Raw genomic sequence first — 72,089 nt, forward strand, 5'->3', positions numbered from 1 at the left:
TGATGCTTCCCTTATCTGGGCTTGTTCTCGGACTTCGAGGAGTAGCTCGAGTTCTTCTTTATACGCCTGAAGGTTGCCAACCTCGTTGTAGAGTCTCACCCTTGGACTTTGCTCATTGATTTCAACTGGTATCATGGCTTCTATGCCATAAGTAAGTCGGAAGGGTGTTTCTCCTGTAGCAAACTGAGGCGTAGTCCGATAGGCCTACAGTACTTGAGGGAGTTCTTCAGCTCATGCTCCCTTTGCGTCTTGCAGCCTTTTCTTTAACCCAGCCAGTATAACCTTGTTGGCTATCTCAGCTTGCCCATTTGCTTGTGGGTGTTCTACCGAAGTGAACTGATGCTTGATCTTCATGCTGGCTACTAGATTTTTGAAGGTAGAGTCGGTGAACTGAGTTCCATTATCAGTGGTGATGGAGTGGGGGGACTCCATACCTTGTAATGATATTTTTGTAGAGGAACTTCCGACTTCTCTGGGTTGTAATGGTGGCTAATGGTTCTGCTTCGATCCACTTCGTGAAGTAGTCCACTCCCACTATTAGATATTTTACTTGTCCAATCCCCGTTTTGCGAAAGGCCATGGAGAAGTTATACTAATGAGCTCCTCGGGGGGAGCGACGTGAAAGTTTGTATGCATTTGCCATGGCTGACACTTCTTTACGAATTCGGTGGCATCTTTTTGCAAGGTCGGCTAGTAGAACCCGGCTAGTATGACTTTTCTAGCTAAAGACCTTGCTCCGAGATGGTTTCTGCAGATACCATTATGGACCTCTTCTAAGACTTCTACCGTCCTTGAGGTCGGGACACACTTCAACAATGGTATGGATATTCCTCTTTTGTAGAGGATATTTTTCACCAAGGTGTAGTTTTGTGCTTCCCTCCGAATTTTCTTGGCCTCTTTTTTCTCTTTAGGTAGGATGTCGAATTTCATGTATTCGATCAGTGGATTCATCCATCCGAGGTCCAGCCTGGATACTTCAAGGACGTCTTGCCTAGCCCCTGTTTTTGTGACAGAGGGTTCTTGGAGAGTTTCTTGAATCAGACTTCTGTTATTTCCTCCTGGTTTGGTACTTGCCAACTTGGAAAGGGCGTCTGCTCTGCTGTTGAGATCCCGAGTTATGTGTTTGACCTCGGTTTCTGAGAATTGCCTAAGGTATTCCAAAGTTTTATCCAAGTACCGTTTCATGTTGGGATCTTTAGCCTGGTACTCTCTATTGATCTGGGAGGTCACCACCTGGGAGTCGCTGAACACGATTACTTTGGTCGCGCCGACTTCCTCTACTAGCTTTAATCCAGCGATCAAGGCTTCATACTCTGCCTGACTATTGGAAGCTGGAAATTCAAATTTGAGGAAAACTTCTATTTCGGTTCCCTCTTGGTTGACCAGTATTATGCCTGTAAGGCTTCCGACCTTGTTAGAGGATCCATCCACGTATATTTCCCATGCTGTGGCGGCTTCCTCTTGATCTCCTGCATATTCTGCTACAAAGTCGGTGAGGCATTGGGCTTTAATTGCAGTCCGAGTTTCGTAGTTAAGGTCGAACTCGGATAGCTCTATAGACCATTGAACCATCCTATTCGCAATGTCTATTTTTTGAAGAATTTGCTTCATGGGCTGGTTCGTTCAAACTCTTATTGTGTGAGCTTGAAAATAAGGTCGTAGCCTACTATTAAGGTGTATGAAAACTTCTTGAGTTTTTGGTACCTTAACTTGGGGCCTTGTAGAACCTTGCTGGTGAAGTACACAGGATGCTGCCCGACCTCATCTTCTTGTATTAGAGCTTATGCTACAGCTTTATCGGCTACCGACAAGTACAGGACGAATTCCTCCCCAACTTGAGGTCGGGTAAGGATCGGAGGTTGGCTTAGAAATCTTTTGAACTCCTGGAATGCTTCTTTGCATTCAGGAGTCCATTCGAACTGGCATCCTTTTCTAAGTTGGGAGAAAAGTGGTAGGGATCTTAATGCTGATCCTGCCAAGAACCTGGAGAGGGCTGCAAGTCGACCATTTAGTTGATGGACTTCCCTTAAGCAATTCGGGCTTTTCATTTCTAGGATTGACCTACACTTGTCGGGGTTGGCTTCAATCCCCTTTTGTGTTAGCATGAATCCCAAAAATTTTTAATCCTCCATCGCGAAGGTGCACTTTGCGGGATTCAACCTCATCCCATGCATCCTAATGGTGTTGAAGACTTGCGAGAGGTCAGTCAGGAGGTCGGCCTCATTCTTGGTTTTTACTAACATATCGTCTACGTATACTTCCATTATATTCCCAAGGTGAGGTGCAAACACCTTATTCATCAACCGTTAATATGTGGCTCCTACGTTTTTTAACCCAAAAGGCATGACCACATAGCAATAGTTTGCTCTTGACATGATGAAAGATGTTTTTTCTTGATCCGGCTTGTACATCGGAATTTGATTATATCCCGAGTTGGCATCCATGAACGACAAGTACTGATATCCCGAGCTGGAATCTACTAAGGTATTGTTCATACTCTGGGTCGAGCTATGCGACTCGGGCTGATTGAAGACAAAAACGACCGACCTCTTATAAAGGTTGGTCGACACCGACCTCTTTCAAAAGAGCTTGGCCAAATTGACATAGAGGCCCAAATAAAGGACACAACCCAAATCTAAAGGTGGCAAAGTCTAGAAAGATAAGGCGACTCCCCTAAAGAAAGATAAGATAAGATAACTAAACTTATCTTAAAGGTCACTCTACACTACTATAAATACACTAGAGTACCCAGGTATAACTCATACTTTGATTCTATAAAAAGTACCTGCCTAAAGCCCATGCTAACTTAAGCATCGGAGTCTCTTGCAGGTACCACCACCCTCCGGTGATCAAGGATTAGCAGCTCCACCAAGTCAAACAAGTTGGACACGACAGCTCCGGCCACCATAGCAGATCTCATCCAAGATCGACCTTCAGTTTCAAGTAACACTCGAAACATTGGCGCCGTTTCTGGGGACCCTGGAAGTCATCCCATCATCATGACGGACACCCTTGACAACGATCACAACTCCGGATTGGAAGAAAAAACCCCGCTTAAAAATACGGATGCCACATCAAAGGATGTGCCTCAAACCAAGGGGGACAAGCAATCTCCAAACACCGAAATCTTAGAGGCCCTCCGTGAACAACAGAATCGCCTTAAATAGCTCGAACAGGAGGCCGAACATCAGCGAGAGGCCGAGAGAGACCTCCAAAGAGAAACGAGACGCCGCCAAGAGCTAGAGGACAAACTTACAAAGCTCAAGGCCGATCTCAAAACCAAAACTACTCATTCCAGTCATGAAGATAACTCCACAAAGATCAAGATCCATTCACTAAAGAGATCATGAAAGCTAAAGTCCCAAAGGACTTCAAAGCTCCTGACATGACCCCATATGATGGTACCTCTGATCCAAGCCATCATCTCAACAATTTCAGAAGCAGGATGTACGTCACAGACACCTCAGATGCAATTCGATGCAAAGCTTTCCCGACTACCCTAAAAAAACAGCAATAAAGTGGTTCGACAGTTTGCCTCCAAGATCAATCACAAGTTTTGACGACCTAGCCAAAAAGTTCCTCGCCAAATTCTCCATCCAAATGGACAAGACCAGACACGCTCCAAGCTTATTGGGAGTTAAACAAGGAGATCGAGAAAGCCTCCGCAACTACATGGAAAGATTCAACAAGGCATGTCTAGACATACAAAGTCTGCCAACAGAAGCAGCCATCATGGGGCTCATCAATGGCCTGAGAGAGGGACCTTTTAGCCACTCAATATCCAAAAAACATCCAACATCCCTGAACGAGATACAAGAACGGGCAGAAAAGTATATCAATATGGAGGAAAATTCTCGGTTAGGAGAAACTTCAAAATTCGGATTCTCCTACACACCTCAAGGTAAGGATAAAGAGTCCAAGAAAAAGGAGGATCAGCCTACTGAGAAAGCTCGGAAGTACCACAACTACACTCCACTCAGAGTGTCCCTTGTGGATGTATACAGAGAGATATGCAACACTGAAAAGATCCCGCCCCCTCGTACGATTAAAAATAAAAGGGGAGGAGGAAATCAAACAGAGTATTGTGAATACCATCGAATCTATGGACATTCCACCAATGACTGCTTTGATCTGAAGAACGTCATTGAAAAACTGGCATGAGAAGGGCGACTAGATCGATTCCTAGCCAATAAAGCAGAGGATCCAAGAAAAAAAAAGAAGGGATGATGAACCCAGACGAGCTGAACGTTCCAATCACACTCCGGAAAGGCATGTCCATATGATCAATGGGGGATTCGCAGGAGGAGGGATCTCTAAGTCATCACACAAAAGACACCTTAAGGAGGTATATCACATTCAAAAAGAAGACAAGTTGGTCGACCTCCCCAATATCACCTTCACTCAAGAAGACGCTGCGGGCATCATCCCAGGACATGATGGTCATTACCATAATTCTTGCAAATGCCAATCTCCACCGAACGTTAATTGACCAAGGAAGCTCTGCAGACTTCTTGTTCAAATCCGCCTTTGACAAGCTCGACCTACAAGAAAAAGAGCTCAGAGCGTATCCGGATAGCTTGTTCGGACTGGGAGACACCCCGATTCAACTACTAGGATACATCTCCCTGCATACAACCTTTGGAAAAGGAACTCGGTCTAGGACTTTGAGTATAGACTATATTGTAGTCGACGTGAGCTCGGCCTACAACGCATTAATAGGTCGGACAACGTTAAACCAGCTCGCCGCAGTGGTCTCCACTCTGCACTTATGCATGAAGTTCCCCACTCAAGAAGGGATCACTACCATAAAAGAAGACCAGAAACATGCGCGACGCTGTTACAACGAAAGTCTGAACCTTAAAGGAGACCCCAGAGGGAAAGAAACTAACACTATAGAACTCGGGAGAATCCGAGCTCGCGAAGAACTCCGCCCCCAGCCAGAGGGTGAGACTCAAGAAGTTCAAATTGGAGACGATCCAAGCAAAACAACAAATATAGGAGCAAATCTGAGAGAAGACTTAAAGGATTCGCTAATAAAGCTCCTACGAGATAATTCCGACCTCTTTGCATGGAAGGCCGCTGACATACCAGGAATTGATCCCGGACTAATGTATCACAAGTTAGCCGTATACCCAGGGTCTCGGCCAGTATAGCTGGTGCACAAATTGTGAATCACACTTTTCACAACTCGTACTACTAACCAGCAAGTGCACTGGGTCGTCCAAGTAATACCTTACGTGAGTAAGGGTCGAATCCCACGGAGATTGTTGGTTTGAAGCAATCTATGGTTATCTTGCAATTCTTAGTCAGGAAGTCAATTATATTTATCAGTTGAATTGCGAACAAACAAGAGAGCATGGGTTAAAGGTTACTTGTTATGCAGTAATGGAGAATATGTTGGAGTTTTGGAGATGCTTTGTCTTCTGAATCTCTGCTTTCCTTCGTCCTCTGATTCACGCACGCACGTCCTTCTATGGCAAGCTGTGTGTTGGGGCATCACCGTTGTCAATGGTTACATCCCCTCCTCCTGTGAAAATGATCCAAATGCTCTGTCACAGCACGGCTAATCATCTGAGGTTCCCGATCGTGCTGGAATAGGGTTCACCCTCCTTTTGCGTCTGTCACTACGCCCAGCACTCGCGAGTTTGAAGCTCGTCACAGTCATTCAATCCCTGAATCCTACTCGGAATACCACAGACAAGGTTTAGACTTTCCGGATTCTCATGAATGCCGCCATCAATCTAGCTTATACCACGGAGATTCTGATTAAGGAATCTAAGAGATATTCATTCAATCTGATGTAGAACGGAGGTGATTGTCAGACACACATTCATGGATTGAGGAAGGTGATGAGTGTCACTGATCATCACCTTCTCCATAGTTAGGCGCGAATGGATATCTTAGATAGGAACACGCATGTTTGAATGGAAAACAGAAATACTTGCATTAATTCATCGAGACACAGCAGAGCTCCTCACCCCCAAATATGGAGTTTAGAGACTCATGCCGTCGAAGAGTACAAAGTTTAGATCTAAAATATCATGAGATACAAAATAAGTCTCTAAAAGTTGTTTAAATACTAAACTAGTAGCCTAGGTTTACAGAAAAAATGAGTAAACTATAGCAGATGGTATAGAGATCCACTTCTGGGGCCCACTTAGTGTGTGCTGGGGCTGAGACTTAAGCAATTCACGTGCATAAGGCCATTTTGGACGTTCAACGCCAGGTTTGGATCCTTTTCTGGCGTTGAACTCCAACTTTTAATCCTTTTCTGGTGCTGGACGCCAGAATTGGGCAGAGAACTGGCGTTTAACACCAGTTTACGTCGTCTATCCTTGAGCAAAGTATGGACTATTATATATTGCTGGAAAGCTCTGGATGTCTACTTTCCAACGCAATTAGAAGCATGCCATTTCGAGTTCTGTAGCTCTAGAAAATTCACTTTGAGTGCAGGGAGGTCAGAATCCAACAGCATCAGCAGTCCTTTTTCAGCCTGAATCAGATTTTTGCTCAGCTCCCTCAATTTCAGCCAGAAAAATACCTGAAATTACAGAAAAAACACACAACTCATAGTAACATCCAGAAATATGAATTTTTCCTAAAAACTAATGAAAATAAACTAAAAACTAACTAAAACATACTAAAAACTATATGAAATTAACCCCAAAAAGCGTATAAAATATCCGCTCATCACAACACCAAACTTAAACTGTTGCTTGTCCTCAAGTGACTAGACAAATAAAATAGAAGACTAATAGGTTGAGAAGCAATAATATCTCAGAGTTTTTGAGTGAAGCTCAGATTCTAATTAGATGAGCGGGACTAGTAGCTTTTTGCTTCCGAACAGTTTTGGCATCTCACTTTATCCATTGAAGCTCAGAGTGATTGGCATCTATAAGAACTTAGAATTCAGATAGTGTTATTGATTCTCCTATTTCAGTATGATGATTCTTGAACACATCTATTTCATGAGTCTTGGCCGTGGCCCTAAGCACTTTGTTTTCCAGTATTACCACCGGATACATAAATGCCACAGACACATAATTGGGTGAACCTTTTAGATTGTGACTCAGCTTTGCTAAAGTCCCCAATTAGAGGTGTCCAGAGTTCTTAAGCACACTCTTCTTTCTGCTTTGGACTTTGACTTTAACCGCTCAGTCTCAAGTTTTCACTTGACACCTTCATGCCACAAGCACATGGTTAGGGACAGCTTGATTTAGCCGCTTAGGCCAGGATTTTATTCCCTTAGGCCCTCCTATCCACTGATGCTCAAAGCCTTGGGATCCTTTTTATTACCCTTGCCTTTTGATTTTAAGGGCTATTGGCTTTTTCTGCTTTTCTTTCCCTTCTCTCTTTTTTTTTTGCTGCTTTTTCTTGCTTCAAGAATCATTTTTTTATGATTTTTCAGATTATCAATAACATGTCTCATGTTCACCATTCTTTCAAGAACCAACATATTTAACAGTCTTAAACAACAAATTCAAAAGACATATGCACTGTTCAAGTATTCATTCAGAAGACAGAAAGTATTGCCACCACATGTAACTAATTAGAATTTCTCTTATTAAAACTCGAAATTTTATTGCCTCTTATTCAAAAGATCTACTATTTTATTCTTGTTTGCTGATGATGAGAAAAATAAACTATGGCTTAATTGGAGATAAAATTAAAATAGATACTAATTACTACTATATGACTCCTAAGGTGAACTTCTATAACGACACTATCACAGAGTTAAAGCAGAAATTGGAATTTAACAACCTTAGTTATGGGAAACGGGTGTTCCTTGGATCTTTGGGGTGTTTGGTCCTTCAAGAGATAACTTCTGGCGCTTCAAGTCCCTCAAGTCACGCCCTTGCTCCTCTTGTTCTTTAAACATATAGATGAGAATTTGACTGTGCTCCTTCTGTTCTTTTATTATTTGTTCCATAGCGTCCCGTATCTTGGTAACAGACGTCTCAAGATACTCCCAGTATTCAGATTGAGGGATTTCTGGGAGAGATTCCTGTGTTTTCTTCTTAGTGGGATCATCCTATGCTTGTTGTTTTTCCATTGATGCTTTGGTGATTGGTTTCTTAACTGAGATATACTCAGTTATTCCCATCCTTACCCCAGCATCCTTGCAGAGCAGAGAAATCACGTTTGGATAAGCCAACCTGGCTTCTTTAGAATTTTTGTTAGCAATTTTGTAGAGTTCAGTTGAGATCAGCTGATGAACTTCCACTTCTTTTCCCATCATGATGCAATGGATCATCACTGCTCTTTTAACTGTGACTTCAGAACGGTTGCTAGTAGGCAACAGAGAATGCCCAATGAAGTCCAGCCATCCTCTGGCGACTGGTTTGAGATCTTCTCTCTTGAGTTGATTTGGGACACCCTTTGTGTTGGTGGTCCACCTGGCTCCAGGGATACATATGTCCTCTAGAATCTTATCCAGGCCCTTGTCTGTTCTCATCATTCTCCTGTTGAAGGAGTCTGGATCATCTTTCAGCTGAGGTAGTTTTAAGATCTCTCTGATCTTGTCAGGGGTGGTATGAACAATCTTTCCTCTGACCATGGTCCGATATTCATAGAAAGCAGCTCCAGATAGTTTTTGCTTGTCAGTCTGCCACATATTAGCATAGAACTCCTGGATCATATTCCTTCCCACCTTCGTTTCAGGATTAGCTAGGACTTCCCAGTTCCTGATTCGAATTTGCTCCTGGATCTCCGGATATTCATCTTCTTTCAGATCGAATCTAACTTCCAGGATCACTGATCTCAGACCCATTATTTTGTTATAATGGTCTGAATGTTCTTTAGATAAGAACTTCCCTTGATTCCAAAGTGGTTTTGGAACGCTCTCTTTCTTGCCTCTTGGAGTGGGTTGTTTTCCTTTAGGAGCCATGATCTTAGTGATCGCGGATAAACACACCAAACTTAGAGGGTTGCTTGTCCTCAAGCAAAAGAAAAGAAAAGAGAGGGAAAGAAGGAGAGCTAGGTGCAATTGTTGATGGAAGGGGAGGGGGGCCGAACCCAAATTTAAAGGGAGGGAGGGTGGGTTTTCGAGAAAAAAGAGATAAAGATATGATAAAAAAGATTGATTTGGAAAAGATAAGATAGAAGATATGATAAGAGAAGATTTTTGAAAAAAAGATAGATCTAGATTTTGAAAAAGATAATGTGGAGATTTGAAAAAGATATTAGTTGGAAAAAAATTAGATTTGTTTTGAAAATAGGATTTGAAAAGAGTTGGATTGAATTTGCAAAGAGGCTTGGTGCTTATGGATTAAGATACATTTGATATTTTTAAAGTAGGATTTTTAGAAATTAGGGATTTTAGAAATCAGGGTTCTTAACATGTTTATGCAAGAAATCATGAATTGAAGTATGAAAATCAAGATTAGAATGAAAAAATATGAAGAAAAATGAGTTTGCCTCCTCCCTGCCATCCTGGCGTTTGAACGCCCAAACACTGCCTGTTTTGGGCGTTCAACGCCCAAATGCTGTTCTCCTGGGCGTTCAACGCCCAATTGTTGCCCTTTTCTGGTGTTGAACGCCAGATTGCTATCCTTACTGGCGTTCAGCGCCCACTGGCTGCCCCTTTTGGGCGCTGAACGCCCAAAATGGGCTCTTACTGGCGTTTTCTTGCCAGTGAGCTCTTTTTCTCTGTTTTGTGTGCAGATTCCTTCTGTAACCCTGTGAACTTATGCAATTGATTCTTTACCTTGTTATCAATGAACTCTATATAAACAAATAAAAATAAAAATAGAAATGGGGCAAAATGCTTGGAGGATTGATGCCCTATGGCTAGGTTGCCTCCCAGCAAGCGCTTCTTTATTGTCTTTAGCTGGACCTTGCTGAGCTTTTAGTCTATTTTCAGCCTTGAGCACTCTTGCTCAACGTTGCCTTCAAGATAATGCTTAATTCTCTGTCCATTGACAATGAACCTCTTATCAGAATCAATATCTTGAAGCTCCACATAACCATATGGTGATACACTTGTAATCACGTATGGTCCCCTCCACCAGGATTTCAATTTCCCGGGGAATAGCCTGAGTCTAGAGTTGAACAGCAGAACCTTCTGTCCTGGCTCAAAGATTCTAGATGACAGCTTTCTGTCATGCCACTTTTTTTATTTCTCTTTATAAAGCTTGGCATTTTCGAAAGTTGTGAATCTGAATTCCTCTAGCTCATTTAGTTGGAGCAATCTTTTTTCTCCTGCTAATTTGGCATCAAAGTTTAGGAATCTGGTTGCCCAGTAGGCTTTATGTTCCAGTTCCACGGGCAGGTGACATGCCTTACCATACACAAGTTCGTATGGAGAGGTCCCTATAGGGGTCTTGAATGCTGTTCTGTAAGCCCACAGAGCATCATCCAAGCTCCGTGCCCAATCCTTTCTACGGGTACTTACTGTCCGTTCTAGGATTCTCTTTAATTCTCTGTTAGAGACTTCAGCTTGCCCATTAGTTTGTGGATGATATGGAGTAGCCACCTTATGGCGAATTCCATACCGAACCATGGCAGAGTAAAGTTGTTTATTGCAGAAGTGAGTGCCCCCATCACTGATTAGTACTCTAGGGACACCAAACCTGCTAAAGATATGTTTCTGGAGGAACTTCAGCACTGTTTTAGTATCATTGGTGGGTGTGGCAATGGCCTCAACCCAATTTGATACATAGTCAACTGCCACCAGAATATAAGTGTTTGAGTATGATGGTGGGAAAGGTCCCATGAAGTCAATTCCCCATACGTCAAACAACTCAATTTCCAAGATTTCTTGTTGAGGCATGGCGTAACCATGAGGCAGATTACCAGCTCTTTGGCAACTGTCACAGTTACGTACAAACTCTCGGGAATCTTTATAGAGTGTGGGCCAATAGAAGCCACATTGAAGGACCTTGGTGGCTGTTCGCTCACCTCCGAAATGGCCTCCATATTGAGATCCATGGCAATGCCACAGGATCCTCTGTGCTTCTTCTCTAGGCACACACCTACGGATTATTCCGTCTGCACATCTCTTAAAGAGATAAGGTTCATCCCACAAGTAGTACTTTCCATCAGTAATTAACTTCTTCTTTTGTATCCTGTTGTACTCCTTGGGTATGAACCTTGCAGCTTTATAGTTTGCAATATCGGCAAACCATGGTGTTTCCTGAATGGCAAATAAATGCTCATTCGGAAAAGTCTCAGAGATCTTAAGAGAGGGGAGGGGCGTCCCTTCTACTGGCTCTATCCAGGACAGATGATCAGCCACTTGGTTCTCTGTCCCTTTTCTGTCTCTTATTTCTATATCAAACTCTTGCAGAAGCAACACCCATCTGATGAGCCTGGGTTTTGAATCCTGCTTTGTGAGTAGATATTTAAGAGCAGCATGATCAGTATCCACAATCACTTTTGATCCTACTAAGTATGATCTGAATTTGTCAATGGCGTAAACCACTGCAAGTAATTCTTTTTCTGTGGTTGTGTAATTTTTCTGGGCATCATTTAGAACGCGACTAGCATAATAACTGACGTGCAGAAGCTTGTCATGCCTCTATCCCAACACTGCACCAATGGCGTGATCACTGGCATCACACATTAGCTCAAAGGGTAATGTCCAGTCTGGTGCAGAAATAACTGGTGCTGTGACCAGCTTAGCTTTCAGCGTTTCAAACGCTTGCAGGCACTCTGTGTCAAACACAAATGGCGTGTCAGCAGCTAGCAGATTGCTTAGAGGTTTTGCGATTTTTGAAAAATCCTTTATAAACCTCCTATAGAATCCTGCGTGCCCCAGAAAGCTTCTGATTGCCTTAACATTGGCAGGTGGTGATAATTTTTCAATTACCTCTATTTTTGCTTGATCTACCTCTATTCCCTTGTTTGAGATTTTATGCCCAAGAACAATCCCTTCAATCACCATGAAGTGACATTTTTCCCAGTTTAAAACTAGGTTGGTCTCTTGGCATCTTTTCAGAACAAGTTTCAGGTGATCAAGACAGAAGCTGAATGAGTCTCCATATACTGAGAAGTCATCCATGAAGACTTCCAGAAATTTTTTCACCATATCAGAGAAAATAGAGAGCATGCATCTCTGGAAGGTTGCAGGCGCATTACACAGCCCAAATAGTATCCTTCTATAAGCATACACTCCAGATGGACATGTGAATGTTGTTTTCTCTTGATCCTGAGGATCTACTGCAATCTGGTTATAGCCTGAGTAGCCGTCCAAAAAGCAATAATAATCATGACCTACTAGTCTTTCTAGCATCTGGTCTATGAATGGTAAAGGAAAATGATCCATTCTGGTGGCTGTATTGAGCCTTCTATAGTCAATACACATGCGCCACCCTGTAACTGTTCTTGTAGGAACCAGTTCATTTTTTTCATTATGAATCACTGTCATGCCTCCCTTTTTTGGGACGATTTGGACAGGGCTCACCCAGGGGCTATCAGAAATAGGATAAATAATCCCAGCCTCTAGTAGTTTGGTGACCTCTTTCTGCACTACCTCTTTCATGGCTGGATTTAGCCGCCTCTGTGGTTGAACCACTGGTTTAGCGTTATCCTCCAATAAGATTTTGTGCATGCATCTCGCTGGGCTTATGCCCTTAAGGTCACCTATGGACCACCCAAGAGCTGTCTTGTGTGTCCTTAGCACTTGAATAAGTGCTTCCTCTTCCTGTGAATTTAAGGCGGAGCTTATGATCACTGGAAAAGTGTCACCTTCTCCCAGAAATGCATATTTCAAGGATGGTGGTTGTGGCTTGAGCTCGGGTTTAGGAGGTTTTTCTTCTTCCAGAAGAATTTTCAGAGGCTCTTTCATGTCCTCTGAATCCTCTAAATCAGGCTGAACATCTTTAAAGATGTTTTCCAACTCTGATTCGAGACTCTCAGCCATGTTGATCTCTTCTACCAAAGAGTCAATAAGATCAACTTTCATGCAGTCTTTTGATGTGTCAGGATGCTGCATGGCTTTGACAGCGTTCAACTTAAACTCATCATCATTGACTCTCAGGGTTATTTTCCCCTGTTGGACGTCAATGAGGGACCGTCCAGTTGCTAGGAAGGGTCTTCCTAGAATGAGAGTAGCACTCTTGTGCTCCTCCATTTCCAGCACAACAAAGTCAGTGGGGAAGGCGAATGGCCCAACTCTGACAATCATGTCTTCAATCACGCCTGATGGGTATTTAGTGGAGCCATCAGCAAGTTGGAGACATATCCGGGTTGGTTTAACTTCTTCAGTTAAGCCAAGCTTTCTGATAGTGGATGCAGGTATTAGGTTGATGCTTGCCCCAAGATCGCATAAAGCTGTCTTGGTGCATTGACCTTCTAATATGCATGGTATCAGAAAACTCCCAGGGTCTTTGAGCTTCTCAGGAAAGCTTTTCAGAATAACTGCACTGCATTCTTCAGTGAGGAGAACTCTTTCTGTTTCTCTCCAATCCTTTTTATGACTCAAGATCTCTTTCATGAACTTGGCATAAGAAGGTATTTGCTCAAGTGCTTCTGCAAATGGAATCTTTATTTCAAGAGTCCTGAGATAATCTGCAAAGCGAGCAAATTGCTTATCCTGCTCCTCTTTCCGGAGTTTTTGAGGATAAGGTATCTTAGCTTTATATTCTTCAACCTTAGTTGCTGCAGGTTTATTGCCTACAGAAGTGGTTGAAGAAGCCTTTTTAGAGGGGTTGCTTTCAGCATTTGTGTGTGTCTGATCCCTCACTGGCAATTGAGTGCCAGAGTTAGAGACTGGAGTGACGTTAGATGCCAACTCCTTGTCTGTTCCTGGCGTCTAAGCGCTAGGACTATGCCCATTTTGGGCGTTCAGCGCCAGATCTTGCCCATTTTGGGCGTTCAACGCCAGATCCTTGTCTATTTCTGGCATTGAACGCCAGTCCTGCCTTGTTTCTGGCGTTGAACGCCAGTCCTGAGCATGGTCTGGGCGTTCAGCGCCAGCCTTCCACCAAATTTCTGGCGTTTTAGTTCCAGAATTACTTTTCCCTGGGCTCTTACTGTCCCCAGGTGAATTTTGGGTGGTTTGCTCATTTCTTAGCTTTTTGCTGCCTTGAGGTGGGGTATTTAATGTTTTCCCACTTCTCAGTTGAACTGCTTGGCATTCTTCTGTTATTTGCCTTGATAGCTGCTGCTTTGTTTGCTTAAACTGTTCGTCCATATGTATATTAGCCATCCTTGTCTCTTGTAGTCTATCTTTGAATTCGGCTAACTGCTTTGTTAGAAAGTCCAATTGCTGATTGAATTCTGCAGCTTGTTTTACAGGACTGAGTTCAGCAGTTGCTGTTTTAACCTCTTCTTTCATGGAAGGGTCACTGCTTAGGTACAGATGCTGATTCCTGGCAACTGTATCAATGAGCTCTTGAGCCTCTTCAATTGTCTTTCTCATGTGGATAGATCCACCAGCTGAGTAATCTAGAGACATCTGAGCTCCTTCAGCAAGCCCATAATAGAAGATGTCTAACTGAACCCACTCTGAAAACATTTCAGAAGAGCATTTTCGTAGCATCTCTCTGTATCACTCCCAGACATCATAAAGAGATTCACTATCTTCTTGTTTAAAGCCTTGGATGTCCAGCCTTAGCTGTGTCATCCGTTTTGGGGGAAAGTATTGATTCAGGAATTTTTCTGTCAGCTGTTTCCATGTCCTTATGCTGGCCTTAGGTTGGTTATTCAACCACCTCTTAGCTTGATCTTTTACAGCAAATGGAAACAGTAATAGTCTGTAGACATCCTGATCTATTTCTTTATCATGTACTGTGTCAGCAATCTGTAGAAACTATGCCAGAAACTCTGTAGGTTCTTCCTGTGGAAGACCGGAATACTGGCAACTTTGCTGCACCATGATAATGAGTTGAGGATTCAACTCAAAGCTACTGACTCCAATGGAGGGTATGCAGATGCTACTCCCATATGAAGCAGTAGAGGGGTTAGAATATGACCCCAGAGTCCTCCTGGACTGTTCATTTCCGCTTAGGTCCATGATGGAGAAAGGGAGATGATTGATGAGCGGATAATTTATACGCTTTTTGACATTGTTTTTAGTATGTTTTTAGTAGGATCTAGTTACTTTTAGGGATGTTTTCATTGGTTTTTATGTTAAATTCACATTTCTGGACTTTACTATGAGTTTGTGTGTTTTTCTGTGATTTCAGGTATTTTCTGGCTGAAATTGAGGGACTTGAGCAAAAATCTGATTCAGAGGTTGAAGAAGGACTGCTGATGCTGTTGGATTCTAACCTCCCTGCACTCAAAGTGGATTTTCTGGAGCTACAGAACTCGAAATGGCACGCTTCCAATTGCGTTGAAAAGTAGACATCTAGGGCTTTCCAGCAATATATAATAGTCCATACTTTGGCCAAGAATATACGACGTAAACTGGCGTTCAACGCCAGCTCTCTGCCCAAATCTGGCGTCCAGCGCCAGAAAAGGATCCAAAACCAGAGTTGAACGCCAGAAATGGATCAAAACCTGGCGTTCAACTCCACAAATGGCCTCTGCACGTGGAAAGTTAAGGCTCGGCCCAAGCACACACCAAGTGGGCCCCAGAAGTGGATTTATGCATCAATTACTTACTCATGTAAACCCTAGTAGCTAGTTTATTATAAATAGGACCTCTTACTATTGTATTTGTCATCTTTGGGATTACCTTATGATCCTTTGATCACGTTTTAAGGGGCTGGCCATCTCGGCCATGCCTGGACCTTCACTTATGTATTTTCATACGGTAGAGTTTCTACACTCCATAGATTAAGGTGTGGAGCTCTGCTGTTCCTCAAAGATTAATGCAAAGTACTACTGTTTTCTATTCAATTCTTCTTATTTCGCTTCTAAGATATCCATTCGCACCCAAGAACGTGATGAAGGTGATGATTATGTGTGACGCTCATCATCCTTCTCCCCTATGAACGCGTGCCTGACAAACACTTCTGTTCTACATGAATTAAGCTAGAATGAGTATCTCTTAGATCTCCTAAACAGAATCTTCGTGGCGTAAGCTAGAATGATGGCGGCATTCAAGAGAATCCGGAAGGTCTAAACCTTGTCTGTGGTATTCCGAGTAGGATTCAATGATTGGATGACTGTGACGAGCTCCTAACTCGCGATTGCAGGGCGTTAGTGACAGACGCAAAAGGATAGTAAATCCTATTCCAGCATGATCGAGAACCGACAGATGAATAGCCGTGCCGTGACAGGGTGCGTGAGCATATTATTCACTGAGAGGATAAGATGAAGCCATTGACAAGGGTGATGCCTCCAGACGATTAGCCGTGCCGTGACAGGGCATTGGATCATTTTCCCGTGAGATGACCGAAAGTAGCCATTGACAGTGGTGATGTATCACATAAAGCTAGCCATGGAAAGGAGTAAGACTGATTGGATGAAGATAGCAGGAAAGCAGAGGTTCAGAGGAACGAAAAGCATCTCCATTCGCTTATCTGAAATTCCTACCAATGATTTACATAAGTACCTCTATCCCTATTCTTTTATTTATTATTCGAAAACTCCATAATTATTTTATATCCGCCTGACTGAGATTTACAAGGTGACCATAGCTTGCTTCATACCAACAATCTCCGTGGGATTCGACCCTTACTCACGTAAGGTATTACTTGGACGACCCAGTGCACTTGCTGGTTAGTTGAACGGAGTTGTGTCCACACATAGAGCCACAATGAGGATTCAATACAATTATATATTGTTAATCTCACACAAGTACAAAGAACATGGAACACAATTTCGTCCACCAAGTTTTTGGCGCCGTTGCCGGGGATTGTTTGAGTTTTCGGCAAGCTTTTGGTCCGGTAACATCAGTGCCAGATTCCCTTTTGATCCGGCAACAGCACCAAGTTTTTGGCGCCGTTGCCAGGGATTGTTTGAGTTTGGACAACTGACGGTTCATCTTGTTGCTCAGATTAGGTAATTTTCTTTTTATTTTATTTTCAAAAATTTTTCAAAAATATTTCTAAAATTTTCTCATCTGTTTTCGAAAAAAATAAAAATGTTTTCAAAAATAAATTATTCTATGGCTTCAAAATTTTTAAGAATGAATTCTAGTGTTTCATGAAATATGTTGAATCATATCTGGCTGTAAAGCCATACCCAAACTACTTTGGGATTGGAATTCAACTAATCACCCCAGCCCATGTAATTATATGTTGCAGCCTGGCTGGCTGTAAATCCATGTCTAAATTCATTTGGACTGAGGCAGCAATTTGTTATCAAGAGCAAGCTAGTTGGAGTTAATCCACCTGCTACTGTTTCTGATCACCTGCTGAAGCTTGGCTGGCCATTGGCCATGTCTAGTGTTTTGGACTGGAGCTTTCTTTGAAAGCTTGGCTGGCTAGTGAGCCATGTCTAATTCCTGGACTGAAGCTTTAGACTAACATGGCAAGATTCCTGGAATTCATATTAAAAATTTTGGAATCCTTAATTTTCTTTTTCATATAATTTTCAAAAAATATAAAATAAAAATCCAAAAAAATTAGAAAATCATAAAAATCAAAAATATTTTCTGTTTCTTGTTTGAGTCTTGAGTCACATTATAAGTTTGGTGTCAATTGCATATGCATCTTGCATTTTTTTCGAAAATTTCATGCATTCATGGTGTTCTTCATGATCTTCAAGTTGTTCTTGGTAAGTCTTCTTGTTTGATCTTGATGATTTTTTGTTTTGTGTCTTTTCATGTTTATCATATGCATTCTTGAATTCTTAGTGTCTAAGCATTAAAGAATTCTAAGTTTGGTGTCTTGCATGTTTTCTTTGCATTAAAAATTTTTCAAAAATATGTTCTTGATGTTCATCATGTTCTTCATAGTGTTCTTGGTGTTCATCTTGACATTCATAGCATTCTTGCATGCATCACATGTTTTGATCTAAAAATTTCATGCATTGCATATTTTTCATGTTTTTCATAAAAATTTCAAAAATCAAAAAAGTATCTTTCCCTTTTTCTCTCATCAAATTCGAAAATTGAGTTGACTTTTTTTAAAAATTTTTAAAATCAAATTGTTTCTCATGAGTCAAATCAAATTTTCAATTTGAAAATCTTATCTTTTTCAAAATCTTTTTCAAAAATCAAATCTTTTTCAAATTTCTTAGTTATTTTCGAAAATTCCAAAAATATTTTTCAAAAATCTTTTTCTTATTTTTAAATCAAATTTTCGAAAATAACATAATCAATTAATGTTTTGATTCAAAAATTTGAAGTTTGTTACTTACTTGTTAAGAAAGATTCAAACTTTAAGTTCTAGAATCATATCTTGGGATTTCTTATGAATCTAGTCATTAATTGTGATTTTAAAAATCAAATCTTTTTCAAAAATAATTCTATCATATCTTTTCAAAAATATCTTCTTATCTTATCTTTTTCAAAAATATCTTTTCAAAATATCTTTCCTAACTTCCTAACTTCCTATCTTTTCAAAATTTGTTTCAACTAACTAACTAACTTTTTTGTTTGTTTCTTAACTTTTTCAAAACTACCTAACTAACTCTCTCTCTCTCTAATTTTCGAAAATATCTCCCCCTTTTTCAAAAATTTCTTTTTAATTAACTAATTATTTTTATTTTTATTTTTATTTCAAAAAAATTTTCGAAAAACACTAACAAATTTTCAAAAACCAATTTTCAAAAATCACTAACTCCTTTTCAAAATAATTTTCGAAAATTATACCTCCCCCATCCTATTCTATTTATTCATTCATATCCTAACATCTCATCTCACATCTCTTCCATTCTCACAGTTGTGTTTCTTCCTTTATATTACATTCTTTATCTCCCCCTCTTTTCTTCCACTCACAAAGGGATCCCTATACTGTGGTATAAAGGATCTCTATTATTATTATTACTATTTTTTCTGTGCCCTCTTCTTTGTCATATGAGCAGGAGCAAGGACAAGAACATTCTTGTTAAAGCAGATCCAGAACCTGAAAGGACTCTGAAAGAAAAAATTAAGAGAAGCTAAAATACAACAATCCAGAGATAACCTTTCAGAAATTTTCGAACAGGAAGAGGAGATGGCAGCCGAAAATAATAATAATGTAAGGAAGATGCTTGGTGACTTTACTGCACCTAATTCCAATTTACATGGAAGAAGCATCTCCATTCCTGCCATTGGAGCAAACAACTTTGAGCTGAAACCTCAGTTAGTTTCTCTGATACAGCAGAACTGCAAGTTTCATGGACTTCCATCTGAAGATCCTTTTCAGTTTTTAACTGAATTCTTGCAGATATGTGATACTGTTAAGACGAATGGAATAGATCCTGAAGTCTACAGGCTCATGCTTTTCCCTTTTGCTGTAAGAGACAGAGCTAGATTATGGTTGGATTCTCAACCCAAAGACAGCCTGAACTCTTGGGATAAGCTGGTCACGGCTTTCTTAGCCAAGTACTTTCCTCCTCAAAAGCTGAGCAAGCTTAGAGCTGATGTTTAAACCTTCAGACAAAAAGAAGGTGAATCTCTCTATGAAGCTTGGGAAAGATACAAACAGTTGACCAAAAAGTGTCCTTCTGACATGCTTTCAGAATGGACCATCCTGGATATATTCTATGATGGTTTATCTGAGCTATCAAAGATGTCACTGGACACTTCTGCAGGTGGATCCATTCACCTAAAGAAAATGCCTGCAGAAGCTCAAGAACTCATTGACATGGTTGCTAATAACCAGTTCATGTACACTTCTGAAAGGAATCCTGTGAATAATGGGACGCCTATGAAGAAGGGAGTTCTTGAAGTTGATACTCTGAATGCCATATTGGCTCAGAACAAAATATTGACTCAGCAAGTCAATATGATTTCTCAGAGTCTGAATGGAATGCAAGCTGCATCCAACAGTACTCAAGAGGCTTCTCCTGAAGAAGAAGCTTATGATCCTGAGAACCCTGCAATAGCAGAGGTAAATTACTTAGGTGAACCTTATGGAAACACCTATAACTCAACATGGAGAAATCATCCAAATTTCTCATGGAAGGATCAGAAGCCTCAACAAGGCTTTAATAATGGTGGAAGAAACAGGTTTAGCAATAGCAAGCCTTTTCCATCATCAACTCAGCAACAGACAGAGAACTCTGAACAAAATGCTTCTAATTTAGCAAATCTAGTCTCTGATCTATCTAAGGCCACTGTAAGTTTCATGAATGAAACAAGGTCTTCCATTAGAAATCTGGAAGCACAAGTGGGCCAGCTGAGTAAAAGGATCACTGAAATCCCTCCTAGTACTCTCCCAAGCAATACAGAAGAGAATCCAAAAGGAGAGTGCAAGGCCATTGACATAAGCGCCATGGCCGAACCTGTGAGGAGAGGAGAGGACGTGAATCCCAAGGAGGAAGACCTCCTGGGACGTCCAGTGATCAATAAGGAGCTTCCCTCTGGGGAACCAAAGGACTCTGAGGCTCATCTAGAGACCATAGAGCTTCCATTGAACCTCCTTATGCCCTTCATGAGCTCTGATGAATATTCCTCTTCTGAAGAGAACGAGGATGTTACTGAAGAGCAAACTGCCAAGTTTCTTGGTGCAATCATGAAGCTGAATGCCAAATTATTTGGCATTGATACTTGGGAAGTTGAACCTCCCCTGTTTATCAATGAACTAAGTGATTTGGATCAACTGACATTGCCTCAGAAGAGACAGGATCCTGGAAAGTTCATAATCCCTTGTACCATAGGCACCATGCTCTTTAAGGCTCTGTGTGACCTTGGTTCAGGAATAAACCTCATGCCCCTCTCTGTAATAGAGAAACTGGGAATCTATGGGGTGCAAGCTGCTAAAATCTCACTAGAGATGGCAGACAGCTCAAGAAGACAGGCTTATGGACAAGTAGAAGATGTATTAGTAAAGGTTGAAGGCCTTTACATACCTACTGATTTCATAGTCCTGGATACTGGAAAGGAAGAGGATGAATCCATCATCCTAGGAAGACCTTTCCTGGCCACAGCAAGAGCTGTGATTGATGTGGACAGAGGTGAAATAGTCCTTCAATGGAATGAGAACTCCCTTGTATTCAAAACTCAAGGATCTCCCTCTGCAACCATGGAGAGGAAGCTTGAAAAGCTTCTCTCAAAGCAGAGTCAACCAGAGCCCCCACAGTCAAACTCTAAGTTTGGTGTTGGGAGGCCACAACCAAACTCTAAGTTTGGTGTTGAACTCCCATATCCAAACTCTAAGTTTGGTGTTGGAGAGTTTCAACAAAGCTCTGCACATCTGTGAGGCTCCATGAGAGCCCACTGTCAAGCTATTGACATTAAAGAAGCGCTTGTTGGGAGGCAACCCAATGTTTATCTAATTCTTATTTTTATTGTTTTTCATGTTTTCTTAGGTTCATGATCATGTGGAGTCACAAAATAAATATAAAAATTGAAAACGGAATCAAAAACAGCAGAAGAAAAATCACACCCTGGAGGAGCATCTGTCTGGCGTTCAAACGCCAGAACAGAGCATAGTCCTGGCGCTGAACGCCCAGAATGGGAGCATCCTGGCGCTGAACGCCCAGAACAAGCATGGTTCTGGCGTTCAACGCCAGAAATGGAAGCAAATGGGCGTTGAACGCCCAAAATGGGCACCAACCTGGCGCTGAACGCCCAGAGTTGTGTGCAAGGGCATTTTACATGCCTAAATTGGTGCAGGGATGTAAATGCCTTGACACCTCAGGATCTGTGGACCCCACAGGATCCCCACCTACCTCATCATCTCTCTTTCCATTCATGATCATCCCTTCTGTTATCCATTTACCACTCACATCCATACACCCACTACCTTCAAAATTCAACATCTCTCCCCCACCCAATCCCACCCATATGGCCGAATACACACTCCCATCCATCTCCTCCATATCTTCTTCATTCTTTCTTCTTTTGCTCGAGGGCGAGCAACATTCTAAGTTTGGTGTGGTAAAAGCATAGCTTTTATGTTTTTTTTTCATAACCATTGATGGCACCTAAGGCCAGAGAGGCCTCTAGAAAGAGGAAAGGGAAGACAAAAGCTTCCATCAAGGGTCTATAGCTCAGTGGTAGAACATTTGACTGCAAATCAAGAGATCCCTGAGATACCTCAGGGGATACATTTTCTTCCACACAATTATTGGAAGCAACTAAGGGTGGAACATCAAGAGCACTCCATCATCCTTCATGAAATCAAAGAAGATCTAAAAGCAATGAAGGAGGAGCAGCAAAGACAAGGAAGAGACATAGAAGAGCTCAAGGACATCACTAAGGTGGACTCATTCCTTGTTCTTACTTTCTCTGTTTTTCATTTTCTATGTTATGTGCCTATCTATGTTTGTGTCTTCATTACATGATCATTAGTAGTAGTAATTATGTCTTAAAGTTATAAATGTCCTATGAATCCATCACCTCTCTTAAATAAAAACTGTTTTAAATCAAAAGAACAAGAAGTACATGAGTTTCGAATTTATCCTTGAACTTAGTTCAATTATATTGATGTGGTGACAATGCTTCTTGTTTTCTGAATGAATGCTTGAACAGTGCATATGTCTTTTGAAGTTGTTGTTTAAGAATGTTAAATATGTTGGCTCTTGAAAGAATGATGACTAGGAGACATGTTATTTGATAATCTGAAAAATCATAAAAAAATGATTCTTGAAGCAAGAAAAAGCAGCAAAGAACAAAGCTTGCAGAAAAAAAAAAAAAAAACATAGGCGAAAAAAAAATAGAAAGAAAAAAAAAAGCAAGCAGAAAAAGCCAATAACCCTTAAAACCAAAAGGCAAGGGCAAATAAAAAGGATCCCAAGGCTTTGAGCATCAGTGGATAGGAGGGCCTAAAGGAATAAAATCCTGGTCTAAGCGGCTAACCCAAGCTGTCCCTAACCATGTGCTTGTGGCGTGTAGGTGTCAAGTGAAAACTTGAGACTGAGCGGTTAAAGTCAAGGTCCAAAGCAAAAGAAGAGTGTGCTTAAGAACCCTGGACACCTCCAATTGGGGACTTTAGCAAAGCTGAGTCACAATCTGAAAAGGTTCACCCAATTGTGTGTCTGTGGCATTTATGTATCCGGTGGTAATACTGGAAAACAAAGTGCTTAGGGCCACGGCCAAGATTCATAAAGAAGCTGCGTTCAAGAATCATCATACTGAACTAGGAGAGTCAATAACACTATTCGAAATCTGAAGTTCCTATAGATGCCAATCATTATAAACTTCAATGGATAAAGTGAGATGCCAAAACTATTCAAGAGGCAAAAAGCTATAAGTCCCGCTCATATGATTGAAGCTCTGTTTCACTGATAGTTTGGAATTTATAGTATATTCTCTTCTTTTTATCCTATTTGATTTTTAGTTGCTTGGGGACAAGCAACAATTTAAGTTTGGTGTTGTGATGAGCGGATAATTTATACGCTTTTTGACATTGTTTTTAGTATGTTTTTAGTAGGATCTAGTTACTTTTAGGGATGTTTTCATTGGTTTTTATGTTAAATTCACATTTCTGGACTTTACTATGAGTTTGTGTGTTTTTCTGTGATTTCAGGTATTTTCTGGCTGAAATTGAGGGACTTGAGCAAAAATCTGATTCAGAGGTTGAAGAAGGACTGCTGATGCTGTTGGATTCTAACCTCCCTGCACTCAAAGTGGATTTTCTGGAGCTACAGAACTCGAAATGGCACGCTTCCAATTGCGTTGAAAAGTAGACATCTAGGGCTTTCCAGCAATATATAATAGTCCATACTTTGGCCAAGAATATACGACGTAAACTGGCGTTCAACGCCAGCTCTCTGCCCAAATCTGGCGTCCAGCGCCAGAAAAGGATCCAAAACCAGAGTTGAACGCCAGAAATGGATCAAAACCTGGCGTTCAACTCCACAAATGGCCTCTGCACGTGGAAAGTTAAGGCTCGGCCCAAGCACACACCAAGTGGGCCCCAGAAGTGGATTTATGCATCAATTACTTACTCATGTAAACCCTAGTAGCTAGTTTATTATAAATAGGACCTCTTACTATTGTATTTGTCATCTTTGGGATTACCTTATGATCCTTTGATCACGTTTTAAGGGGCTGGCCATCTCGGCCATGCCTGGACCTTCACTTATGTATTTTCATACGGTAGAGTTTCTACACTCCATAGATTAAGGTGTGGAGCTCTGCTGTTCCTCAAAGATTAATGCAAAGTACTACTGTTTTCTATTCAATTCTTCTTATTTCGCTTCTAAGATATCCATTCGCACCCAAGAACGTGATGAAGGTGATGATTATGTGTGACGCTCATCATCCTTCTCCCCTATGAACGCGTGCCTGACAAACACTTCTGTTCTACATGAATTAAGCTAGAATGAGTATCTCTTAGATCTCCTAAACAGAATCTTCGTGGCGTAAGCTAGAATGATGGCGGCATTCAAGAGAATCCGGAAGGTCTAAACCTTGTCTGTGGTATTCCGAGTAGGATTCAATGATTGGATGACTGTGACGAGCTCCTAACTCGCGATTGCAGGGCGTTAGTGACAGACGCAAAAGGATAGTAAATCCTATTCCAGCATGATCGAGAACCGACAGATGAATAGCCGTGCCGTGACAGGGTGCGTGAGCATATTATTCACTGAGAGGATAAGATGAAGCCATTGACAAGGGTGATGCCTCCAGACGATTAGCCGTGCCGTGACAGGGCATTGGATCATTTTCCCGTGAGATGACCGAAAGTAGCCATTGACAGTGGTGATGTATCACATAAAGCTAGCCATGGAAAGGAGTAAGACTGATTGGATGAAGATAGCAGGAAAGCAGAGGTTCAGAGGAACGAAAAGCATCTCCATTCGCTTATCTGAAATTCCTACCAATGATTTACATAAGTACCTCTATCCCTATTCTTTTATTTATTATTCGAAAACTCCATAATTATTTTATATCCGCCTGACTGAGATTTACAAGGTGACCATAGCTTGCTTCATACCAACAATCTCCGTGGGATTCGACCCTTACTCACGTAAGGTATTACTTGGACGACCCAGTGCACTTGCTGGTTAGTTGAACGGAGTTGTGTCCACACATAGAGCCACAATGAGGATTCAATACAATTATATATTGTTAATCTCACACAAGTACAAAGAACATGGAACACATTTTCGTCCACCAATGATGTAAAATAGAGAAAATATTTTTATTTATTTATTTTTTTTTGAAAATAAGATAAAGATAAATAAAGATGGTGAAGATTTTCGAAAAATTGAGGAGAGAGGAAGTGGTTAGGAAATATTATTTTGAAAAAGATATGATTTGGAAAAGATTTTAAATTTAAAAAAAATCTGAATTTTAGAAATAAATTTCGAAAATTTGTTTTAGAAATAGAGAGAAAAGATATTTTTGAATTTAGTGAGGAAAGAGAAAAATTTAGATCTAATGCTCCTAGTTTTCGAAAATTTTGGAGGGAAAACACCAAGGAACACCAAACTTAAAAATTTTAAGATCAAGACACAAGGAAAACTCAAGAACACTTTGAAGACTCACAAGAACACAAGAACATGAAGGAAGAACACCAAACTTAAAATTTTTAGAAAACCAAACTAAAATTTTCGAAAAACACAGAAAAATCAACAAGAAAACACCAAACTTAAAGTTTGGCACAGGATTTAATAGAAAAATTATTTTTGAAAAAGATTTTAAAAAAGAAAATAAGGATTCTAAAATTTTAACACGACAATAATAAGAGACTCTAAACTAAAAAGGAAAATTTTTCCTAATCTAAGCAACAAAATAAACCGTTAGTTGTCCAAACACGAACAATACCCGGCAACGGCGCCAAAAACTTGGTGCACAAATTGTGAATCACACTTTTCACAACTCGTACTACTAACCAGCAAGTGCACTGGGTCGTCCAAGTAATACCTTACGTGAGTAAGGGTCGAATCCCACGGAGATTGTTGGTTTGAAGCAATCTATGGTTATCTTGCAATTCTTAGTCAGGAAGTCAATTGTATTTATCAGTTGAATTGCGAACAAACAAGAGAGCATGGGTTAAAGGTTACTTGTTATGCAGTAATGGAGAATATGTTGGAGTTTTGGAGATGCTTTGTCTTCTGAATCTCTGCTTTCCTTCGTCCTCTGATTCACGCACGCACGTCCTTCTATGGCAAGCTGTGTGTTGGGGCATCACCGTTGTCAATGATTACATCCCCTCCTCTTGTGAAAATAATCCAAATGCTCTGTCACAGCACGGCTAATCATCTGAGGTTCCCGATCGTGCTGGAATAGGATTCACCCTCCTTTTGCGTCTGTCACTACGCCTAGCACTCGCGAGTTTGAAGCTCGTCACAGTCATTCAATCCCTGAATCCTACTCGGAATACCACATACAAGGTTTAGACTTTCCGGATTCTCATGAATGCCGCCATCAATCTAGCTTATACCACGGAGATTCTGATTAAGGAATCTAAGAGATATTCATTCAATCTTATGTAGAACGGAGGTGATTGTCAGACACACATTCATGGATTGAGGAAGGTGATGAGTGTCACTGATCATCACCTTCTCCATAGTTAGGCACGAATGGATATCTTAGATAGGAACACGCATGTTTGAATGGAAAACAGAAATACTTGCATTAATTCATCAAGACACAGCAGAGCTCCTCACCCCCAACAATGGAGTTTAGAGACTCATGCCGTCAAAGAGTACAAAGTTTAGATCTAAAATGTCATGAGATACAAAATAAGTCTCTAAAAGTTGTTTAAATACTAAACTAGTACCCTAGGTTTACAGAAAAATGAGTAAACTATAGCAGATGGTATAGAGATCCACTTCTGGGGCCCACTTGGTGTGTGCTGGGGCTGAGACTTAAGCAATTTACGTGCATAAGGCCATTTTGGGTGTTCAACGCCAGGTTTGGATCCCTTTCTGGCGTTGAACTCCAACTTTTAATCCTTTTCTGGCGCTGGACGCCAGAATTGGGCAGAGAACTGGCGTTGAACGCCAGTTTATGTCGTCTATCCTTGCGCAAAGTATAAACTATTATATATTGTTGGAAAGCCCTGGATGTCTACTTTCCAACACAATTTGAAGCATGCCATTTCAAGTTCTGTAGCTCCAGAAAATTCACTTTGAGTGCAGGGAGGTCAGAATCCAACAGCATCAGCAGTCCTTTTTCAGCCTGAATCAGATTTTTGCTCAGCTCCCTCAATTTCAGCCAGAAAAATACCTGAAATTACAGAAAAAATACACAACTCATAGTAACGTCCAGAAATATAAATTTTTCCTAAAAACTAATGAAAATAAACTAAAAACTAACTAAAACATACTAAAAACTATATGAAATTAACCCCAAAAAGCGTATAAAATATCCGCTCATGAAAAGCAAATGCGTAGGAAGCTCGGCCCAGAAAGGTCGCAGGCTATGGAGGAGCAGGTACAGGCCTTGCTGGAGACAGGGTTCATAAGGGAAGTGAAATACCCATTATGGCTAGCCAATATGATGTTGGTCAAAAAGTCAAACGGGAAGTGGCGGATGTGCACAGATTACACCGACCTCAACAAAGCCTGCCCAAAAGATCCCTACCCACTCCCGAACATTGACACACTAGTCGACGCTTCGTCAGGCTATCAATACCTCTCCTTCATGGATGCTTACTCGGGATACAACCAGATTCCAATGTATCAACCCGACCAAGAGAAGACATCATTCTTAACCCCAAAAGCAAACTATTGCTATATAGTTATGCTCTTCAGAATTAAGAACGCAGGGGCCACCTATCAAAGACTGATGAACAAAGTCTTCACCGACCACATCGGAAAGCTAATGGAGGTGTACGTGGACGACATGCTGGTAAAAACACAAAGAGAGGAATCGTTGATAGCCGACCTCACCAAAGTGTTGGAAACCATAAGAAAGCATGGTATGCGACTTAATCCCGCAAAGTGCACCTTTGCGGTAGAAGCTGGCAAATTTCTGGGCTTCATGCTCACCCAAAGGGGAATCGAGGCAAACCCAGATAAGTGCCAGGCTATACTTCACATGAAAAGTTCGACCTGTGTAAAAGAGGTCCAACAGCTCAATGGAAGACTAGCGGCTCTATCTAGGTTCCTGGCTGGATTAGCCTTAAGATCTCTCCCCTTCTATGCAACATTAAGGAAGGGAAAGAGGTTCGAGTGGACCCCAGAATGCGAACAAGCCTACCAAGATTTCAAGAAATTTCTGGAGCAACCACCTGTCCTTACTCGACTTCGGGAAGGTGAAGAGCTCATACTATACCTCGCCATAGGAAGTCGGGCAATAGCATCAGTAGTAGTTAGAGAAGACGAAAGTGGACAACAACCCATCTACTTCATTAGTAAAGCTTTACAAGGGGCTGAATTAAACTATCAAAAGATAGAAAAGTTCTCTTACGCCCTCATACTTACTTCCCAATGACTCCGATCATACTTTCAAGCTCACACCATCAGAGTACGGACCAACCAACCCATAAAGGGGATCTTGCAGAAAACGGACTTAGCAGGAAGAATCCTACAATGGGCTATCGAGTTATCCGAATTTGACATCAAGTATGAAGCTCGGACCGCTATCAAATCCCAGTACCTGGCCGACTTCATCGCAGAGTATACTGACACCCCGGGCACTCCCACGAAATGGAGCCTTTATGTAGATGGCTCCTCCAACAAAGCCGGAAGTGGCACATGCGTCATTTTAGAAAGCGATCAGGGAACTCAATTCGAGCTCTCCTTAAAGTTTGAGTTTCCTGCTTCAAATAATCAAGCTGAATACGAAGCACTACTGGCTGGTTTGAAGCTAGCTAGGGAAGTAGGAGCTCAAAGACTGAACATCTTTAGTGACTCCCAAATAGTCACTTCGCAAATAGAAGGGAGCTATCAAGCTAAGGATCCCACTATGAAAAAATATCTGGATAAGATTAAAGAACAGCTCAGACAATTCAAGGGATATGAGGTCCGACACATACCTCGAGAGCAGAATGCCCGAGCTGATGCACTCTCAAAACTAGCCAGCACCAAACGAAGTCTCATCCAAGAAACACTTCGAAGTCCATCAACCTTGGAGGAAGAAAAGATCCTAGCCATATCAGGACAGGATCAAGGATGGATGACTCCCATAATCAACTACCTCAAGTTAGAAACGTTCCCAGCAGACAAAAAGGAGGCAAAGAGGCTAGTACGAGAAGCTCAGTACTATACCATAATACAAGACGTCCTATATCAGAGAGGGATATCTACACCTCTCCTAAAATGCGTCCCGACCTCCACTACCAAGGAAGTTCTCGAAGAAGTCCACAGTGGCACGTGTGGCAATCACCTCGGAGCACGAGCACTTGCTAAAAAGGTACTCCGAGCTGGTTTCTACTGGCCGACCTTACAAAGGGAAGCAACAGAGTTTGTCAAGACATGCCCACCCTGCCAGAAGCACACCAACTTCCATATAGCTCCACCTGAAGAACTCATATAGCTTCACCCTAGCCATTCGCAAAATGGGGGCTCGACCTCCTTGGACCTTTTCCACAAGGGTCCAGAGAAGTCAAGTTTCTCATTGTAGGTATAGACTACTTCACAAAGTGGATTGAAGCAGAGCCATTAGCTAATGCCACAACCCAAAGAAGTCGGAAATTTCTATACAAACACATTGTCACTAGGTTTGGGGTCCCATGCTCCATCACCACAGATAATGGTACTCAATTCACTGACACAGGCTTTAAAAATTTGGTAGCTGATCTAAAATTCAAGCACCAGTTCACCTCCGTAGAGCACCCACAAGCCAATGGACAAGCGGAAGCTGCCAACAAAGTCATATTGGCCGGGTTAAAACGGAGGTTACAGGACGCCAAGGGAGCTTGGGCAGAAGAGCTCCCGCAAGTCCTATGGGCATATCGGACAACACCACACTCAACTACTGGGGAATCGCCATTCCGACTTGCTTACAGAATGGAGGCAATGATCTCCGTAGAGATAGAAGAAGAATCTCCTAGAATGATCCTCTCTAATGAAGATACCAACTCCCAAGCTCAAAGGGAAGAGCTCGACCTACTTCCAGAAGTCCGAGAAAGAGTCCGGATTAAAGAGGAAGCCCTAAAGCGTCGAATGGCTCTGAGATATAATCGGAAGGTAGTCCAGCGAAGCTTCACCACCAATGATCTCATCTTAATCCGAAATGATATCGGAGCAGGTCGGTCAGGAGAAGGAAAGCTAGCAGCTAATTGGAAAGGACCATACCGAGTAACAGAGGTACTAGGAAAAGGTTACTACAAGGTGTCCGACCTCGAGGGACGAGAGCTACCCAGGTCATGGCACGCTTGTAATCTAAGAAGGTACTATAGTTAGAAAATAGTAAAAGATCTTGGGTCAAGGTGCACTCTTTTTCCTGAAAAGGTTTTTTAATGAGGCACTAGGCCGAGATCTAGTAGGGTAAGCACTCATATGTATATACTCTCGTTCATATTTCTATCTTTTATTATCATTTGAATAAAGTTTTCAGATTCCCTAAAAAGTTTCCTACCAAGACGCATTAATCTAAGCTCATAAAACGCAAAAATTCATCGTCCAATTACGAAGAGGTCGGCAAGGTGAAAACCAACTTCATTGTCCAATTACGAAGAGGTCGGCAAGGTGAAAACCAAATTCATCGTTCGATTACGAAGAGGTCGACAAGGTGAAAACCAAATTCATCATCTGATTACAAAAAGTCGACAAGGTGAAAGTGATAGAAGTAGATTAATGCAAGAAGTTATAAAAAGTAACCCATACAAAGCGACCTGACGAGTTCTGACTAAAAATGGATTACTAAAAATAACTTAAGAAGACCCAAAAGAGAAGTCGGACCAAAGAAAGGATCACTAAAAAGGGACAAAGACACCTCCACAAGATCCGAGCTACTTCGCTATAAAGGTATCAGTCTTGCAAAAAAGACACTACCTAGAAAGCAAAAGCACAAGTCGAAGACGGCGCTTAAAAATCATCCAAACAAACTATAAAGAAAAGGTTCCTAGTCAGAACACTACCTAAAATGTTGTTGGAATGTGACTAAAAAGCCCGGATAGCGAAGTCCTACAGGTCGAACGTCAGCCAAGAAGAGGCGCAAAGCACGATCTCAAAAGAAAAGCCAAAAGGTTGAGAAACAACTTAAGGCTTAAAAGGGAAACAGCTCCGCTCAAACAAAAGAACAAGGCTACAAGGAAGTCGATGACCAAAAGGGTTCTATAAAGAACACTAAAAAGTCATCAGACAAGTCAGCCCGGACACGAAAGGACGACCTCGCTCAAAGCAAAGCATAATAAAAAAGGGCCAAAGAGGTCGGACAAGGGAGGTACCAAACCTTTGTAAAAAATCCACAAAAGCTGCAAGGGTATGATTAACATATCAGCAAAAATATATTCATCATAATAAAGCATTAAAAGACTCAAAAGGCCATCCAAAAAAGGCAACCTCAGAGTCTAAAGTGTTTTGTGTTTCAAAATAAAGTGCTAAGAAGCAACCGAGTGTCACCAAAGTCAACCGCATAAAGAGTTACAGAAAACAACAAGTCTAAAGTCCACAAGCCAGACTAAAACAAATACACAAAAGTCATAAGGGATTCAAATTCTCTCCAGTAGTAGCCTCCTTAGAAGAAGGAGGTTTGGTTGCAAGAGGGACGGCATTGACAACCCCGTCTGGGCCATTCCGTATCTCCACATCAGGATCGGACCCAGGGGGAGCCTCCTTGGCTGAAGGAGTTGAAGAGGCTGAAGTTGTAGAAGCTCTGGCTGGCGGAGCAGGAGGAGGACCCTCATCTTCATCATCAGGGGCAGGCACAATCTTGCCGTCCTCCACCACATTATCCAGACTAAAGAGAGTCAGGTCGAGTTTAGGGGCAAGAACCCGGATTTGGGCCCTCAAGTTCTCATAAGCGTCAGTCACACTACCCACCAGGTGACCCTGAAGCTTAGCATAATCAGCATGGGCAGACTGAAGCCTTTCCCTGATCTCCAGCAGCTCGCCATAGGTGTGGGTGTAGCTTTCCTTATGTTTCTTCGCCATTTCCTCAGCCAAGTTCATAGTTGCCTCAGCCTTGGTAGCTCAGGACTTTTCCTTCTCCAGGTCCAACTCCAGCTTAATTACCTTAGCATCAAGCTCATCCTTTAAATCCTTGATTCTATTGAATTTGGACTTGGCATCCTGCATAAAGGCTTTAGTCGCATGGACCGGAGAATCCTGGACCGTACGAAACAAAGCCACACCCATATGGGCCATCCGAACACTATTGCTGGTGATGAAATCCAAGTGACGAAGGATGGACATGTCATCCATTGGAAGTTGGCCATAAGGAGCAATCTGTTCATCAAAAAAACCCCACGGCGTCAAAATCCTGGGCATCCAAGTTATAAAGACCAACAGTCTTTTGCTTTTTCGGAGGAGGACCAGTAGTAGGAGAAAAGGTAGCACTGGAAGTCGGTTGAACTGGGTCGGAAGGAACCGTCCGAACCTGAGGGGTCAGAATAACTTCCTCGGCCCAGAAGCACCCGAGGTCGGCTTCTTTGGAAGCAATTGGGAAGACCCTTCAGCATTAGGTTTTGCGGACAGATTCTCTGCAGCTGTCGCCTTCTTTGCCCTACGAAAGGCCTTCATGGAATCCGAAGACTTCACCATTTCTGAAAAAGAAGCCAGCAAAACTAAGTAAGAAAGGGATAAGTCGGCAAACGAATAAAGAAAAGCTAAAAAGAAGTCGGCCACTACCCAGTTCAGCTCAGAGAAGGGAAGGCTCTCCCAGAAACCTCTTTGTATCCAGGTGAGGGGGCTCCCCCCAGTTCTCCTCTAACACACCCACAAAGGCTTGTTCTACTCCACTCAGACTCTCCCAGGGATACTTGACTACTACTACATTCTCTTGCCATGATAAAGGAAAGGTGGGTTCATTATTTTCATTTAAAAGAAAGGCCGAGCTCCCTCAACAGCCTGGACCTTGAAGTAATAGTTCTTGAAGTCGCGAAAGGACTCATCATACATCGAAAACACTTTCTTTCCTTGAGTAGCTCAGAAAGAAATCCAAGAGGCTTTCTTCTTAGCTACCCCAGGCTTGGTCAACACGAAAAGGTGTAGAAAGAGAGTTTGGGTAGGTCGGACACCCAATTCTTGACACAACAACTGAAAAATCTTTATAAAACCCCATGAGTTCGGATGGAGCTGAGAAGGGGCCACATTACATGACCACAAAAGGTCGGTCTCAAAAGCGGAAAAAGGAATGGTGATACCCAGCTGACTAAAAAAGTAGTCATAGGCATAGAAAAAGGGATGTTCTCCCTGAGTTAAAGAAGAAAAACAAACCCTCTCCTCAGGGTCAGGCGACGCCAGTTCATAGTTCTTCTCATCATCCCTATTACTACAAATCCTATGAAACCTCCTAAGCCTCACGCAATACTCGGGGTCAGCCACGGTAACACACATTAAGACTATGGAGTCCAGCCAGTCAGACATGCCATCAGGGATCTTAGTAGACATCTCAACAATGTTTTTGCGGGAAGACATAGGCCAACTATTCCTAAAATAAGAAAAAAAAGAAAAATTGGATTACTACCAAACAACTCGGGCAAATAAGGAAACAACTCGGTCAAATAAAAGTAAAACAGCAAGTATTAGATTCGGCAGTAAAAGGGAGTCCCCAGGACTCACACTAAAGTCCAGGGGCACCCTTTGGAGGCAACAACAAGCCAAGAACGCCAGAAAAAGGGAAAGTCAACAGTCTATGCCCTAACACGAAAGGCGCACATCACAACGATAATCAGGCACAAAGATGCAATCTTTTGCAGAAATACTCAAACTTTTCAAGGCAAACTCAAGCAAAAATCAAAACTTTGGAAAACACGCGATAGTGAAAGCATGCAGTAAAAAAGAAAGACCAACCTGCAGAGGAGAAGACTATAACTGCTCAAAATCAAAAGAACGACGAAATCCACGCCAAACATTCGCTTTCAGGAAAAATGGAAGGCTTGGGGGCGTAAAAACAAGAGAACAAAGCACCACAGCAAATAACAAGCAAAGAGCGAAAAGAAAGGAGAGAAGAAAATGAAAAATGATTCTTTAAAATTCAAATGCAAAAGAGGGAAAGGAGGAAACGGCAAAGGGGAATTAATGAGCTTTTAAAACCCTCGCACGTTCCCAAGAAAGCGCAACGCGCGCTGCAATTAAAAAAGAAAAGGAAGAAAATGCTTCGCATTCAAGGAATCCAAGCAGGAGTTATACAGGAGATCGACTAAAGACAAAATACTCGAGCACGACTTCCTCAAAGGGGTCAAAGTCTAAAGACACGACCTCAAGGGTAAGATCGAGCTCAAGCAGGGGCACTGTTCCTACCCTGAGTCGAGCTATGCGACCCAGACTGACTGAAGACAAAAACGGCCGACCTCTTATAAAGGTTGGTCGACACCGACCTCTTTCAAATGAGCTCGGCCAAATCGACATAGAGGCCCAAACAGACCCAAATAAAGGAACACAGCCCAAAGCTAAAGGGAGCAAAGTCTAGAAAGATAAGGCGACTCCCCTAAAGAAAGATAAGATAAGATAACTAAACTTATCTTAAAGGCCACTCTACACTACTATAAATACACTGGAGCACCCAGGTATAACTCATACTCTAATTCTACAAAAAATAACTGCCTAAAGCCCATGCTAACTTAAGCATCAGAGTCTCTTGCAGGTACCACCACCCTCCGGTGATAAAGGATCAGCAGCTCCACCAAGTCAAACAAGTCAGACACGACAGCTCCGGCTACCATAGCAGATCTCATCCGAGATCGACCTTCAGTTTCAGGTAACCCTCGGAACAGGTATCAATATTTGGGAGTGGATATAGGTCTTTTGGACATGCCTTGTTTAGGTCAGTGTAGTCGACGCACATCCTCCACTTGCCATTTTATTTCTTGACTAGCACCATATTTTCCAGCCAAGCCGGATACTTGACCTCTCTGATGAAGCCGGCTTCCAGGAGGGCTTGTACTTGTTCTTCCACCACTTGAGCTAGTTCAGGTCCGAGCTTCCGTCTTCTTTGTGGAACAGGTCGTGATCCGAGGTATACTGACAGTTTATGCGATATGAGCTCGGGTTCTATTCCTGGCATGTCGAAGGCTTTCCAGGCGAAGAGGTCGGAATTCTTTTGTAGAAGCCTTATAAGATTCTGCTTCAAATCTTCTCTCAGGTTGGCTCCTATGCTGGTATTCTTTCCTTCTTCTTTTCCGACATGTACTTCTTCAGTCTTTCCCCCGGGTTGTGGTCGTAGTTCTCCTTTAGCTCGAACTCCTCCGAGTTCAATGGTGTGGACTTCCTTGCCTTTTCCTCTTAGGTTTAGGCTTTCATTGTAACATTTTCCTGCCAGTTTCTGATCTCCCCTGATGGTTGCGATTCCCTCTGGCGTTGGAAATTTCATGCTAAGGTGGGGGGTAGACACCACTGCTCCAAGCCGATTTAAGGTTGTTCTATCTATTAAAGCATTGTAGGCCGAACCCACATCGACGACTATGAAGTCGATGCTTAGAGTTTTGGATTTTATCCCCTTTCCAAAAGTTGTGTGTAGGGGCATGAATCCTAGTGGCTTTATTGGTGTATCCCCCGGCCCATATAGGGAATCAGGGTAACTCTTAATTCCTTTTCATCTAATCCCAGCTTATCAAACGCTGGTTTGAACAGGATGTCGACCGAGCTCCCTTGATCCACCAGGGTTCTGTGTAGATGGCCGTTGGCATTGATCATAGTGATTACTACCGGATCATCGTGTCCGGGAGCTATGCCTTGCCCATCTTCTTTAGTAAATGAGATGGTTGGAAGGTCGTGGACTTCGCCCCCGATCTGGTAGACTTCCTTCAGATGTCTCTTCCGAGATGACTTTGTGAGACCTCCTCCAGCGAACCCTCCTGAGATCATGTGTATATGTCTTTCCGGGGTCTGTGGTGGTGGGTCTCTTCGATCTTCCTCATCTCGCTTTCTCTTACCATGATGATCCGACCTTTCCATGAGATATCTGTCAAGCTGACCTTCCCTAGCCAGCTTTTCTATCACATTTTTTCAGGTCGTAACATTCATTTGTTGAGTGACCATACAGCTTATGGTACTCACAGTATTCGCTACGACTTTTCCCTTTCTTGTTCTTGATGGGCCTAGGGGGAGGTAGCCTTTCAGTGTGACAATTTTCCCTATAGACATCCATTAGGGAAAGTCGTAGAGGAGTATAGGAGTGGTATCTTCTAGGCCTTTCAAAGTCAACTTCTTCTTTTTTTTCTTGGGCTCTCTCTCTTTCACTTTTGATGAGTGAGAGTGCCCAGGTCGCCAACTCGGCTCTCGCAACCTGGAATTTTCTTCCATGTTGATGTACTTCTCAGCTCTTTCCTGTACATCACTTAAAGAAGTCGGGGGGCTTTTCGAGATGGACTGTGAGAATGGGCCTTCTCGCAATCCATTTACTAGGCCCATGATCACTGCCTCGGTGGGCAGATCTTGAATTTCTAAACACGCTTTATTGAACCTTTCCATGTAGTCCCTCAAAGGTTCTCCGACCTTCTGTTTTACTCCCAGGAGACTCGGTGCGTGTTTTACTTTGTCCTTCTGGGTTGAAAGTCGCATAAGAAACTTACACGAGAGGTTGTTGAAACTGGTGACTGACCTTGGGGGGAGACTATCGAACCATTTCGTCGCTGCTTTTGTCAAGGTCGTCAGAAAGGCATTGCAGCGAGTAGCATCAAAAGCGTCGGCTAGGTACATTCGACTTTTAAAGTTGCTTAGGTGATGCTTTGGGTCGGTAGTCCTGTCATAAAGGTCCATATCGGGGCTTTTGAAGTTCCTTGGAACTTTTGTCCTCATTATGTCCTCGCTGAACGGGTCTTCCCCTCCCAAGGGAGAATCTTCTCGGTCACTGCGAGAGTTTTGTCCTCAGAGAGCGGATTCTAATCTTGAGAGCTTTTCTTTAAGCTCTTTTCTTCGCTCGACCTCCCTCCTCAGGCTTTCTAGCCGTCCCTGGTGGCCATGGAACAATCCCATGAAATTAGTTGCATAGGGTTGTCCTTCTTTGCCGAATTCGTGTCCCTCAGAGGAGTTTCGTTTTGGGTCCTTTACCCCTGAGGTGCCTTCTCTGTGCTGATTAGTCACCCTTTGGTGAGTGACTATGGCTCTGTTGTTGTGTCTTGATTCTCCCCGACAACGGCGCCAATGTTACGTGGGTAACATGAAACTGGTGGATTGGGCTTGTTAGATCGGCCCAAGCATTAAGAGGAGGTGGTCTTTGACTTGGTTGGCGTCTGGAATCTGCCATCCGACTTGTGTGTATGAAAGAATAGGGGGTGGTACCTGCAAAGACACTCCGATGCCTAAGTCAGCAAGAGGGTAAGCAGGTTTAAAAAGTATTGGAACTTGGTGATACCTGAAGTGTATTTATAGTGGTGATCCAATAACTACCGTTGGAGTAGTTCCACCTTTTATGGTGAATAACCGTCCCTTTATCTTAGGGTAGTTGGGATATGGCTCCTAGAAGTGGATCGAGAGATTTTAGGGGCAGTTACTTATTTGAATAAGTATTATCTGCCAGCTATCCTTCGAGCCCGACTTCTTTGAGGTGGAGTCTATGTTAAATCCGACCTCCTCTGAAAAGGTCGGTGGGTCGTGAAGGCCAATCTTTAGATTGGGCCTTTTAGTGTGTTTGAACATGGGCCATAATGTTTGGGTCAGGATATGAACAATAGTATAATACTATATTGTACGTGTATAATTTATTTCTCTTAATAGTATACCAATAGAGTTTTTTAAAATTTTTATATATTCAATATATTAAAAATATTATCTTTTCAATCATTTTTAGAAATACTTTTTTTTCTAATATGTCCTTTAAAAAAATATGTTAACAAGACTTTACTTATTTATTTAGATTTTACGGACATGTGTTTTTTAAGAATATTAGTTAAGAATAGAGTGAAGTACAAATTCTACCTCTATTTATTTTTACGAAAAACAATACAATACCTTAAAAAAGAATTCACTTAATTCCTGACTTTTTTTTCTGTAAAACAACACGATCCCTCCGTCATTTCTACCATTAACTCGTAATGAAATTTATCTAGTTATCACATTCGGGTGATCAGTTGGTATATTAAGTATCATATTATCATTGCTAAATTATTCAGGGACTTATTGGTCCCTATTTATTTAGATAAAATATTGTCATTTTTACCAAGTAGGTTGTTCTATGTGATCCATGTTCCAAACTACATTGATAGATGATGTCTTTTTTTTAGAATCAAAAGAGAAAAGACGAGTCAAGTTGAGTTGTTTAATACTTCTTATGAGTGTAAGAAAACTTTTCTATAAACAAAAATATTCTACACTTAGCTCCAGGCCTTATTGGAGTCCTCAAAATTGGCCTATCTCTGTAGTTTACCAAAAGCACCATTAAGCCTACTAACATGAATTTGAGATCCACATTCATACCGTATTAACAACTTTATTGGTACATGATTAATTTTGTTGAGGATTTGTGTTTGAGGTGAAATACATGCTCTGTTAGTGAAAGTTTTTTATTTAGTTGTTTCTAATCATGGTCGGATTGGTAAAGATGAATAATTTTAGCATTACGGTTTATTATATGGGGAGATTTTGTTGTTATAGAGGAATAACTGAGTACGTAGATGGTGAAGAAATAATAGTAGATTAGTGTGATTGAGATAGATGGACTACAATGGAGACTTATGATAATGTGTATGAAAATATTGGGTACCTTAAAAAGAATATTAGTATTTAGTGGATTCTGGGATAGGAATTTAGAATTAGAGTTGGACAAATGGTTAAAACAACAGAGATGCAATAGAGATAACAAATATGGGAGTTGTAAAAATGATTATTAGCATATATATATATATATATATATATATATATATATATATATATTTATTGCAGAAGATATCAATGTCAAATGATTTCTATTATACTATGTGTTCTTTTTTTTTTTGTTACAGGAGGGGCTTAAGGCCTAAAGAAAGATAAAAAAAACAACACAATCAAAGAAATCAACGCCAAATTAGAATCTAAAGTGATGCAGGGCATGGATACTTAGGGATGGCAGCAGTACACGTATTCGCGGGTACCCGCCCCGCCCCTACCCGGTCGGAGCGGGTTTAAACCCGACCCGGTGCAGGGCGGGTCTGAACCGTGGCGGGTTTGATGAGCGGGGCGGGGCGGGGTCAGATTCAGGGTAAACCCGCCCCGGAGTATATATATAACTTTTTAACAATTAGGGTTAGTAGGTTGGTTCTCACTTCTGATTCTCACTCACCGTCACTGAACTCCCACTCTCCCAGTCCCAACCCTCGTTGTCTCTTCCGCGTCTCCTTCAAGGTTCAAGCCGCCTGTCGCTCCTCCTCCGCGCCGCCTCTCAGTCCCACATCCTCTGCGCTCCCTCCGGCCTCCAAGTCACGCACTAGACGAGCCACCCCCGTGCCTCCTCTGCATCGTAATCGAGCCTCGTCTGGCTCCTCCTCCGTGCCGCCTCTCAGTCCCACATCCTCTGCGCTCCCTCCTGCCTCGAAGTCGCGCACTAGACGAGCCACCCCCGTGCCTCCTCTGCGCTGCCTCTCAGTCTCACATCCTTTGCGCTCCCGCCGGCCTCCAAGTCGCGCACTAGACGAACCACCCCCGTGCCTCCTCTGCATCGGAATAGAGCCTCGTCCGCGCCTCTCCTGGTCCCCAAACGCGTGACCTCCACCAGATTCTCCCCCCATCGAGCATCGGTACTGTTCTTGCCCCTATCCCAGCCTTTCTTTTCTTTTTGAATGATTTGATATGTTTAATCTCTGGCTAATTTTGGATGTATGATGAGAATAGACAAGAAGAAGCTCTTTTGTTTTTTGGGTGATAACAAGAACAGTATGTTTGTTGGTTCAATTTCTCAGATTTAGTTGGAATAAAGCTTGAAAAATTGAAGTTGTTTTGGCTTCTTTGTTGATTGGTTATATGCAGAAGTTGTTTTGGCTCATAGTGTTCTGTTTTCTTTGTTAAGAAAATATGCTCATGGTGTACTGTTTTAATTTTGATTTTATTCTGACTTTGATGTGTGGCCAAAGTTGGTGTTCTGAGTTGGGGGTTGTTGGTGATGTGATTCTGAATTTCGCGTCTAATATCAATTTAGGGTTTTTAATTTTTATTCTTTTGTTGTAATTCAAGATAAGTGGAGAAACCTTAGCAATGACACTCAAGGGTCCACAAGTGGAAAGCCCTCTGAACTAGAGGCATGATGAGCGGATAATTTATACGCTTTTTGACATTGTTTTTAGTATGTTTTTAGTAGAATCTAGTTACTTTTAGGGATGTTTTCATTAGTTTTTATGTTAAATTCATATTTCTGGACTTTACTATGAGTTTGTGTGTTTTTTTGTGATTTCAGGTATTTTCTGGCTGAAATTGAGGGACTTGAGCAAAAATCATATTCAGAGGTTGAAGAAGGACTGCTGATGCTGTTGGATTCTGACCTCCCTGCACTCAAAGTGGATTTTCTGGAGCTACAGAACTTGAAATGGCGCTCTTCCAATTGCGTTGGAAATTAGACATCCAGGGCTTTCCAGCAATATATAATAGTCCATACTTTGTCCAAGAATAGACGACGCAAACTGGCGTTCAACGCCAGCTTTCTGCCCAAATCTGGCGTCCAGCGCCAGAAAAGGAGCCAAAACCAGAGTTGAACGCCCAAACTGGCAAAAAAGCTGGCGTTCAACTCCAAGAAGGACCTCTACACGTGCAACACTCAAAGCTCAGCCCAAGCACACACCAAGTGGGCCCCGAAAGTGGATTTATGCATCAATTACTTATTTCTGTAAACCCTAGTGACTAGTTTATTATAAATAGGACCTTTTACTATTGTATTAGACATCTTTGGATGCCTGGTTCTTAGATCAGAGGGGCTGGCCATCTCGACCATGCCTGGACCTTTCACTTATGTATTTTTAACGGTAGAGTTTCTACACTCCATAGATTAAGGTGTGGAGCTCTGCTGTTCCTCAAATATTAATGCAAAGTACTACTGTTTTCTATTCAATTCATCTTGTTTCGCTTCTAAGATATTCATTCATACTTCAATCTGAATGTGATGAACGTGACAATCATCATCATTCCCTATGAACGCATGCCTGACAACCACTTCCGTTCTACCTTTGACTGAATGAGTATCTCTTAGATCTCTTAACCAGAATCTTCGTGGTGTAAGCTAGAATGATGGCGGCATTCAAGAGAATCCGAAAATTCTAAACCTTGTCTGTGGTATTCCGAGTAGGATTCAATGAATGAATGACTGTGACGAGCTCCAAACTCGCGATTTCGGGGCGTTAGTGACAGACGCAAAAGGATAGTAAATCCTATTCCAGCATGATCGAGAACCGACAAATGAATAGCCGTGCCGTGACAGGGTGCGTTGACCATTTTCACTGAGAGGATAAGATGAAGCCATTGACAAGGGTGATGCCTCCAGACGATTAGCCGTGCCGTGACAGGGCATTGGATCATTTTCCCGAGAGATGACCGAAAGTAGCCATTGATAGTGGTGATGTATCACATAAAGCCAGCCATGGAAAGGAGTAAGACTGATTGGATGAAGATAGCAGGAAAGCAGAGGTTCAGAGGAACGAAAGCATCTCTATTCGCTTATCTGAAATTCTCACCAATGATTTACATAAGTATTTCTATCCCTATTTTATTAATTACTTTCAAAAACTCCATTATTATTTTATATCCGCCTGACGGAGATTTACAAGGTGACCATAGCTTGCTTCATACCAACAATCTCCATGGGATTCGACCCTTACTCACGTAAGGTATTACTTGGACGACCCAGTGCACTTGCTGGTTAGTTATGCGAAGTTGTGAAGATATGTTTAGACCATGGTCCTGTGCATCCGTTTTTGGTGCCATTGCCAGGGAATCAATTTCGAACAACAATTCACAACCTGAGTAGCAATTTCACATACCAAGTTTTTGGCGCCGTTGCCGGGGATTGTTTGAGTTTGGACAACTGACGGCTCATCTTGTTGCTCAGATTGGGTAACTTTCTTTTCGTTTTCTTTTCAAAAAAATTTTTCAAAAAAATATTTCAAAAAAAAATTTCTTGTGTTTTCGAAAAAAAAAAAATTTATTCAGAATTTTTAAGAATGAATTCTAGTGTTTCATGAAGCATGTGAAGCCTGGCTGGCTGTAAAGCCATGTCTAAATTCTTTTGGACTGAGGCTTCCAACCATCAGCTGTTATACGACTGTAGGGTATGTCAGGCATGTCATGTCTGAATTACATGCTGAAGCTTGGCTGGCCATTGGGCATGTCTAGTGTTTTGGACCGGAGCTTTCATTGAAAGCTTGGCTGGCTAGTGAGCCATGTCTAATTCCTGGACTGAAGCTTTAGACTAAGAATGCAAGATTCCTGGAATTCATATTAAAAATTTTGGAATCCTTATTTTTCTTTTTCAATTAATTTTTCGAAAAATCCAAAAAAAAAAATTAGAAAATCATAAAAATCAAAAATATTTTTCTGTTTCTTGTTTGAGTCTTGAGTCATGTTATAAGTTTGGTGTCACTTGCATATGCATCTTGCATTTTTTCGAAAATTCATGCATTCATAGTGTTCATCATGATCTTCAAGTTGTTCTTGGTAAGTCTTCTTGTTTGATCTTGATGATTTCATGTTTTGTGTCTTTTCTTGTTTTTCATATGCATTCTTGAATTCCTAGTGCCTAAGCATTAAAGAATTCTAAGTTTGGTGTCTTGCATGTTTTCTTTGCATTAAAAATTTTTCAAAAATGTGTTCTTGATGTTCATCATGATCTTCATAGTGTTCTTGGTGTTCATCTTGACATTCATAGCATTCTTGCATGCATCACATGTTTTGATCTAAAAATTTCATGCATTGCATCTTTTTAGTGTTTTTTTTTCTCCCATCATAAAAAAATTCAAAAATAAAAAAAATATCTTTCCCTTTTTCTCTCTTAAAATTTCGAAAATTAGATTTGACTTTTTCAAAAATTTTTAAAATCTAGTTGTTTTTATGAGTCAAATCAAATTTTCAATTTAAAAATCTTATCTTTTTCAAAATCTTTTTCAAAAATCAAATCTTTTTCAAATTTTTTAGTTATTTTCGAAAATTTCAAAAATATTTTTCAAAAATCTTTTTCTTAATTTTACATCATATTTTCGAAAATAACATAATCAATTAATGTTTTGATTCAAAAATTTCAAGTTTGTTACTTGCTTGTTAAGAAAGATTCAAACTTTAAGTTTTAGAATCATATCTTGTGATTTCTTGTGAATCAAGTCATTAATTGTGATTTTAAAAATTCAAATCTTTTTCAAAAACTAATTTCAATCATATCTTTTCAAAATATCTTCTTATCTTATCTTTTTCAAAAATTTGATTTCAAAATATCTTTTCTAACTTCCAACTTCTTATCCTTTCAAAATTTGTTTCAACTAACTAACTAACTTTTTTGTTTGTTTCTTATCTTTTTCAAAACCACCTAACTAACTCTCTCTCTCTAATTTTCGAAAATCCCTTCCTTCTTTTTCAAAATTTATTTTTAATTAACTATTATTTTAATTTTTAAATCTTAATTTTCGAAAAACTACTAACATTTTTCAAAAACTATTTTCAAAAATCACTAACCCTTTTTCAAAAAAATTATTTTCGAAAATTCTCCCTCTCCCATCTTATTCTATTTATTTATTCATCTACTAACATCTCATCTCACATCTCTGCCCTCCTCACAGTTGTGTTTCTTTCTTTACATCACATTCTTTGTCTCCCTCTTTTTTTCCACTCACAAAGGGATCCCTATACTGTGGTATAAAGGATCCATATTATTATTATTATTTTTTCTGTGCCCTCTTCTTTGTCATATGAGCAGGAGCAAGGACAAGAACATTCTTGTTGAAGCAGATCCAGAACCTGAAAGGACTCTAAAGAGAAAATTAAGAGAAGCTAAATTACAACAATCCAGAGATAACCTTTCAGAAATTTTCGAACAGGAAGAGGAGATAGCAGCCGAAAATAATAATAATGCAAGGAGGATGCTTGGTGACTTTACTGCACCTAATTCCAGTTTACATGGAAGAAGCATCTCCATTCCTGCCATTAGAGCAAACAACTTTGAGCTGAAACCTCAATTAGTTTCTCTGATGCAGCAGAACTGCAAGTTTCATGGACTTCCATCTGAAGATCCTTTTCAGTTCTTAACTGAATTCTTGCAGATATGTGATACTGTTAAGACTAATGGAGTAGATCCTGAAGTCTACAGGCTCATGCTTTTCCCTTTTGCTGTAAGAGACAGAGCTAGAATATGGTTGGACTCTCAACCTAAAGATAGCCTGAACTCTTGGGATAAGTTGGTCACGGCTTTCTTAGCTAAGTTCTTTCCTCCTCAAAAGCTGAGCAAGCTTAGAGTGGATGTTCAAACTTTCAAACAGAAAGAAGGTGAATCCCTCTATGAAGCTTGGGAAAGATACAAACAGTTGACCAAAAAGTGTCCTTCTGACATGCTTTCAGAATGGACCATCCTGGATATATTCTATGATGGTTTATCTGAGCTATCAAAGATGTCACTGGACACTTCTGCAGGTGGATCCATTCACCTAAAGAAAACGCCTGCAAAAGCTCAAGAACTCATTGACATGGTTGCTAATAACCAGTTCATGTACACTTCTGAGAGGAATCCTGTGAATAATGGGACGCCTATGAAGAAGGGAGTTCTTGAAGTTGATACTCTGAATGCCATATTGGCTCAGAATAAAATATTGACTCAGCAAGTCAATATGATCTCTTAGAGTCTGAATGGAATGCAAGCTGCATCCAACAGTACTCAAGAGGCTTCTTATGAAGAAGAAGCCTATGATCCTGAAAATCCTGCAATAGCAGAGGTGAATTACTTAGGTGAACCTTATGGAAACACCTATAACTCATCATGGAGAAATCATCCAAATTTCTCATGGAAGGATCAAAAGCCTCAACAAGGCTTTAATAATGGTGGAAGAAACAGGTTTAACAATAATAAACCTTTTCCATCATCCACTCAGCAACAGACAGAGAACTCTGAACAAAATACTTCTAATTTAGCAAACTTAGTCTCTGATCTGTCCAAGGCCACTGTGAGTTTCATGAATGAAACAAGGTTTTCCATTAGAAATTTGGAAGCACAAGTGAGCCAGCTGAGTAAGAGGATCACTGAAATCCTTCCTAGTACTCTCCCAAGCAATACAGAAGAGAATCCAAAAGGAGAGTGCAAGGCCATTGACATAAGCACCATGGCCGAACCCAAAAAAGGAGAGGAGGACGTGAATCCCAAGGAGGAAGACCTCCTGGGACGTCCAGTGATCAATAAGGAGCTTCCCTCTGAGGAACCAAAGGACTCTGAGGCTCATCTAGAAACCATAGAGATTCCATTGAACCTCCTTATGCCCTTCATGAGCTCTGATGAGTATTCCTCTTCTAAAGAGAATGAGGATGTTACTGAAGAGCAAACAGCCAAGTTTCTTGGTGCAATCATGAAGCTGAATGCCAAATTATTTGGTATTGATACTTGGGAAGTTGAACCTCCCTTGTTCATCAATGAACTAAGTGATCTGGATCAACTGACATTGCCTCAGAAGAGACAGGATCCTGGAAAGTTCATAATATCTTGTACCATAGGCACCATGATCTTTAAGGCCCTGTGTGACCTTGGTTCAGGAATAAACCTCATGCCCCTCTCTGTAATAGAGAAACTGGGAATCTATGGGGTGCAAGCTGCTAAAATCTCATTAGAGATGGCAGACAATTCAAGAAAACAGGCATATGGACAAGTAGAGGACGTGTTAATAAAGGTTGAAGGCCTTTACATCCCTGCTGATTTCATAGTCCTGGATACAGGAAAGGAAGAAGATGAATCCATCATCTTAGGAAGACCTTTCCTGGCCACAGCAAGAGCTGTGATTGATGTTGACAGAGGTGAACTAGTCCTTCAATGGAATGAGGACTCCCTTGTATTTAAAACTCAAGGATCTCCCTCTGCAACCATGGAGAGGAAGCATGAAAAGCTTCTCTCAAAGCCCCCACAGTCAAACTCTAAGTTTGGTGTTGGGAGGCCACAACCAAACTCTAAGTTTGGTGTTGAACTCCCATATCCAAACTCTAAGTTTGGTGTTGGAGGGTCTCAACGATGCTCTGAACATCTGTGAGGCTCCATGAGAGCCCACTGTCAAGCTATTGACATTAAAGAAGCGCTTGTTGGGAGGCAACCCAATTTTTATTTATCTAACTATATTTTTCTTAGTTATATGTCTTTATAGGTTCATGATCATGAGGAGTCACAAAATAAATATAAAAATTGAAAACGGAATCAAAAACAGCAGAAGAAAAATCACACCTTGGAGGAGCATCTGCCTGGCGTTCAACGCCAGAACAGAGCATGGTTCTGGCATTCAACGCCAGAAATGGCTAGTAAATGGGCGTTAAACGCCCAAAATGAGCACCAACCTGGCGCTGAACGCCCAGAGTTGTATGCAAGGGCATTTTGCATGCCTAAATTGGTGCAGGGATGTAAATGCCTTGACACCTCAAGATCTGTGGACCTCACAGGATCACCTCAGGATCTGTGGACCCCACAGGATCCCCACCTACTTCCACTCACTTCTTCTCACCCTCTCTCTCTCCATTCATGGTCATCCCTTCTGTTTTCCATTTACCACTCACATCCATACACCCACCTATCTTCAAAATTCAACATCTCTTTCCCACCCAATCCCACCCATATGGCCGAATATACACATCCCTCCATCTCCTCCATATCTTCTTCTTCTTCTTCTTCTTCTTCTTCTTCTATTCTTTCTTCTTTTGCTCGAGGGCGAGCAACATTCTAAGTTTGGTGTGGTAAAAGCATAGCTTTTTTTATTTTTCCATAACCATTAATGGCACCTAAGGCCAGAGAAACCTCAAGAAAGAGGAAAGAGAAGACAATTGCTTCCACCTCTGAGTCATGGGAGATGGAAAGATTCATCTCAAGGGACTATAGCTCAGTGGTAGAACATGTGGCTGCAAATCAAGAGATCCCTGAGATACCTCAGGGGATGCACTTCCCTCTACATAAATATTGGGAGCAAATCAACACCTCCCTAGGAGAATTAAGTCCCAACATGGGACAACTAAGGGTGGAACATCAAGAGCACTCCATCATCCTTCATGAAATAAGAGAAGATCAAAAAGCAATGAGGGAGGAGCAACAAAGACAAGGAAGAGACATAGAAGAGCTTAAGGACATCATTGGTTCCTCAAGAAGGAAATGCCACCATCACTAAGGTGGATTCATTCCTTGCTCTTATTTCTTCTGTTTTTCGTTTTCTATATTATGTGCTTATCTGTGTTTGTGTCTTCATTACATGATCATTAGTAGTTAGTAACTATGCCTTAAAGTTATGAATGTCCTATGAATCCATCACCTCTCTTAAATGAAAAATGTTTTAATTCAAAAGAACAAGAAGTACATGAGTTTCGAATTTATCCTTGAACTTAGTTTAATTATATTGATGTGGTGACAATGCTTCTTGTTTTCTGAATGAATCCTTGAACAGTGCATATGTCTTTTGAAGTTGTTGTTTAAGAATGTTAAATATGTTGGCTCTTGAAAGAATGATGACTAGGAGACATGTTATTTGATAATCTAAAAAATCATAAAAATGATTCTTGAAGCAAGAAAAAGCAGCAAAGAACAAAGCTTGCAGAAAAAAAATATATATATATATAGGCGAAAAAAAATAGAAAAAAAGATATAGAAAGAAAAAGCAAGCAGAAAAAGCCAAAAGCTCTTAAAACCAAGAGGCAAGAGCAAAAAGCCAATAACCCTTAAAACCAAAAGGCAAGGGCAAATAAAAAAGATCCCAAGGCTTTGAGCATCAGTGGATAGGAGGGCCTAAAGGAATAAAATCCTGGTCTAAGCGGCTAAACCAAGCTGTCCCTAACCATGTGCTTGTGGCGTGAAGGTGTCAAGTGAAAACTTGAGACTGAGCGGTTAAAGTCAAGGTCCAAAGCAAAAAAAAAGAGTGTGCTTAAGAACCCTGGACACCTCTAATTGGGGACTTTAGCAAAGCTGAGTCACAATCTGAAAAGGTTCACCCAATTATGTGTCTGTGGCATTTATGTATCCGGTGGTAATACTGGAAAACAAAGTGCTTAGGGCCACGGCCAAGACACATAAAATAGCTGTGTTCAAGAATCATCATACTGAACTAGGAGAATCAATAACACTATCTAAACTCTGAGTTCCTATAGATGCCAATCATTCTGAACCTCAATGGATAAAGTGAGATGCCAAAACTATTCAAGAGGCAAAAAGCTATAAGTCCCGCTCATTTGATTAAAGCTATGTTTCATTGATAGTTTGGAATTTATAGTATATTCTCTTCTTTTTATCCTATTTGATTTTCAGTTGCTTGGGGACAAGCAACAATTTAAGTTTGGTGTTGTGATGAGCGGATAATTTATACGCTTTTTGACATTGTTTTTAGTATGTTTTTAGTAGAATCTAGTTACTTTTAGGGATGTTTTCATTAGTTTTTATGTTAAATTCACATTTCTGGACTTTACTATGAGTTTGTGTGTTTTTCTGTGATTTCAGGTATTTTCTGGCTGAAATTGAGGGACTTGAGCAAAAATCAGATTCAGAGGTTGAAGAAGGACTGCTGATGCTGTTGGATTCTGACCTCCCTGCACTCAAAGTGGATTTTCTGGAGCTACAGAACTCGAAATGGCGCACTTCCAATTGCGTTGGAAAGTAGACATCCAGAGCTTTCCAGAAATTTATAATAGTCCATACTTTGTCCAAGAATAGATGACGCAAACTGGCATTCAACGCCAGCTTTCTGCCCAAATCTGGCGTCCAGCGCCAGAAAAGGAGCCAAAACCAGAGTTGAACGCCCAAACTGGCACAAAAGCTGGCGTTCAACTCCAAGAAGGACCTCTACATGTGCAACACTCAAAGCTCAGCCCAAGCACACACCAAGTGGGCCCCGGAAGTGGATTTATGCATCAATTACTTATTTCTGTAAACCCTAGTGACTAGTTTATTATAAATAGGACCTTTTACTATTGTATTAGACATCTTTGGACGCCTGGTTCTTAGATCAGAGGGGCTGGCCATCTCGGCCATGCCTGGACCTTTCACTTATGTATTTTTAACGGTAGAGTTTCTACACTCCATAGATTAAGGTGTGGAGCTCTGCTGTTCCTCAAAGATTAATGCAAAGTACTACTGTTTTCTATTCAATTCATCTTGTTTCGCTTCTAAGATATTCATTCGTACTTCAATCTGAATGTGATGAACGTGACAATCATCATCATTCCCTATGAACGCGTGCCTGACAACCACTTCCGTTCTACCTTTGACTGAATGAGTATCTCTTAGATCTCTTAACCAGAATCTTCGTGGTGTAAGTTAGAATGATGGCGGCATTCAAGAGAATCCGAAAAGTCTAAACCTTGTCTGTGGTATTCCGAGTAGGATTCAATGAATGAATGACTGTGACGAGCTCCAAACTCGCGATTGCGGGGCGTTAGTGACAGACGCAAAAGGATAGTAAATCCTATTCCAGCATGATCGAGAACCGACAGATGAATAGCCGTGCCGTGACAGGGTGCGTTGACCATTTTCACTGAGAGGATAAGATGAAGCTATTGACAAGGGTGATGCCTCCAGACGATTAGCCGTGCCGTGACAGGGCATTGGATCATTTTTCCGAGAGATGACCGAAAGTAGCCATTGACAGTGGTGATGTATCACATAAAGCCAGCCATGGAAAGGAGTAAGACTGATTGGATGAAGATAGCAGGAAAGCAGAGGTTCAGAGGAACGAAAGCATCTCTATTCGCTTATCTGAAATTCTCACCAATGATTTACATAAGTATTTCTATCCCTATTTTATTAATTACTTTCGAAAACTCCATTATTATTTTATATCCGCCTGACTGAGATTTACAAGGTGACCATAGCTTGCTTCATACCAACAATCTCCGTGGGATTCGACCCTTACTCACGTAAGGTATTACTTGGACGACCCAGTGCACTTGCTGGTTAGTTATGCGAAGTTGTGAAGATATGTTTAGACCATGGTCCTGTGCATCCGTTTTTGGTGCCATTGCCAGGGAATCAATTTTGAACAACAATTCACAACCTGAGTAGCAATTTCGCATACCAAGGCACAGCGAGTAAGTTTTTTCTTTCTTTTTTTCACTTGCTAATGCAGTTCTTCATGATGGCACTGGACTTCAACTTGTACTCTGATTCCTAACATGTCGTAAAATATTATTGTGAAAATCGGAAATACTTTTGATTTGGAGCATTATGCTGTTACGTGCTTTTTTTAGGCTTCACAGAATGAAGCTCTAAATGAGAAAGAAAAATTAGCAAATGAACTAAAATGCCTTCGTGAGGAGTTAAAACAAATCAGAGATGACTGTGCTTGTCAACAGAAGCAAGTAAAGGATTTAACAGCAGAAGTAGCAAAGTACAAAGAATTGACTGCGGAATCAGATAAAGAATTGAATTCCTTGAGAGAAGAAAGAAATGCCCTTGAGGTTTGTACAGATTTCCAACATTGTAATTTTTTATCCTTTTATCAATTATGCACTCCTGTAATATAGTAATTTTTTATCCTTTAGAGTAAATATTTTTACATAGTTATATAGTAATTTTTAATTGCATCATCATTAGAGTTATTTTGTTGGTTGACCATGGAAACTATACCTATGCAAATTGTTCAATTTTGAAATAAGTGTTGGCTGCTTCTATTTTTGTTACCTTTACTTTGGAATTTTAATTTGGTGTTGCTTTCTTCTCAATGGTATTGCTTTTATTTCTGAAAAATTATTTTAACTTTTTTTAAAAAAAATGGTGCTAAGTTATTTGGTAAAATTTTGTGTTTACTGTTTACTAATCATAATGCTTAACTTAATTAGTTTATATATTGTGTTTTTAATGTAGATTTGTTAAATGGTGGAAGAACAAGAATAATGATTGAAGACTCTTTTGATGCAATTTCTTTATTATGCTGTTAAATTTGTAGTGATTAAATATTAATCTTTTTTTAATTTCAAGTTATTTGACATTGTATGAATCTTATGTTTGTATTTTAATTTAATTATGAATTTTAAGTTTTTATCTTAATTTATATATGAATGTGTAAAAATTAGAATGTTATTTAATTTTTATAGGGACGGGTAGAGGCGGGGCAGGTACCGTGGGGACGGGTTAGGGTAGAGCAGCCTACTACCCGCAGGTAGGGGTAGGGCGGATAATAGTAGAGTGCAAAGATGGCGGGACGGGATCGGATAGGACAAAAACCCGCCTCTACCCGCCCCACTGCCACCCCTATGGATACCCTTTCATTGTCAAGCACCGAAACTCCTTGCGGTAGAGCGTCTTAAAAAGTGAAGCCTAGTTCAATTCCGGAACTTCTTCTAGCCAACTCATTGGCAACTCGATTCCCCTCTCTCAATGTATGGTTGAAGCAAATGTCCCAGTCCTTCTTCCTCCACTCTTCAATTCGGCACATTAACGGATTTGGGTGGTTGTTGATGAGAGCCACCACCGCTGCGGCGTTACAATAGATGAAAGACGTTTCTCATGTCCATGGTCCAGGCTAATTTAAGTCTCTGATAGATTCCCCACAGCTCAACCTTAAAAGCAGAGCACAAGCCAATGTTGTGCGAGAAGCCTCCAAACCATCGCCCCTGACTATCTCAAATCGCACCTCCACAAGACGCCAGCCTAGGATTCCCCTTTGCCACGCCATTAGTTTTGAGGGCAACCCATCTTTTTGGTAGTGGATTCCATAAAATGTGCTTCTCAACTTTTTTTGTCCAATCGACCAAGTATTCCTTGTTCTTGAAAGCTTCTCTATTTTGTTGAACTTGGATGTGAATTTTTCTGGTTGCTTCATTAGGTCTCTGACAACTTTGATTATGAACTTCTTGATTTCTCCAAAACCATATCTTCCAACAAGTAATGACAAATATGTCTATGCATGCTGCTTGTTTATCTTTTCCCAATTCTTTATTCAAATTCGATTCTATCCATTCTGCGAACTGGTTGCCAAAGAAGACTCCAATAGCTTCTGATTTGATTAGCTATGTCCAGACTCTAGAGACTTTAGGACGGTCCCTTAATACATGAAGAATGCTCTCTTCTTTGTTTATGCAGTAATGGTAACATCAATTTGTCCCAAAATAATTTTTCAACCTCTCCTTTGTTGGTAACTTGGTATCCTTTCACGCATAGTTAGCCAATGAATACTTTATTTTTTTTTTTTTGAGGCCTTGTCATTTCCAGACTCTTTTTCAAATAGAGATTTTTTGTTCTATCCATCTAACCAACCATTTATAAGTACTTTCCACTAAAAAATCTCCATCTATAGAATGCCTCCATCCGAAAGTGTCTTGTTCTTGTTCTAAACTTGGGGCGCCATGGCTCTAATTGTGTCTACCACCTCATCAGGAAGGGCTTCTTTTAGCTTGTTCAAATCCCGCTCCCTTTCATCGTTTGTCCATTTCCAAACCAAACTATTTTCATCCACGTCAAGGGTTTGAGTATAATTGATTAGGCATTCTCCACTTTCCATCCAGCGATCTATTCAAAATTTAGTTTCGAGTCTATTCTCCAGATAGTGGTTGGTGTTATCCTGAAAAGTATTCTATAGCTTGGTCATCTCCTTCTATAACTGGAAAACTGAAGTTCTGCTATGCATACTATTCTCAATTCTCCCATTTCTTCCATATTTATGATTTAGGATGCTCGCCCATAGAGAATTTGAGTTTGTCTTCCATTTTCAAATAACTTTCAACAAGAAAACATTGTTCATGATATTGAGTCTTTTAAAACCCAACCCACCCTCATGCTTAGATTGACATATCATCTTCTAGCTTACATAATGCATTTTCTTCTTATTTTCTTTGTCACATCATATGGATTTTTCTTGGAATTTCTCAATCTCATAACATATACTTTTTAGGGACCCTTTCGTGCTGCACTTGATAGTTGAGCATTAGACTGATAATTGTTTGGGCCAGAGTAATTCTTCCCGCAAGGGAGAAGCATTTGATTTTCCACCCTTTTAGCTTATTTTAGACTTTTTTCATAACATTTTTGAAACTATTCTTTCCTCTTCTATTATTGTTGATCATGACACCCAGATATTTTTCCAGCTCTTTACTTTTTTGAACCCTGAGTTGTCATGTGTTTCTTTCCTGGTCTGATTCAGGACATTCTTAGAGAAAACTACAGATAACTTTACTTGATTAACCTTGAGTCCAAATGTATTTTAAAAAATATCTATCATTTCAAACACATTCTGTATCTGACTGGGAATAGCTTCAGCAAAGATCAAAAGATCGTCTTCAAACAGTAAATGAAATATCTCAGGTTTCCTCTCCCGATTGCAAAAGGCTTCCATTTAGCTAGTTGAACTATTTTTTCAATAAACTCAGATAGAGCATCCATACAATTGACGAATAAGTAAGGGGAGTTAGAATCTCCTTGTCTAATTCTCCTTTTCAGCAAGAAATCCTCTGTCATATTGCTATTCCACAACAAATTGTACTTAACTGTAGTTACACAATTCATGATGATGTTAATACAGATTCTTGAAGGATTAATTTCCTGTAAACTTTTTTCTAAGAATCCCCAATTGATTCTATTGTATGTCTTTTAAAAATCAATTTTGACTGCCATGAATTTGGTTCTTCCTCTCATTCTTTTCATCGAATGCATCACTTCCTTGCCTATAAGAATGTTATCCTGAAATTTTCTCCCAGAAATAAAACTTAATTAGTAGGGAGCGATAATGTCATTTAGAGCTGGTTTAATTTTGTTGACCAGAATCTTAGTTATCACTTTGTAATTCATATTATAAAGGGCTATATGTTTGAATTGAGTGATGAAATCTGGAGCTTGAGTCTTTGGGATGAGAGTAATTAAGGTTGAATTGACTTCTTCTATTCTTCTCAGATTGTTCCAGCAACTTCTAACATCTCCATCGTTTTGTCTTTCACGATTTTTCAATTTTTTTGAAAAACAGTGCTGGGAATCCATCTCTACCTGGGACCTCCAACGAACTAAAGCTAAACATCACCTTCTTGGTCTCTTCCATTGTTGGCATCTTAATCAACAACCTACAAAATTTTGAATTTATTTTAGGACTTGTTTGAGTGAGGAGATTTATGGGATTAATATTTATCTCATCTTAATATAAGTCTTTGAAAAACTGCATTGCATGGTTTTTAATGTTTGCTTCGTTGCTTATCCAATTTTCTTCCTGATTTATGAGTTTATTAATTTTATTCTTGAATCTTCTTATTATAGTCTTGGTATGATAAAACTTTTGTCCTCTAATCCTAGCTAAAGCTCTATCGAGCTTTTTGAAAATTCTATCTTGTCCATCCCGTTGCGGATATATCCAAGAGTATCTAGATCTAGAGAAGCCCAAATAAATGAGGCTGCAGTTGTTTATCCAATCTGCAAAAGCTGTACATGTCTTTTTATCAACGTTTGATCCCCTTTTATTTTCGAACTCCTTTTTATTTCATTAAAATCTCCTGTGAGGAGCCAAGCTTTATTGATGTTGGTAGCTAAGACTAAGGTTTTAGACTAAAGTTGTCATCTAATATGGGGCTGTAGGCTAGCATATATCGCTGTGAGATACCATTCTTCTCTTTTTTTTTTTAATAGATTTTGGTGTGTAAAAATGGGGATGAGTTTCTTCCACTGAAATTTGGATGTTGTTGAGCTTGAAGAACTAACAACATTTTAAGATGATGACTAAATATTATTATTGGGCTAAAAACCAATTATGTGTGTGATTAGTGTGTTAAGTGTATAAGCAAGTAAACTAATCAAATTGACCCCCAAGAAGCAAGATCTCAGGCCCACACACACACACACACTCAATGGCCCAAGGAGATATTTTCTATTATCACAAAATCACTTATCAGAAACAAAAGCAAGTATCTAGCCAAAAGAATGAAATCAAGTCTGCCCAAGAACATAAACAAGTCCAAATTAGTGGTCCACATCTAAATATATTCATTCAACTTAGTTGCTGACTAAATAATTCAATTCTATTTCATCTGAACTAAACCTCACCGTCGAAACTAATTTCTCTCTTCTCTCTCTTTTTTCTCTACCAACACCCACGTGATTTCTCAGAAGAAAAGAAAGAAAAAGGAAAGCTCTGAGTTAGGACAAAATCGAAGAACAGAAAGTAAGTTTTCAAATATAAGCAAAGAAGAGAAAGTCATAGTGGCTAGGGCGAAAAGCAAACATCACTTCTGAAGCAACATCAAAGACGTATTTTTAGATTTGTGCTTCATTGAAGCTTGATAAAGAAATACTATCTTTGCAAGCACAGAAGTAGAAAGTTAAAAATATTGAAGATCATAAAGCTCTGTTGTGAATCAATGATCAAGAATCTGACTTAGAGCCAAAGCAAGAATGAAGGGTTTAGATTCAACAAGCAAGATGGAAAAGGTTGAAAGAAAAGATAGAAGGTATGGATGCATATATGGTTAAGGCACTACTTCTATCCTATCTCTCCTCTGTCACACCGCTGCTACTTCTGATTTTTGGGAGAAGAAGTCAAACAAGTGCTGAAGCAAGTTTAAAGTCCTGGAAGCTTTACTCCTCTATTGGGTGAACGACCAAGGATTAGAGTAAGGAGAGAAAGCAACAAGTTTGGGTTCCTATAGCTTACAGAGCTATTACCATTCTTCTCCTTCATGGTTCTCATGGAATATCTTATTTTCTCAGTCTAGTCTTTCTTTGTTTTCAATGGTAAAAGACATAATAGTGAGGAATGTATGAAAAAGCTATTGAGTGAAAAAAGGTAAGAGAGTTAGACTTGGAAAAAAAGTCATGTTTATTTAAGAAATTCTTTGTAAGTTTTTCTGTTTTGTTGTCATGATCTTGAGGAGATTTCCTTATAAGTTAGGTTTGCACTTTACTATTAAAAGATAGAGTCGGTTCCTAGTCAAATCTGGTTTGGGTTAAAAAATGGATTTGTCCCAGATAGGATTGGTTAGAATCCTAGGGAGAATTGACGTATGTAATCTTGTTAAAAGATAATGAAATTCTATCATTGTTGTGATGGAGACTGGATGTAGGCTGCATTGCACTGAGTAGCCGAGCCAGGATATATGGCCGTGTTACTTCTTCTCTTCTCTTCTCTATTTCTGGTTCTGCACTTTAGGAGACAAAATAAAAGTATCTCCTAATTCTTCTATCCAGCTATACTTCACTGTAATACACCTTGCTCGTAACTCTATTTTGGCTCCTACTGCGTCAAGAGATAAAACCAAAGTATCTCATGTTTTTCTACTCAAAATATCTTAACAGAATCCTAGTTTAAAAGCAAAAATTAAAAGAGGCCAAGATTCAACCTCCCTTTTTCTTTTAGCCACTGATATCCATCAGATGTCCTATTTATTACAACAGATTCATATTCCACCAGAGTACTCTTGTGCCTCTTCAATGATGTAACTGATAAATCCTAAGCTTTTAATATTTTTAATAGCTTATTCTCCCTGCATCTATAGGTTCCACAAGTATAGTTAAATTAGATTTGTGATGGTTAGAGACCTCTTTAAAGATACAACTAAAAGCTTTGTTAGCCACATCTCTTATTTTTCCATTGAGAATGATCATTAAAACAAGATAGAAAAATAGGAGAACCATCAAAGACTACATCTTTTAAGTCGTAAGGCAATCACCTAATTAATCTGCATCTCTTCTTCCTTTAACCCCTCCATTGGTGGGATAGTGAAACTTATGCCTTCTATATTTTTCATCTCTATGTCTCTTGTTACATTCTCTTCCTTACCTTCTACTACTGGATCAGGAGGTTTTCTTTTTAGGGGATTAGTCTGCTGAAAAATGTCAACCTCTTTCTCCATGTGATCTATGGTTGGACTTTCGTAATTATTTTCTTGTCAATTGTCTTGATGGTGATTAAATATTTTTCACTGCATTGTGTTGTTTTAATTTAATCCATCCCCCTTGCTTTCATTTGGATAATTTGGATTGGCCTGTTTTTTCTTCTTACTATTTTTGCAGTATAGTTCTGTGTAAGTTCCTTTGAAATTTTTCGGTTCTCTTCTACTTGCTTTTTTTGTTAAAGTTCATGCTGTTTGTCGGTTTAGTCTTTGGTTCTTGGTTAGCTGTCTTCCTTTATGTGTTCTCTATTGTTGCTTCATGTTCCTCTATGGTTGTAGTTCATTCATTTCCTCCCTCAACTTCTTCTACCTCCAACACCTGAAATCTAGAATTGCTTGTGCTTTTGCCCCCTGCTTTGTTGGTTCTCGCTCCATTTTTGTTGTCACCCTCTTTTTCTCATTTTATTTCTCTTTTTGATCTTTGGACAATCATCCATGGCTCAAAATTATCACTTAGTTGCTGTACAATTTGTTTTTTCTTATCCTTTGCTCTATTATCTTCCTTTTCCTTACTTCCTTTATGTTGGCCATCTTGGTTAGATATAATTCCACCTTCTCCCTGTTGATTTCCTTCATTTTCACTCTCTTTTTGTTCCCTTCTCATGATACATTCTTTTTGGTTGTGGTTAGCTCTTCTACATAAGAAATATATTTGGTGTAGGCCCTTGTATTTCACTTTAAAGCAAACACCATTAATCATATATTTACCTATTAATAATTTTGTTAGATCCACCTCTACATAAAGTCTTGCAAACTTCTCTCTATACATATTAGCGGTGTTAGTATCCACTTTTACAACCCTTTTCTATAAATTCTCCTATTTTCTTAGGTATATTTCTATCATATAACTCAATTGGCAAACCTGGAAGCCCCACCTATGTTGTAATCTTGTCTATAGTAGCCAAAAAAGGGATTAAAATTTGGTTCCCTATACCTCATAACTAGGTAGTGATCATAGATTTTTCATGGTCACTCGAAAAGAGCATAGTCTAAATCTTTTTGTGAGTAGAATTTAACTAAGTAAAAGTCATGACCCAAGTCTATAACATCTATGCTTCCTTTGTCACTCCACATTCTTTCTAACCTTCTTTTCATAACTGTATATCCTATTTTTCTTCCCATCAGTTTAACTAACAATGAATTCCACTAAGGTTTCCAAAGTTTTATGATGGTCTCTTCATATAAGCGCAGGTTGTGTAACCCCTCATCCACCTCGGTTACCGTGACATCCTTTGGTGCTCGCTGTTAGAATCTCCTCTAGGGTCTTCATCAGAGTCAACTTCCTCCTCTTTTGAGCTCTCTTCCATGTCTTCTTCTTCTTTTGATGACCTTGGGTTCTCCTTCTCATCTTCCACTTGACCAATCTTAGGCCCCTTTTTAACAATTTCAGCAAAAGACATGGAATCCTTCTAAACTCCTATTTCCTTTTTAGATTCTTCATCTACCATCCGTGGCTCCTCTCTTGGGACTCTAAAAACATCATTTGAAAATTTTCTCCTCCCTTTCTAACTTTCTTTTTGCTTCGGTGAAGGAGGTCCTCCTGCTGCGATGTCCTTCATTTAGTTTGTTCACTTGGAGCTTCCATGGAACTTCTGGAAAAAAGAAAATGGTAACCTGTACGGAGAGAAAACTTGCTTGTACGGATATAAACGTTTACACATTGTTTGGATTGAGGGATTTTGAAGGAAAAGAAAATGGGAAGAAAAGTAAGTTTTTTGTTGTTTGGATGAGAAGGAAAAATAGGGAGGAAAGAAAATATTAGTGTGGGACCCACTAAATTATTTTCTCTCCACAAATGAAAAGAAAATGAAGAGAAATGGGGGCAATGTGAATAAAATTACATATTTACCCCTTGTCATTAATAAATTATAATTTGCATATAATATATATAAGGGTATTAATGTAATTTTATACTATCATGATTTTCTTTCTTCTCACTTTTTTTTCCATCCAAACAAAAGAAAATTTTCTCTTTATTTTCTTTCCATCCATTTTCTCTTAATCCAAACAACATACAAATAACTCTACTTTTCCTTCTATTTTCTTTCCACTCATTTTCTTTCCTCCCATTTTCTTTCCTTCCATTTTCTTTTCTATATCCAAACAATTAATTAGCGTGACAAATTTCGTGTTATACTATGTGTTCTATGGATGTTGGGGATGGAAGCAAGGTTGCTGATAAAAAAGTTGGTTGGGAGAATGTAGAAGCTGATCTTAGGTCAAATGATGTTCTGAAGGCCCAAGTTGTTAAAGTGGAGGCCCAGGTAGGTGTTCAACTAACTGTTGAAATGAGGGTCCATAAATGTTAGTGATGGATAAGTGTTGGATAAAAGTAATCATGAGAAGAATAATGAAGATGTAGATGATGATTGAGATTATGAAGTAGATTCAGATCTCTACTTTAGTAACAGTGAAGATAATTTATTAATTTTTATGGAGATGATGCATTGTTTGATGTTGAGATTACTCTTTGAAAAATGCACCACGAAATAAAGTAGACCAAGAAAACTATGACTGCAATGGTCAATAAGAAGACTGTTGGGGAGAGATTAAGTTATTGTTTAAGTGATGATGAATAGGTTAATAATAATGAGCTAGAAGAGATAGCTAGCGAAGATGATAAAGAAGGGTGTAAAAGGGTCCAGAGGAAGTTTCTTGTTGAAGGATATAAGGCATTATAAGTGAGAGGGTGGGTTCCTAGGTGGTGGACATATGCAGTGAAGATGGAAAAACGAAGATAGTTGGTAGTTAAAAAGTGTTAACAATCATCACTCTTATAATTTTGTATTTGAGATTCAACTGATGAAGTTTTAGTGGCTTGCTAAGGTTTTCAAAAAGAAGATGGAAGAGAATCTTAAGTTAAAGTTAGGCCATCAAAGTAGGATACTTAGCAAATAGAATGTACATATTTCAAGAAAAAAGGCATTTCGGATTAAGCAAATTGTATTGGTAGAGATAAATGAAACTTTCAAAGAGCATATTAAAGACTTTATGATTTTCATGTACTGTTCATATCAAATCTTAGGTCTTCTGTTAAGTTACAAATTTAGCTACCTCTAACAAACCAAACTAAGTCTTCTGGAGCATCAATGGCCTTAAATTCACAAGAAGCAAATTAGACATTAAGGATTTAGAATATGCTCTATCTATCTATCTATCTATCTATCTATCTATATTAGAAAAGTCTAGGGAGTAGCAATTTTATTTAATTTTGGCCAGAATGTAACAGCAAAGAAAGGTGAGTCATTAGATGAAATCTCACACCAATCTCACACTATTAAATTATCATTGATGACTATTTGATGGCTACCAATCACAAAAGTTGCTAGTCTCTAGCATTGCACTATTTTATTTTTAACAAAAAAAGATAAAAAAAAATAATTGAAAAAAAATATCTTAGCACAATCAATACTTACTTGCCACATTAGACCTTTCATTTGCCAAGTCACTAACTTCTGTCATTGATTTACACAATATTAATTGTCAAAGATAAATTTTAAACTAATCAAAATTTAGGAACAAAATTAAATATTAAATATATTTTTCAAATTTTTAACAAACATCAGAAACAAAATTTAAATTGAATTCTCATGCATATAGGTATAACATGAACCCTGTCTTTTTGTCTTGATTATAACAAGAACTCAATCTGCATTTTAGACTCCACATGGGTTTAGTCAAGGCCCACTGGACAACCAAGAAAGAAGAGAGACCTAAACATTCTGCCTTCTCTGACAAAAACCAAACATCGTTTCAGCCCAGTCAAAAAGATTGTGTATTTTTGTTTTTTGTGTTTTCATTTATAGAAAGGACAGAGTTGAAAGATTTCTACACTATAAAAGACATTGAAATAAGTAAAAAAAAAAAAAAAGACTTTGAAATATGAAGCAAATCCAAATAGACGGAACTATAGCTACCTAAAATAGGAAAATTGACTAAATGGCCATTAGGTCAAATGTATTTTTCAAGCAACAACGTAATGACATTTTCACGAAAATGCTATGCTATTTCTATTACATTTGCACTATTTAACTTTTTTCTTTCTTTTCATTAATACCCAATTATGGTTTTGAACTTTTGATGTCGAAGTGAAAAATTGGTAGGAGATATGTATTGGTTAATGATTACTCTTTTTTTGGTTAAGTTAATGATTACTCTTTGATTGGCTTAATTTTCGTTTTCAGCTTTCATTGTTTAGGGCCAACACCCAATAAGATTTTGTTTTGTTGATTAAGGATTGTTTAGTGATATTTGTGATTACACACATTGTTAATTGTCAATTTTAAGGTCGTTTCATGGGAGGTCAATTTGTAGTTGTAAGATGTGATCTTCAAATTTTCATATTGTAACCACTGTGTGCATAATCATGTTGTAATGTCGATTTCCCAATTGCAATTTTTTCTAAAGCTATGATATATCCTAGGTAGCCTTTCACCAATGAAATTGTTATACTCTTGCGTTTGAGCCTTCACTATTATATTAGCTAGGGTTGGTTCATTGCTGCATTGCTACTTTTCTAGCTGCTGGAAGCAAAACTTTTCATGCTCTCCATATATTCTTTTTACAAGAAGCGATTAGATTACCTTTTTTTTTTTCTCGTTTTTAAATTTCTTTTTGTCACTACTAAATGAAGTGTAACTTCTATTAATAATTAAGACTGCATTTGCTTCCTGTCTTAGAATAGTAGAAAAATAGAAACATGTATATAAAAATTATCTTTGTATTATATTTGGTTAAGATGAAAAAAGACATTTTAAGATTTATATTTTAAAGAAATAACATGGCAGTTGAGGCTTTAATTTAGTAATAAATTTTTGTGTACAAGGTGTTGCATTCGAATTTGAAGCTTAGCTAAGCCAAGTAATGGAGATCCTTTAAATGTTTTTACGTGTGTAAGTATAGAATACATGTTAAAATATAAAAATATACGTTAACGATAAATTAATGTATTTATATATAAATATATGGTGATTGTTTTAATATATATTAAAAAACAAAGATACGTTAGGAACTAGGAAGACAATTTTATTAATCAGTGCACTTCTTTTTCTCTTTCAATTTGTATTGTTCGCAAGGTGGAAGCGAATAAAATTTGTGTCTCTTGTGTTGAACAACCAAAGTCTTCTGTCTTTCCGTGTTCCTATCCTTACTATTCTTAGATAATGATCAAAATACATCCTAAATAATGTAGAATACACTCTATTTGAACATGAAAAATCAAAAATTTGAATATTAAAAGAAAATCTAAAACAGCTCACACTTCACACCTCAATTCGTTAAACGATGATCTTCATGATTAGAAATCTTCCTAAAATGAATAAATTTATACGTGGCTTATTTTGTTGGTACTACTTGATTTTATATAAATGGAATATAATATAATATGGATTGCATTTGCATGCATTTCACTACTACTAATTGATTGGAGAGAGGGCACTTAATGAAAGGACACAACATCTTGTCAATGATTTTAGTATATTTCACCCATCTCGAATATATTTTTGAAAAAGTCTAGGTCATCATTTTTATTAAAATTTAGTCAGTACTTAATCAGTAAAAGAAAATTGAGTAATCTTATATCACTAGATGAAATTTCACACCATTAAAAACACTAATAATAGTTAATTGATAGCCTCTAATACTTTTATATATTTTTCATGGTATTTGACAGGAGTCCATAATCCATAAATCAGTATTTATTCTGTAATAATATTGTGGAATAATTTGTTTTGTTTATTTATTTAATTTTTTTATTTTTCAAAAAGATTAAGAAATTGTTAGGAGTAAAAATTGCAATTTAGTTGTTACAAAATATAAATTAATTTTTATATGAAAATATTTAGACTTTTTTGCTTATTTAAACAAAAAAATAGGTAATAATGTATTTTCTCTATCAGAAGATTATTGATGTAAATGTCATGTTTTTATTATTAGTAAATCACATTGGAGATATGTGTGATTTAACACCTTTTATATTGTTAGTAAATTTATCTGTTAATCTGTAAGAAGTAAAAAGTCAATGCGATTTAGGCCCAGTTTGGGTAACTAACTTAATCAAGTTCCTTTTGATAAAATAACTTAAACAATAAATGACTCTGTTAAAAGTAACTTATAAATAAGTTATTTTGTGTTTGGATTTTTAACTCTAAAAGTGCTTATTTTAAAAAAATGTAATGAAAAGTAGAAGTATTATGAGAGAAGTCATTTTTTTTAACTTCTCTATAAACTCCAAAATAGCTTCTTAGAAAGTTGCAATTTTGTTAAAGATATTTTAAAATAAAAAATTTGAATATTAAAAGAAAATCTAAAACAGCTCACACTTCACACCTATTTTAAAGATATTTTAGAAAGTTGCAATTTTGTTAAAGTCATTTTAATATTAACTAATTTTGTTAAAGATATTATTATATAAAATAATTTTTCATCAAAATATTTCGAAAATATAATTTATTTCAAATATTATATATAATACATGAAAATATTAACCTTTTTTATTTTTTTTAAGAAAATAAAATAAAATAATATAATTCTAAATACATGCCTATTACATTATATATTTACTTATATTAGTAAGACCTAAACTAATCAAACTTACATAATTAAAAATATAAAATATATAAATATAAAAAATAAATATTTTTTATTTATTAAAATTAACATTTAAAGTTTCATATATATAATATTTAAAATTATATATTTATAATAAGATCATTTTTATTTTTATTATTTTCAAGTATTTTTTTATTATTTTAGTTAAATTTTTTATTCTCTAACTCGACCAAATTTATATATATAGGTAAATTCTATCCAACCCTCTCTAAAACAACATTAAATTAGTCTCTATGACGTGACACATTTTAATTATATGTTTAATTTTAATTTGAGTTAATTTATCTTAATGAAAGCTAACGTCTTAACAAAAGTAGGACCATTTTATAATTAAATATTTTTATGATATTAAAAAATCATATTAAAATATGATTTAAATAGAAAATTTTTTATTTTTAAATAATTAAAAATAGTAACTCAATACTTTAAATACTAATAGAATCTTTTATTTTTAAATAATTAGAAATAGTAACTCAATACTTTAAATATTAACAGAATTTTTTATTTTAAATAATTAAATATAAAACATATAAATACAAAAATATGAATCTTCTTTATTCAATAAGATTAATTATTATGAAAGAAATTTTATGATATTAAAAAATTATATTAAAATAAAATTTTAAACTGTAACATAAAAATATAAAATAATTAAAATTTTATTTCATATTACTTGATAAATAATTAGATTATTATATTTAAAATTTATTAACTAACTAATTTTATTAAAGATATTATTATATAATATAACTTTTCATCAAAATATTTTAAAAATATAATTTATTTAAAATATTATATATAATACATGAAAATATTAACTTTTTTATTTTTTTTCAATTTTTTTAAAAAAGGAATAAATAATATAATTGTAAAAATATGTCTATCATATTACATATTTACTTATATTAGTAAGACCTAAACTAATCAAACTTACGTAATTAAAAATATAAAATATATAAATACAAAAAAATAAAAGTATTTTGGAAATATTATGACATTTGTACACTAATTATATATATATATATATATATATATATATATGGTAAATTCTACTTTATTCTTTATATTTTAACATGTAAATTACCCTATATGACATGTCACTTTCTAATTGGTTGTTATGTTAACTATGATTAAGCTATTTTGTAATTAAAAAATTATTTAAAAGAATAAATGCATAATTTGATAAAATACTAAAAACTGAATCTTTGCTCCCTGCAACCTCATTGTTTCTCTCTCTGATTACTCTTCTGTGTTGATTTCAATTTGTAGTGGATCTGTGATTAGTTGAAGATAGTGTATTTGGTCGTGCTGCTATTTTGTAGTTCACATAATTTTGTGTAACATATAAATTCTTGATTATCAGGATACATTAATCTATGATTTAGGGTTGTGATAGATAATTATTGCATATATTAAAGTGATACTTGAATTAGATATGTATTTGATCCATCCGTCTATTAGAATTCAAATTGGACTCTATCAATTAGATCAAAGCCGTTCTTTGGAAATGGCTATGGATCATTGGATCGTACACAAGATCCGTTGCATTAGATATTCAAAGGATACTTGCATCTTTACTCTTCGTCCTGCTTCGAGTTACAGTGTATGTTCCTTCAACGCGCTTTGAGTGATGAAGGAACAGTGGAAGGGAGGAAATATACTTCAGTCAACAGAGAATATGTTTTTCAATAGAAGAGTGGAACGAATTTAAGTAATAATGATTTGGTAAAAGAATATAAATTTACTTTTTAATATTTACAAAAATTATATAATTATCCATCTTAAAAAAATATTTAATTATAAAATAGTCCTACTTTAGTTAAGATGTGAACTCTCATTGAGTAAAATTAACTCAAATTAAAATTAAACATCTAATTAAAATGTGTCACATCATAGAGGCTAATTTACATGTTGTTTTAGAGAGTGTTGGTAGAATATACCTATATATATAAATTTGGTCGAATTAGAAAATAAAAAATTTAACTAAAACAATAAAAAATGATCTTATTATAAATATATAATTTTAAATATTATATATATGAAACTTTAAATGTTAATTTCAATAAATAAAAAATATTTATTTTTTATATTTATATATTTTATATTTTTAATTATGTAAGTTTGATTAGTTTAGGCCTTACTAATATAAATAAATATAAAATGTAATAGGCATGTATTTAGAATTATATTATTTTCATTCCGTTTTTCTAAAAAAAATTGAAAAAAATAAAAAAGGTTAATATTTTCATGTATTATATATAATATTTTAAATAAATTATATTTTCAAAATATTTTGATAAAAAATTATTTTATATAATAATATCTTTAACAAAATTAGTTAATTAATAAATTTTGAATATAATAATCTAATTATTTGTGAAGTAATATAAAATAAAATTTTAATTATTTTATATTTTTATGTTACAGTTTAAAATTTTATTTTAATATAATTTTTTAATATCATAAAAAAATTTTGCATAATAATTAATCTTATTGAATAAAGAATACTCATATTTTTGTATTTATGTTTTATATTTAATTATTTAAAAATAAAAGATTCTATTACCATTTAAAGTATTGTATATTAAAGTATTGTCATTTAAAGTATTTATTTATATACTAAGATATTCTGTATTTATTAGAGTCCATCAATGCTCTTCTTTCATATTAGCCTTTGATTTTCATCTAATCAAATCTAATGGTCGATATAAATGTGGCGCATTCAATAAGCACATAATGGTTATACTCGTTTTAGACATACCTACATTAATACTACTACTTTTTATAAATCAAAAATTAAAAAAAAAATTGAGTTAAGCTTTATTTGGATTATATTTAGTAGCTGATATTCAAAAAAAAAACTTTGCGAAATTTTTCTTTTAAAACAAATGTGAAATATTTATATAAAATAATTTATAAATAAAAATATTGAACAATTAGTTTTTATTAGAATAGTTACTAGTTGAAAAATATAAGTGGATTTGAAAATACTAACATGAAAAACCGGTGTGCTAAACTATGAAGGCACAACAATGACAAGCTTTACTCATACCAAATAAAAAAGAAAACATTATAGTTACAATTGCAATCAGTCAAAAAGGATAAAACAAAACACATAGGAAATCCTAATTAAATTTGTTTAACTATGACTAAAACAATCGCCTATTCTTCCTTCTTAAGGTAACAATAGCTTGCTCCCACTAGTGCACCTGTCTTTTCACCTCAACTGTATTGCTTCGTACTGCGTCGTTCCTGAAGATGGTACGGAGAGAGGGGTGAGAAACGAAAGTTTCTCAGTAGTTTATCTATACGGTGTCATCGTATCCATCCCCAGCCACTCCGAGTTTTAATATAAAAACAGTGATAATGCAATGTTATTCAATTATTATTTTCAAAAGTCCTTATTAGTCGGAGTGGTGTGACTTTTAGATGCTTCTCATTTACTTATGCTATGACATGTGTGATGCATACAAAATGCCTATAGCGTTTAAAACATACAAAGGTAAACTCATGAACATTGGTATGATGTTCTTATAGGCCATAAAGCAAGGCAAAATAAATAATAAATAAGAGAAGAATAGTAACATTGCCATAGATAAGTCAAACAGAATAGATCTGAATAAAATAAAGATCTTTAAACAATATCATACATCATACAAAAAGGAACTTTGGATAAAAGAAGGATCTTTGAATGAAATAATAAACATAAGCATAAAAAAAAAAAAAGATAAAAGAAGAACAATCATGATCACTCTTTTCATTGCACTTTTCATTACTTTTTCTCGTAGCTTTTATGGAAGGTATTGAGCTCAAACCGGTATAAAAAGTGGGAGTCCCCTTCCCTTACTGAAGGTTCTTATCCCAAACATTTTGGCGATCACCTTCCCTTACCGAAGGATCATCTCGATCGATCACCTTCCCTTACCGAAGGATCATATCGATATCTTGTCTTTGGGGGTCACCTTCCCTTACCGAAGGATCATTCCCTCAGTTCAATTTACAATCAAGGTTATTTAGACATACACAAGAAGGGAGTCATGTCAACAATGATGTATTATTATATAAAATTGATGGGATAGTCCCCTTCCCTTACCGAAGGTTCTTATCCCAAAGGTTTTGCCGATCACCTTCCCTTACCGAAGGATCATCTCGATTCGATCACCTTCCCTTACCGAAGGATCATCTCGATTATCTTGTCTTTGGGGGTCACCTTCCCTTACCGAAGGATCATTCCCTCAGTTCTTTAATGCACATAAGATTGTTATTATAATACATAATGCGTATGAAGGAAAGAGACATTCTACCATGACATGCAAATAAAGCTAACATCTATGTTCGAAAACATTTAAAACATGACATATAAAAATTAGCACAAAAACCCCCTACCTCGAGTAAAGTTCCGCTAGGTATTCCGATGCAAATAGATGCGCTTTGTTAGTGAAGAGAGACTTGTTTCATGGCTAGACTTTGTGTATACTAGAATGTTTTGTATAGAAAAAGGGTATAGAATGAGAAAGGAAGGATCAAATAGCTCTCGGGCATGTGCAGATTATGTTAGGAGGCATTTAGGTGAAATCTTCAATCTGGATCGTCACTTTGTGAGCCCTATAACTTTTTCTACGTTTGGAATTTGGAATTAGCTATTAGAGACAAATTTATAGAGAATTGAATGAGCTTTAAAACGAATCTTAAACGAAGTAAATTGGATAACCACATCTTGAGATATTCCCGAAATACTGTTAGTATATCAGGCTGGCTGATAAGAGCGCGATTTTCTACTCTGAACTCGTAACCGATTTATCTATCTAATTTAATTTGAATTTGATTTTATACTGAACTTAAGGGATAGAGCTAGTATTCTTATCTTTTCATATAACAAAATATCATTCAAATCTAATAAATGTAGAATTAGTTACGACTACGTTTTTAAAAGGTTGTTTACTGTCGGTTAGAGATTTACTACTACTAGTACTTTCATATCTTTAAATTTGAAATTCAAATTTTAAATCATTACCATTTTAATTAATTAATTAGTTATTAAATAATAATTTGATTCAAAAAGTTGGGATGTTACATTCTCACCCCCTAAAAAAAAGAATTTTGTCCTCAAAATTCGCATCTTCTAAGAACATACTAATCAACCTCATCTTATCCTAGTAGGTTTTATCTATCTTTTATCTACCCTTTTTTTTTCTTTTTATAGGAATATATGATAGTTCCTAACATACATAAGTTCAATCAATCCATACATTCAATCAAATCAAGTAAAATTACAAAACAGTTCTATTCTCTATTCTCATCATGAACTAACTAAGTGCACTAAAATGTGAATTAAACGTTTAAGTTTAATATGATTATATAAAATAGATTCACATGATAGATAATTTTATTCTTTTTTTTTTTTTTCAAACACCAAAGAGGAAGAAAAGAAAAAACTAATCAAGGAAGTTAATGTCAAATCAAGTTAAGTAAAAACATGATAAACAGGGTTCGAAAAAGTAACGATAATTAGTCTCATGCAAATCAATTGCTTCACATTCTCACATTCTCTTCTTTCCTCTGATAAAAAAGGTAATAATAGTAACATAAAGAGCATACACATAAAAAAAATCGTGTAGGGTCACATGTATAAGAGAATTTTATAATAATAGGACATACTAAATAATCACATAGAGTTCATAAAAATGCATGTATTCCTAGCTTAAATGGCTTGCGAGATAGTAGTAATAATTATAAAAATAGAATTTAAAAAAAAAAAAAAAAACATAAGGATATGCATGTACTCTCGATTACAAAGACTTAAATGATGATAGATTTTACACATAGAAGAATTTGAATGATTAAAATGTATGAGTATAAAATAAGAAAAGAAAGAATAAAGTATAAAACAATAATCATGATAACAAAGACATCATACAACAACATGAAAACGAGAGGATAAATAAAACACATGCTAAGCATATAAAGTGACAAAAACATAATTTTCTAACCCTTTTTTTTTTAACGTCTCATGTGTATTTTGATATATTTTTAACTATGAGTGGGGTTGTTCCTAGATGATCTATGTTTTGACATTAACACATACACATTTTGATCATAAAATTACGGCAATAAGTTTCAAACAAAACATTCAAGAGCATAATAACTCTTACTATTAGATGATCAAATATTTCTAATCTAAATTCATCACATAGAAAAGATTTCACGATATAATACTATTTATAACTAAATGATAACAAATTAATCTTGTAAGTGTCCTATGGGATCAAATTGCTCTGATACCAAAATGTAACACCCTAATACTTTTAAATTGAGTTAAGCTTTATTTGGATTATATTTAGTAGCTGATATTCAAAAAAAAAACTTTGCGAAATTTTTCTTTTAAAACAAATGTGAAATATTTATATAAAATAATTTATAAATAAAAATATTGAACAATTAGTTTTTATTAGAATAGTTACTAGTTGAAAAATATAAGTGGATTTGAAAATACTAACATGAAAAACCGGTGTGCTAAACTATGAAGGCACAACAATGACAAGCTTTACTCATACCAAATAAAAAAGAAAACATTATAGTTACAATTGCAATCAGTCAAAAAGGATAAAACAAAACACATAGGAAATCCTAATTAAATTTGTTTAACTATGACTAAAACAATCGCCTATTCTTCCTTCTTAAGGTAACAATAGCTTGCTCCCACTAGTGCACCTGTCTTTTCACCTCAACTGTATTGCTTCGTACTGCGTCGTTCCTGAAGATGGTACGGAGAGAGGGGTGAGAAACAAAAGTTTCTCAGTAGTTTATCTATACGGTGTCATCGTATCCATCCCCAGCCACTCCGAGTTTTAATATAAAAACAGTGATAATGCAATGTTATTCAATTATTATTTTCAAAAGTCCTTATTAGTCGGAGTGGTGTGACTTTTAGATGCTTCTCATTTACTTATGCTATGATATGTGTGATGCATACAAAATGCCTATAGCGTTTAAAACATACAAAGGTAAACTCATGAACATTGGTATGATGTTCTTATAGGCCATAAAGCAAGGCAAAATAAATAATAAATAAGAGAAGAATAGTAACATTGCCATAGATAAGTCAAACAGAATAGATCTGAATAAAATAAAGATCTTTAAACAATATCATACATCATACAAAAAGGAACTTTGGATAAAAGAAGGATCTTTGAATGAAATAATAAACATAAGCATAAAAAAAAAAAAAGATAAAAGAAGAACAATCATGATCACTCTTTTCATTGCACTTTTCATTACTTTTTCTCGTAGCTTTTATGGAAGGTATTGAACTCAAACCGGTATAAAAAGTGGGAGTCCCCTTCCCTTACTGAAGGTTCTTATCCCAAACATTTTGGCGATCACCTTCCCTTACCGAAGGATCATCTCGATCGATCACCTTCCCTTACCGAAGGATCATATCGATATCTTGTCTTTGGGGGTCACCTTCCCTTACCGAAGGATCATTCCCTCAGTTCAATTTACAATCAAGGTTATTTAGACATACACAAGAAGGGAGTCATGTCAACAATGATGTATTATTATATAAAATTGATGGGATAGTCCCCTTCCCTTACCGAAGGTTCTTATCCCAAAGGTTTTGCCGATCACCTTCCCTTACCGAAGGATCATCTCGATTCGATCACCTTCCCTTACCGAAGGATCATCTCGATTATCTTGTCTTTGGGGGTCACCTTCCCTTACCGAAGGATCATTCCCTCAGTTCTTTAATGCACATAAGATTGTTATTATAATACATAATGTGTATGAAGGAAAGAGACATTCTACCATGACATGCAAATAAAGCTAACATCTATGTTCGAAAACATTTAAAACATGACATATAAAAATTAGCACAAAAACCCCCTACCTCGAGTAAAGTTCCGCTAGGTATTCCGATGCAAATAGATGCGCTTTGTTAGTGAAGAGAGACTTGTTTCATGGCTAGACTTTGTGTATACTAGAATGTTTTGTATAGAAAAAGGGTATAGAATGAGAAAGGAAGGATCAAATAGCTCTCGGCATGTGCAGATTATGTTAGGAGGCATTTAGGTGAAATCTTCAATCTGGATCGTCACTTTGTGAGCCCTATAACTTTTTCTACGTTTGGAATTTGGAATTAGCTATTAGAGACAAATTTATAGAGAATTGAATGAGCTTTAAAACGAATCTTAAACGAAGTAAATTGGATAACCACATCTTGAGATATTCCCGAAATACTGTTAGTATATCAGGCTGGCTGATAAGAGCGCGATTTTCTACTCTGAACTCGTAACCGATTTATCTATCTAATTTAATTTGAATTTGATTTTATACTGAACTTAAGGGATAGAGCTAGTATTCTTATCTTTTCATATAACAAAATATCATTCAAATCTAATAAATGTAGAATTAGTTACGACTACGTTTTTAAAAGGTTGTTTACTGTCGGTTAGAGATTTACTACTACTAGTACTTTCATATCTTTAAATTTGAAATTCAAATTTTAAATCATTACCATTTTAATTAATTAATTAGTTATTAAATAATAATTTGATTCAAAAAGTTGGGATGTTACATTCTCACCCCCTAAAAAAAAG

General features: G+C 37.9%; 2 non-coding genes across 2 annotated transcripts; both read right to left on the reverse strand.

Moving 5' to 3' along the window:
- Positions 1-19,388: 19,388 nt before the first annotated feature.
- On the reverse strand, positions 19,389-19,496 carry LOC148568848 (small nucleolar RNA R71). The gene has a single exon (XR_015882086.1). It is a non-coding gene; the product is annotated as a small nucleolar RNA R71 (small nucleolar RNA).
- A 24,816-nt stretch (positions 19,497-44,312) lies between these two features.
- On the reverse strand, positions 44,313-44,420 carry LOC148568849 (small nucleolar RNA R71). The gene has a single exon (XR_015881497.1). It is a non-coding gene; the product is annotated as a small nucleolar RNA R71 (small nucleolar RNA).
- Positions 44,421-72,089: the final 27,669 nt, after the last annotated feature.

This window comes from Arachis ipaensis, chromosome B4, assembly GCF_059453495.1.
Source record: "Arachis ipaensis isolate K30076 ecotype BB chromosome B4, ASM5945349v1, whole genome shotgun sequence".
NCBI lineage: Eukaryota > Viridiplantae > Streptophyta > Magnoliopsida > Fabales > Fabaceae > Arachis > Arachis ipaensis.